Consider the following 72,089-nt stretch of genomic DNA (forward strand, 5'->3'; position numbering starts at 1 on the left):
AATGAAACAATTTCATTTACATACAATTTAGCTAACTGTTCCATACTGAAAGTTTCCTTCATTGGTAAGAAATGAGCTGACTTGGTTAGCCTATCTACAATCACCCAGATTGTATCATTACCTTTTCTTGTTTTGGGTAACTTGGTAACAAAATCCATTGTTATCAATTCCCATTTCCACACTGGCATTTCTAACTGTTGCAACAATCCCGAGGGTTTCTGGTGTTCAGCTTTAACTTGTGAACAAGTTAAACACTTAGAAACATAAGCTGCTATATCCTTTTTCATTCCTATCCACCAGAAATTTTTCCTTAAATCCTGATACATCTTATCATTTCCTGGATGCATCGTATATTTAGACTTATGGGCTTCTTCTAATATACGGAGGCGTAGGTTTCCTAATTTAGGTATCCACATTCTCTTGTTATGGAATCTCCAAATTCCATCTGTTCCTTGTTCTAATTCTTTAATCATTCCTTTTAATTTTTCAGTATCATCCTTGATTACTGATTCTTGTGCTTTTCTTATTTGATCGTTTAAATCTACTTGTAGATTTAATTTAAGAGAACGTACCCTTTTTGGCTTTTCATGATACTTTCGACTTAAAGCATCAGCCACTACATTAGCTTTTCCTGCATGATACTAGATATCACAATCATAATCACTAAGAAATTCCATCCAGCGTCTTTGTCTCATATTCAACTCTTTTTGCCCGAAAACATATCTTAAGCTCTTATGATCTGTGAATATGGTAAATTTACTACCATAAAGGTAATGTCTCCAAATCTTAAGAGCAAAAATTATGGCTCCTAGTTCTAGATCATTGGTTGAATAATTTTCTTCATGATTCTTAAGTTGTCTAGATGCGTAAGCTATAACCTTTTGACGTTGCATCAGCACACATCCATAACCTAACTTAGAAGCATCACAATAGACTACAAAGTCTTCCGTTCCCTCTGGTAATACTAATATGGGTGTGTGGGTTAGTCTTTGCTTAAGGATTCTAAATGCTTCTTCTTGTTTTGGTCCCCATTCAAACTTAATGGATTTACAGGTTAACTTGGTTAAGGGAATGGTTATTCTAGAAAAATCTCGAATAAATATTCTATAATAACCGGCCAATCCTAAGAAACTTCTAACCTCAGTTGGCGACTCAGGGGTTTTCCATTTGGTAATCGCCTCGATCTTTGTTGGATCCACATGGATTCCTTCATGGTTACCTAAATGTCCAAGAAATTGTACCTGTTTTAACCAAAACTCGCAGTTGGAAAACTTAGCGTACAACTTTTCCTTTCTTAACAGACTTAAAAGTAAGTGCAAATGCTTTGCATGCTCTTCTTTACTCTTAGAGTAAATTAGAATATCATCTATGAAGACAATTATGAATTATCCAAATATGGCTTACATATTCGGTTCATCATGTCCATAAATGCGGCTGGGGCATTGGTTAAACCAAATGGCATGACAGTAAATTCATAATGACCATACCTTGTTCTAAATGCGGTTTTAGGAATATCCTCTTCCTGTACCTTTAATTGATGATATCATGATCTTAAATCGATTTTAGAGAAAAATCGAGCTCCTTGAAGTTGATCGAACATATCATCGATCCTTGGTAATGGATACCGATTCCTAATCGTGACTTTGTTCAATTCACGGTAGTCAACGCACATACGCATTGATCCGTCCTTCTTTTTGACAAACAAAATCGGGGCTCCCCATGGCGATGAGCTTGGCTGTATAAATCCTTTCTCCAACAATTCGTCTAATTGTTTCTTCAGTTCCTGCATTTCAGCAGGTGCCAAACGGTAAGGTGCTTTGGCAATCGGTGCTGTCCCTGGTAGCAGATTGATTCTGAATTCAACTTCCCTGTCTGGCGGCAGTCCTGGCAATTCCTCTGGAAAGACATCTGAAAACTGGGACACTACTGGAATGTCTTTTAGTTCTTTTCCTTTAGTGTTAGTGATTATAGAAATCAAATACATTATAGATCCTTTTCTTATATAACTTGCAGTTTTCATCACAGAGATGAATTTAGTGGATCTAGATGGTTTATCTCCTTTAATTGTGATCTTTTCACCCCTTGGTGATTTTACTTGAATTGACTTTTTATCACATAAAATACTGGCTTTATTAGCTATTAACCAATCAATCCCTAAGACGACATCAAATCCTGCCAGATTCATTGGATAAAGGTTTGCAATAAACTTCTGATTAAAATTTTCTATTCTTGCTCCCTGCAAGATTTCAGAAATCCTAACGGTTTCTCCATTTGCTGTCTCTACTAGACATTCTTGTGGTAGTTTAGTTAATGATTGATTTAGAAGTTTGCAAAACGAAGTATTAATAAAACTTTGGTTTGCACCAGAGTCAAATAATACTTTAACAAAAATATCATTAACTAAAAACGTACCAGCTATAACGTCCGGGGTCATCTTGGCTTCATCTGCAGTTAGAACAAATGCTCTAGCATTTTTAGGATTCTTGTTGTTTGCAGATGGAGCCAATTTCGGACAATTTGTCCTGATGTGACCTTTTTCTCCACAATTGAAACACATTCCATTACTGGATTTCTTCTTGCAATCTTCTTCCTTGTGTCCTGGGGCCTTGCAAAAATTGCAGTGAATGGAACATCTTCCTGAATGCTTCTTTCTGCAGGTTTTGTAGTACGGTGCAGAGGTAGAACCTACATTCCTACGGTTGGAATTCCTAGAACGGAATTCTTGAGTAAGCCTTTGGGTTAGGTTTCTCCTCTGGTCTTCTTCTCTAGTACGGATTAACTCATCTGTCAAGGTATTTGCTAGTTCTACAGCTTCTTCTATGGTTTGAGGTCTAGCTGCCTTGATTACATGTCTAATCTCTCCGATTAATCCCCAGATGTAACGGGAGATTAATACCGGTTCAGGTGATGCAAGGGTTGGTACTATTCTAGCATATTCAAAGAATGTAGTGGTGTACCCCTTACTATCTACTCCGGTCATTCTAAGGTTCAAAAACTTGTTTGCTATCTGTTCCTCCCATTCCATGTTATATATCCTATCACTTCCTCTTGACTGGAGGATAGTGTTCCACCATTCTAGGGCTGAATTCTTAAATAAATTAGAAGCAAACATTATCTTATCTTCTTCAGCACACTTGCTTATTTTCAGAACAGCTTCAGTTTTCTCTATCCAGCGTAGAGCTGCAATGGGTCCTTCATTGCCCGAGAATTCTATTGGTTTACAGGACCAGAATTCTTTGTAAGAACAACCATATGGCATGCTTCTTCTTTTGGGAATGGGCACCTGAAGTACGAGTCCATTGTTCACACTGTGTTCCGGTTCAGTTGGTCGCTTACTGCTATGCTTACTTTTATTATTCGCTTCTTGAACCGTTTGAATAATAAATGGCATTGCATCTATAATTCCTTGTGCCACTATATGCTGAAAGGCACTATTATCCATTTGGTTTCGATTGTTATTGTTGTTTGGATTCTCATTATTCAGATTATCGTTATTCGAGTGGTTGTCGTTCTGGATATTATCATTCTGGTTTTCTTGATTCGCTTCGTTGTCCATCTGAATTTTAAACATTTACCACATATTAATATCACCAATAATATTTGAATATAGCCAATAACATGACACGCACTTTTGAACTTCTCAAAAATATTAGAATTCGAGGATTGACCGCGGTCACACAAAAATATTTTTCTTCGTTTCTGTAAATTTGTTTCTTAAATATTTTAAGCAAAAAATTAGGGGGATGTAGTCTCTCAGAAAAATACAAAAACATTAAAAATCAGAAAAATACAAAAACATTAAAAAATTAGAAAATACAAAAATAGTTTTCTGCTTTTGCCATGCCTTGGCTACAACCCGGGAAATGAAATAATTTCACTATGTGGATTAAGGCTGGCTCATGGAAGACCAACATTGAAATGGTCTGACTCTAGAGTGATGTGCTGGTAGGCTTTATCCTGATGGCTGGACTCTTTGACTGGTACTGTTTAGAACACTAATATCTATTCTATGACCTTAGGAAAGAACGTTCACTTGGAATTAGAGCATAGCTATTTGAATGCGTGCGTGATGTCCCGATACACACAATTTCGTTCTAGTTCTGAAATCTTTTCTAAACAACTCGTCTATCTCCTCTGTTTTGCGTGAGCAAAGACCTGGAGGTGCTAGGCGACGTCGGCTTCTGTTTTGCGTGAGCAAAGACCTAGCTATACGTTGTCGCTCTGTGGATCAAATACACCCGAAAGAGGCCCTCTAGTGCCCAAAAGAAACCCCAAAATAAAAACCTATATCAAACTGAGAGAATCTCATTTGATTTGTATATTATATCCATCTCTGCTGATCCATTCTGTTCTTTTCTCAATCCAGTTCAGTCAAGGTTTCAGAACTCTAGAATGGGCTTGTGAAATATGCGGTAGGGAAACTACTCGTATGATAGCCTGTTCAAATCTAATATTCCGGGACTTGATCGTGATTGATTTGAGTGTTCGTATAATTTAAAATGAAAACATGATAAATAAGTTGCAGTCTGTTATTTGATGAACGCCTAGGGAGATAATTTTAAGAGGAAAAACATACTGACAATCGCTCGGATCTACCAGAGTAAATTAGTGTTGATAAATGCAGTCTAGCCCGAAACTCTGTGATTTGATCCCATAAGAAAAGTGCATGCAAAATTGGTGTGTAAGATGTTTGTTGCTTGTAAATATTGTATATTATTCCTCTGGTGTAAATATTTTTTATGTAAATATTTAGTCTGTTTTTATTAATATAAAACCATGTGGCCGTGCGTTTATGAATCGAAAAAGGACCAAATTTTCATAAAAAGTCTTTTGCACAAAGTTTTAAAGGTGTTTTATCCTCGAGACTTGAGCCGGGCCCACCGTAAACTTGGTGGGCCCCGTGGGCCCCACAAAATCCAAAACACTTTTCATAATACTCAATCGGTAAACAAAAGGAAGTATGGAATGACGGTTGGGCCCACCACACACTTGGTGGGCCCCCTTGGTTGAAAATCCATTCGGTTTAGGGTATTTAGGGATTTGTGCAGTGAGGATGAAAAGCTTTTCAAATCATTGTTTTAAAATTGATTTCTCTCAAAAACCTCACAAGCTCCAATCGCACAAGTCCTCCATCTTCTTCATCATTGTTTGCAGCTATGTCTAGTGAAAAAGGGAAATCAAAAGGTAGGTATTTCTCATTATTCTCTTGAATCGAATCTCTGTCTAGTGCCTTAAGGTAAATCATTAGGTTTATTTGAGTTGTTGCTTGACTGAACATTGGGTTTTTAGAAATGATTTATACTGAAATCGAAGTATTTAGGGTTTTAAGTCTTGTCATGTTAAGTTTTGACTGAAAAAAATGGTTTAGAACCCTAAGATTTGACCGGAAAAGCTTGTTTTGAAACCCTAGAAAGTCGCCGGAATTTGCAGGTTTCACCGGAGAAGACAACCGGGGATGGCGAGTGAACCACACGCGCCGTCTGAGTGAATCGCACAAGTCTGGATGGACTGTTTTGCCCTTAAATCATTTAAGTGAAAAGTCCGTTTTGCCCTTTGTGTTTTAAAATCTTGTGCAATTGAATAATGTTTGACTTTTGTTGACTTTATCTTGTGCGATTGACTTATGACTAGGTCTTGTGCGTTTGACTGGGTTTGACCAAGTCTTGTGTGATTGACTTGGTTTGACATCTGTTCACCGGTCTTGTGCGACAGACTTGTGCGATCAAGTTTTAAATTAATTACTAAAAAGCCATCGTACAAGAGATGCCTGATCGCACAAGGCATTCTCAATCGCACAAGGTCTTGTCATTTGGGCCTGATCCAGTTCTTTTGGGCCGATATTCACATAATGGGTATGTGTAACTGTTATGTTCTAATTTGTGAATTCTTTTAAACATAACACAATTATATGCTTTATTTTTAAGGATTCTAAAATTAAAATGTATCAGTTGACTAAGTTTGACCAAGTTTACGGTCAAACTTAGAAATCTTTGATGTTAACGTATATGTGTCCGCATTTATTCGTCTCTTTTATGCAGATACAGGAAAGAAAGCCAAAGGTCCGCATGTTCCAGCATGGGAGAAGACTATGAACATTGCTTGCTATTTATCAGATCCTCCAAAGGGTTTCGAGACGTACAAGTCATTGATCGTGGGTCTAAACACCTGCAGATTGGCTCATTCTTCAGGAGAATCCAGTTATTCGTGAAGACTGGATCAAAGATTTCTGGGATAACTCAACGGCGAAGAAAGGTGACACGATAATCAAGTCAAAGGTTCAGGGTATAGAAGTTTCAGTCAGTGAACAAGATATACGTGAGGTGTTGCTATTCGGAGATGCAGCTGACGATCCAACAGAGTATTCAAAAGAAAAGGTCATGGAGATTTTGGTCAAAATGAGCTATGAGGGAGCGGTTCCTCCTCCCACAAGCAAGAAGTTGTTGCATCCATACTGGAGACTTTTGGCACATATTTATCTGGTATGCATCAGTGGGAACAAGAGTGGTCTTGACAAACTGACATTGAAGCAAACTTCTGCAGTGGTTTCGGTGGTTGAAGGATGGAAGTATAACTACTCAAAGAGTGTCTTTGATGATATGTTTGTGCATGTAAAGACATTGAATGAGAAGTACTGGTACAAGTTCCTAAGATTTATACAGATGATCTTAGAAAAGAAGTATCCTAAGTTGCCAGTTACTGTGAAAACCTATGATGCCAAGATGATGAATCACTTGGTATTTACATGGATAAACCAAAGGTCAAGAGATAATGTTGGGATCAAGTATGAAAACAAGCACGCATTAGAAAATTTTGGAATTTTTGCTGAGATTCAAGAAGAAGCACCGGCTCAGATAAATGCTATTGTGGCTAAAGAGCATGATGTAGAGATAATTGAAGCTCCTGTTGGTGTTTAAGAGCCGATTGAGAACGTAGACTTGACTGGTATTGAAAGTGAGGAAGATGTTGCAGATGACAGGATGGTTGATGATGAAGAAGAAGATGAAAATGTTGATGAGAGTGAAACAGAAACAAAGATCATGGCTGAAAGCCTTACATCAGAAACTGAAGAGATTGGTGAACCAGTTCACGTGAGCCCTCCTCATGTTGAACCTGTGTCTACAACGCAAGCTGCTGCTGATGATCATTCTTTAGAAGAACCTACCGCTGATCTTCCTCCTAGGAAAAGAAGCAGAATGGATCCTAGGCTCAGTGGTGAAGTAAATGTTCACACAACCCTAGAGACATCAAACCCCACTAGCACTTCACAACCAAAGATCAGTTATACACCATCAGAACTCAATCCCAAGATAGTTGATTTTATTTTGAATGAAAGGTCAGCAATGTATATGCCTGCTCCTAAACCAGGTGAAGGTTCAAGCAGTGGCCCATCTGAGCTGATGTTCTTAGAGCTGCTGAATTGCTACAAGCTGTTGTTGTTCAAGTTGAAGCAGCAGCTACGATGAAACAAGTTGAAACCCCTGAACCTGCTGCAACTGCTGATAGTTCCGACAGTGAAGATCTGTTTGAAGAAAATGAGACAACAATCCTGATGCGAAGAATCTCTACTCTTGAAGAAGACAAGATATTCAAGGATGCACATATTGCTAGTCTAATGGAAGAATTAGTGGTGAAATATCAGAAGATCAATGAGTTGGAAACTAACATGGGAGCTCTTAGTGCTATAGTGATGGATATGAAGCAGAAACTGGAAGGAAAATTTCCTAAGGAGTTTGCTGATCCACCTAAGGAATCTACTGCTGAAGAGAGAGAGAGAGAGAGCAGCAGAGAAAAGAACACGAAGATGCGATGAACATGTATTATGAAAGCACTCCTCATACAGTGAATCAGAAACCAAGAAAGAAAATGGTTGTTATGAGGAATGTAGAAGCTGAACGGAACTTGCAGTGTGGTTACAAACCTGATAGATATGTGATCACCACTGAAAAGAGCAAGAAGGGCAATAGATCAGGTATTAGAAGTTGGGCGTACAACGATGAGAAGGAAATGTTTATCGTACTGAGAAAGAATGGTGAGGTGGAATATTATGCTAATTCTGAAGCATTCAACTCCTGGACTCCAGTTGATTTGAGGGAGCTGAGCAACGCTGGATTTCATGATCAAGTCAAGAATCCAAATTGCAAGATTGGAGTTAACTTCTTCAACAAGCTGCAGCAACAAGCTAGAGTCAATTTTCGAGATATGAAGTTGGCTGAGTCTACCATTGAAGAAGATGAAGAGGTATTGGATCCTGCCACAGGAAAGCCATATAAGATTGTGAAGTGGCCTGCAACTAAACAGACAAATACAGTGCCATTGTTGAAGGAGCTTCCTGATAACTCTCTGAAGAACTTCCAGTTTTGGATGTACGATCCTATTTCTGTTCAAGTTGTGATCGTGTGTGACGATGCTGAATACAGGTTCATTGACACTCGAGATTTCATGTGCTTTGGTGAAAAAGACATCAATCTCTTAGCTAAGTCACAAATTCAGAGTGATCCTCAGTATGAGGTGTGTGCCAAAAGCTGGACGGGAGCTGTGGCCCAGATTATGAACTTCAAGCTATGGTTAGGGAAACGTACGAGAGTTGAAACACAGCTGTTTGGTCCATATGTGGGAAGAAATATACCGATCTTACCTGAGCTACAAAGGAAAAAGAAATAACAAGCTAAGAAGCAGAAGAGGAAGCAGCAGTGAAGCTGAAGACGCCAAGCCAACACAAACCTAGGGGGATATTGTAAGGGCATAAACTAGTGTAGGTTTGCGTCTGTCTTGGGTTATTATGTTCGGTTTAGGTTCGAAATGTATAGTGGGCTCGACTGGTTGTTTTGATGTCTATGGGGTATGGGCTTGGCCCAATGTAAAAGGATCTCCTATGCAAGTATAAATAGGGGAGTCCTTAGTCTTGTTAGGTTGTTGATTCTATTCTAAACTTGTGTGCTTTGTGCGACTAGGATACCAGACGAATCATTGCATTCGTGTGTTCTAGTTTGCTTTGAATCAATATATTACTTTCAATCTTCGACATCTTGCTTGTAATTCCGCTACTTGTTTGGTGTTTGATATCCGATTGTAGTGATTCTGGACTAACAAATACCACGGTTAGTAACTCTTTTTCTGTTGTTGTATAATTTTCTTGTGCATCATTAAGGGTTTTACTAGCGTAATAAATTGGGTGAAAATGCTTATCTTTTCTTTGTCCCAAGATGGCTCCAACTGCAAAGTCACTTGCATCGCACATGATTTCGAAAGGTAATTTCCAATCAGGCGCTATCATGATAGATGTATTGACTAGCATTTCTTTTAGTGTTAGAAATGCTTGATTGCAATCCTTGTCAAAGATGAAAGGGGCATCTTTTTCAAGTAATTTTGTTAGAGGCCTTGAGATTTTAGAAAAGTCCTTGATAAATTGTCTATAAAATCCGGCATGCCCTAGGAAACTTCTGATAGCTCTAACGGAGGATGGGGGTGGTAATCGAGAAATAGTATCTATTTTTGCTCGATCAACCTCCATTCCTTCGCTTGAGATTTTGTGACCGAGTACTATTCCCTCCGTTACCATGAAATGACATTTTTCCCAATTAAGGGCGAGGTTAGTTTCCTCACATCAGGATAGCATTCGTTCAAGGTTATCGAGGCATTGGCCGTATGAATTTCCAAATATAGAAAAGTCATCCATGAAGACTTCCATTGTCTTTTCTATCATATCATGGAAGATGGCCACCATGCAACGTTGGAAGGTTGCGGGGGCATTACATAAACCAAATGGCATGCGTCGATAAGCAAAAGTTCCATAGGGGCATGTGAATGTTGTTTTTTTCTTGGTCTTCGGGTGCTATCGGGATTTGAAAGTAACCTGAGAAACCATCCAAGAAACAATAAAATTTATGACCGGATAATCTTTCTAACATTTGATCAATGAAGGATAAAGGAAAGTGATCTTTCCTTGTTGCTTCATTTAATCGACGATAATCTATACAAACCCTCCATCCTGTGACGGTTCTCGTTGGTATTAATTCATTTTTCTGGTTAGTTATTACCGTCATACCTCCTTTCTTTGGAACTACTTAGGCGGGACTTACCCAAGGACTATCGGAGATTGGGTAAATAAGTCTGGTGTCAAGTAATTTGATGACTTCGTTTTTAACCACTTCTTGGACATTTGGATTTAACCTACGTTATGGTTGTATTACCGATCTATAGTCATCATTCATCAAAATTTTGTGCGTGCACATGGAATGTTTCCTTTAATATCTGCAAGCTTCCAAGCGATCGCATTTTTGTGTTTTTTCAAAAGCGTAATTAATTTTTCTTTTTCTAAACTAGTTAAATTTGATGAAATAATTACAGGTGATTTACCATCTTTGTCTAGAAAAACATATTCCAAACCTTTTGGGAGTTCTTTGAGCTCAAGAGGTGGGTATTTTAGAGATTCCTTATTAGGTTGCTCATTTTATCAAGAACCATAAAGGTTTGTTCTATGGCGACCTCTTCTTCAACAAAGTGGTCAATTTCTTCTCTTGTATCGGGTGGTTCATCTTCATCTTCAATTAGGGGGTCATTATTGCCGAATGGATATTTCATTGAACGCTCAAGATCGACACTCTTTTTAAATGCCACTAATTGAATAGATAGATTATTGTGTTTCCGATTTTTCAAAGCTTCGTGGGTCTTTACAAAAGGTCGTCCCAACACTAGAGGAGCGTCATCAAGGATGACAAAGTCGGTTGGGATTACCATTTGATTTGTTTGGACCAAGACATCCTCAACTACCCCTATTGATTTTATTACCTTCCGATTAGATAGAAAAATGGGTATTTGAAGTGGAGAAAAATCACTAATACTTAATTTTTCGAAAATGTAGTTTGGCATTATATTAACACAAAGATCTTTATCAATTGTGACACTACTAATAAAGGAGTTTTGAAAAAAAAACATGGAACCGGTGTAATGTTAATTTCAAATGGGTCTTCTTTTATTAGCGAAGTTTGATCATTTGTTAACTTAATGCTTACCGTTTCGTCAATTTTTGCGTTAGTGTTTAACTCTTTTAAAAACTTAGCATGAGTGGGTACTAAACAATGATTTTTGAAAGAAGGTGACAAGAGATTATTTTTTTTCAAAATTTGACTCTTCTTGAATTTTAACGTTATCGGACTCACCTTTTTCGTTGTTTAACTCATGTGTCAGCTTTTCACTTAATTGTTCTTCCATTTTCACACTTTCAACTATCTCTTCTTTATTACAAGTTAATTCTTCTCTTGCGTGGGACTCCTCTTCCCTTGCGCGAGATTCTTTTATGCAACGTTCGATAGTTTTAATGTGTTCTATTATCTTATCGGCTATATGGGTAATAGAGTAAGGATCAAGATCCTCAAAGGTTGAATCCGGATGTTCGATCCTTTGTTCCTCATAATACTCATAGGAAGTAGATGGTTCACACCATTGTTCTTCATTGTAAGTATATGATGGAAAAAGGTCGTAATTTTGTTCTTCATAATACTCATATGAGGTGGGTTGTTCATGCCATGGTTCCTCATAATAAACATATGAAGGTGGAGGCTCATATCTTGGTTCCTCAAAGTATGAGTATGAAGGCTCATACCTTGGTTCATTAAAATATGAGTATGAGGGAGAAGGTTCATACGTTGGGTCCTCATAGGATGTGTATGAAGTTGTTGGATCGTACCTGGGCTCCTCATAGTAGGTGTATGAAGTGGATGGTTGAAATAAGTCACAATATTGTACCAAGTGAGGGTTACCACAAATGATGCAATAGTCTTCCCTATAATCCTCCTCCTCATAGGTGTAGTTGTAATCTCCTGGGTATTGATCCATAAGAATCACTCAGCAGACTCCAGCAGAGTCTCGAGACAAGAAAACAAAAAATAAAAACGGAAACAGAGGTTGGACACGGCCCCGTGTTCAGTGAGCACGGCCCGTGTTCAGATTATGTATCTGGGCGTTTTAATAAAAGTCACTGGTTTTGTGTAGCACGGGGGCGTGTTCAGTGAGCATGACCCGTGTTCAGACTCTGTATCTGGGTATTTTACAAAAAAAAACATGTAGCACGGCCCCGTGTTCAGGATACTGTAAATGCAAAAACTAACTAAAATGCAGAAAATGTGTGCGCGTTTTAAAAAAGGTTTTGAAAAACTGATTAAGCCTTCGATTTTAAGCTTTCTTAAAATCCTTGTGTCCCCGGCAACGGCGCCAAAAAAAACTTGATGTATGCGGTGTGTTATAGGTTTTTATGTATATTTTTAGCCCTTTTTACACTTTGGTCAAGTTTTAAATTTATAAAACACGATATTTTACTAACACTAAACACACATATGGGCAGGTGCACCCATCGTGAACGTAGTATAGCGTTGGTAAGATACCGAGGTCATCCAAGGACACAAGAGCTTTTAATACCGGTTTATCCTCAATGTCTAATCAAATCAAAATTTTAGAAAAAGGTTTAAACATGAAAATAAAAACTAAAAATGCTGAAAATAAAAATAAAAATAAAACAGATAGACAAGATGAATCACTTGGATCCGACTTGCTTTTAGTGTAACCTTTTATTATTTCCGCACATTTGCACTTTTTAAGAGATTATCTTAGTTATAGTAGTAGGCCCCTCTTTTGAAGGTGACGTTACCCTCAACCTAGTAGTTTGAGTCAGCAAGGATACAATCCTAAAGGGTTGGATTATTGAAAGATAACTAATTTAGTTATTAATGCGTAATGTGGTAGGCCCCTCTTATGAAGGTGACGTTACCCTCGGCTAAGTAGTTTGACTCAGCAGGGATACAATCCTAAGTAGCCGGATTAATGTTTTAATAGTAGTTTACATATGAGGGGATCAAGTAATTCGAACCCCCGCCATCCAATACCAGTGGGTATTGAAGGAGGTCCTACTAAGCTTGACCCAGGTCCTTGCAGGATCTATACATTGAAAAAGGCAAGACGCTTACCAAACCATTCCCTTAACCCCCGACCAGGTAGCCAACATATCTCCATATAGACCGTGGAGATATGAATGGTGTAAATATTTTATTTTATATAGACAGTAAAATAACGCCAAGACACCACGGACAAATGATAAGGAAGTTTCACCTTCAACATAAGAAACTAGTTATTAAAGTCATTAATACAAAACCAAATAAAAAGTGCGAAAAAATTAAAAATAAAAAGTATTACACTAAATGCTTGTCTTCACTAAGTGATGTAAGAGACTTAGGCAAACATGGCCTTTGATTGTTAAGAACTCTTACTATCAATCTTGGATCCCGAGACTACTACACACACTCTATGATGGATGATGGATGATGGATGATGGTGGTGGATGTGGGTTGTGATGGTGGTGGTGGGTTGATGAAGTGTGAGAGAGGTGGTTTGCCAAGGGATGTCTTTGAAGTGAACCAAGCACCTCTATTTATAGCCTGCACAGAATCCCGGACACGGCCCCGTGTCCATTGGGCACGGCCCCGTGTCCATCCATCTTCTCTTTCTTCATTAAATGCAGTTTGTCTGCATTAGTTGACCACGCCCCCGTGTCTTATGGGCACGGCCCCGTGTGCAGAATAGTATCTGTACTATCAAGATTTGCTTGGATTCTGCGAATCTTAGCGTTGACCACGTCCCTGTGTCCGGTGGGCACGCCCCCGTGTTGGGAAATAGAAGCTTCTACAACTGTCTTTTCTGCAGACACTTGGACACGCCCCCGTGTTCATTGAGCACGGGGCGTGTTCAGCCTTCTGATCTCTTGTTTTTGCTTGGGAAGATGTTGTCGAGGGGTTGGGCATGCCACGTTTATTCCTTTTCTTGTATTATTGTTAGATTTGGCTGCATTTTTGCTTCTTTTGTTCATTTAAGCTCTTTTATCCCTGAAAATACAAAAGGAAGAGAAAAGCACTCTTTTTCCAACATTAGTACTAAAAAAGGGTTAGTTTTATGTCTCATTTGATGTAATTTATATGTTGCATTTTACACACATCAAAATGCTTAGCTAATAAATCACTGGTAGAACCTCTTAAGGATATAGAGGTAAATGAACAACTTAAATTTGTAGAAAAGCCTCTACAGATTGAAGACAGAAAAGTCAAGAACCTCAAGCATAAGAGATTAGTTCTTGTCAAAGTGAAATGAGACTCCAAAAGAGGACCAGAGTACACATGGGAGCTTGAATCAGAAATGCAAAGGAAATATCCATACTTATTCCAGTAGATCTCGAGAGCAAGCTCTAAAACAAAGTGGGGAGGATATAACAACCCTTAAAATATTTCGACACCTAATATATTTAAAATGCCTCAATATGTCTTAAAATACATTCCGTATGTGAAAACCGAGCCCAAAATACCCTACATAATTAAAAATTAAATAAAAACCAGATTTTTATCTCGCTCGCGGGCCGCGAACGAGTTGGCTAGGACCTACGTGGTCGCGACCTAGTGCCACCAGGCGAAACCCTAGCCCGCCACGTGGCAGGCCACCCGGAGAAGCTAGGTTGTTGAATAGACGAACCTAGGCCCTACATACCTAAGTCGCGGGCCGCGAAGGACCCCTGTGTAGTCTACGCGGGGCGCGACGAAGCCCAGATCAAGCCCTATAAATAGCAGGCATCGGCTGAACATTCGAACTTGCTCACTTCTTTCTTTCTCTCTCGAATTTCTATATAGATAAAGCTATTCTCGGGCATAATACCCCCCTAAATAACGAAGTTCTGCCTCGTTGTAAGTATCATAACCCCGGTTATGTATTAGATACGCTGCCCGATTGATCCAGGGTTCCGTAACGACTGTCTAGGCTCTGCCTGACGTAGTCGTTGGAATGCCGTCTCGGGGAGAGTATTACTACTATAAATATTGGGTTATTATACCAACACGTGTGCATTTGTGTATTTAATAGATAATCACCAGGAAACCCTAAAGGAAAAACCTAAGACAGCAATGTGAGTAATCTCCTTTTTGCAAATTGTTTTTACAAAACCACACACAATTAATATTATATTAAACAGTTATTGAGTATTTGTATTCTACAATTATCGTCGGTATGTTGGGGTTTTGTATACAAAATTTGTTACTACCTTGCGAGGAGTAACATGACCACAAGTCGGGTCGACAGTACCGTGGGTGGTAATTAAAGTAGATGTAAACAAATGTAATTGCGCGACCGCCCTCAATACTGTACAATGGTTTTACTTAACTTAATTAAACTGAGATTCACTCACCAGTATTTCCCACTGACAAAATGTTTTTAAACGCGTTTCAGGTAACAAAATGCGAAAGCCAAATAGAAGCCAGCTGGACAGCACTGAAGGCTTGGAAAAGTGGCTATTAAGTTACCTAAAATAAAGAGATGTTTCATTAAATAAAATAGGATTAATTCCTATGAAAATGTGTGTACTTAAAACTTGCACGTGTTTAATATTATGAAAATGTGGTATTTTACTTTGATAAAATATTTTCTAACTACGGTCCTGATGTAATTTCCGCTGCCAAAATGATAACCACGGATACCACAGAAACTGGTCGCGGCCGCCCGTTCCCGGGTTGTTAGGGGACGGGGGTTGTGACAGATGTCAACGATCAGAGCTATGATCTGCAAAACAAAACATCGTTATGACTCGTTACAATAATGAGGTTATTCCTGTAACCACCTTCCAATGTGAGAAAAGTCTCAGTTTGTAGGAGTAAAGTAAGAGAGAAAGAGTTGAGAGTGAATGAATGTACCTTTAGTTCATGTTCTTTATTTAACTGTTTGGTGCTCTTGGAGTTTTCTTTTTTTAGGAATCTTAGTTTTATTAGGATCTGTTGCGTATATAAAAGATCATGCAAATCCTCCTAACTTTGTGGAAATTGTATAGATTTTGTGTTATCTACAATTTGGAATATTCTAGACTAATAACATATAATATTATCATAAAGTAGGTTTGACCGGTCCAAATTGGCCGAACCGGGTCATACCTCGTCACTTAGCAATAAGGAAGAAGTGAGGAGCCAAAAGGGTGCGAGCCACCTTTTCAATTTTTTTTATGGTTTCTTTTTGAAAAAGCGAGAACTTGCTTTGGTGAGTTCCCGTTAATGGCTTTGTTAAGGTATGTTGTTGATGATGGTTACTACCAACATCTCAGCTCACTACGGTGCTGAATGCTAATGATGTGCAACAATTTTGGAAGAACTTAAAGGTTTTTAGAGTCCATAAGGTCAAACTATTTTCAATCATGTTAACTTGTATTAGATGTTTTTAATACAATTTAATTCTTATGTTTAAACGGTTAAATAATTTGTGGGTATTCCTTTATATTGGACAATAAAAGTAGGGTAGAAAGACCTAGTTCGATTTTAGTGAAAAGCATGTGAAAGAATGACCAAGAATACCCACGAGAAACCTCATATCGAGGAAAACACATCATGAATTTCCAACAATTTATATATACTCCTTTCAAGTAGAATTTCAAGCTTGTTAGGCATTTTTGACGGTATATTAATGAACTGCTCATGTTGTACCCATAGAAACAGTTTCGTGAGCGGGCAAAAACTTTAGCATTACAATCATGCTAATGATTTCTTAGGAAACAACGTTGTAACGTAAAGTAATAATAAGATTATTGTCCAATCTTAAATCCTAATACTGCGTTACAAATATTTTTTCATGATTAAACCATTCAGTTTAATAAGTTTTGTATGAATGCTTCATTTTTCTAACAAGGTTGTTAGGTATAATTTGATTTCTAAACACGTTTTGGGATTATTAGTTGGATCTAATCAAAAACTAGAAATAATTTCAAAGCTGCCTTATAATACAATATTTTGTTGTGAATATCCTGCAAAACAAGTGGTTTGCCTTCGTGCAATCGGCGAGTAAAACCTTACCGTATACCAAAAAAACACCTCTAAAACTTATTAATGTACAAGAAGAAGAAATTGTACTTTCTATTCAAATTATGAATTTCACAGGTCATACCAAGTTATATGCTGTTTTCTTCTTCTTTCTCTTTTTAAAATGCAAGTTATTTGTTGGTTTTATCTTCAAGTATCAAGTTTGGAAATCAAATTGGACCAAAATTAGTCCAAACTTCCAACTCATGTTGCTTCAATGCTAGGATACGGGCAACATATAAGGCCAGGCCAAGGTGACATTCTCTCCTTTAGTTTATTGATAATATTAAATTAAATATTGTATTACTTATATATGCTATCAAATATAATAATAGGTAGAGGATCCTGTAAAAAGTGCTCAAAGTGTGAGAAGTGTATTATAACACTATATATAATACTATATAACACCATATAAACACCGTATAACAATATATAACACCATATAATACCATCTAACACTATGTAACACTATATATCATTATATAACAAATATAACACTATAGTTTGTCTGATAGCATGTCTATGATAGATGTATAGTGTTATATTTGTTATATAATGTTATATAGTGTTACATAGTGCTATATGGTATTATATGGTGTTGCATATTGTTATACGGTGTTTATATGGTGTTATATAGTAATATATATAGTGTTATAATACACTTCTCACACTTTAGGCCCTTTTTACACTATCCTTACCCATAATAATATACAAATATAAATTATTCCTAAATTTAAAATTAGATATTATTATAATATTTAATAATGCTATTTATAAATTAAAGGATAGAGATTAATAATATATATTACACGTTATTAATTACTTTATTATATACCGAAAATTAACCTTTGATACATGTATAAAACCACTAAGTTAGAGTAAACAACTGTAAATACGGGCTAATATATACATTTTTACAATAATTTTAAAGAGTAATATATTTTTAATAATTTTAAAGGTTTTACAGTGTTTATAAATTCGAAACTTATACTTAATCAGGTCAAATGTAAACATAGTATATAAAATGTAACATGTAAAAACTCTGGCTTCCTGGTACGCCGAACAAACAGCCTCTCTGAACCTTGTTTACGCGCAACTCAGCGCACAGCAAGCTTTGCTCCAAGCACAAGCTAATCAATCCGCTTTTGTTAACCCACCGCAAAGGCCTCCGAGCACCCACGTGCCTCAGCAGACCAATGCGTGGAACTTAAATCCTGAGAAAGCACCCAACGTCAGAAGGCAAAGTGCGCATGATACGCGCGACACTTATGGTGAAACGGAAAGCAACTATGTGCACTACTCCCATCAACAGAGAAAGCCAGTACACAGTCGTTTAGGCCCGCGCAACATAAATGACGAATGGGATAGCTATAATGAAGAAGATGACCCGACATACAAGAAAGAAATCACGGTATTCAGCAGATTACCACCAGAACACGAGGCGTACAAACCCCACAAGCGCGCGGGGTACAAATCAAAGGCAGAACATGATTACTCGTTGAGCTATCGCCCAGATGGCATAGCTGAAAACTCCATGTTCATCAGAGAGATTGCAACAGCCGACATCGATAATACAAAACTGACACACAATGTAGGCAAATACAATGGCTTAACAGATCCTGACGACCACCTCCAAGTCTTCAACGGCGCAGGGTTAACAGGTGGTTGAAACTTACCAACTTGGTGTTATCTTTTCGCACAAACCTTTGTCGGCGCGGCGCGCGTCTGGTTTGACAGCCTGCCAGCAGGAAGAATTAAATCATGGATCGATTTTCGAGACAAGTTCCTTGCGCACTTCTCCAAACAGCGCAGGCATACTAGAGATCCAGCTGATTGCTTGAATATATGGAGGAAAGATAACGAGAGCGTAGAAGATTTCATCACCAGATACAACAAGGAATGTATGGAAATCGGAGATGTGGGCGAGAAGATGATGCACGCACACTTCATGAGGGCAGTAAAATGTGATGACCTAATCAAACGATTGAAAGGAAGAGATGGAGGCCCCAAAGATTGGGACACCTTCATCGAAGCAGCAAAGATGATTGCGTGCACCGATAAACAATTGACCAGCGATGACAGACGTCAATACAATTACAGCCAGAATGATCGGAACAACAAGAAAGGCAAAGGCCATGGAGAACATCTGGTTACAAAGAAAGAAGTCCGATAAGAGAAGACGCGCGCAATACAATTGACTAGATTAGTCATCGCAAAGAGGTTAAGAGAGAAAACAGGGAAAAGCAGTGGACACCCCTGACAAAGACCCCTTCCGAGGTCTTGTCAACCGAGAACCACCAGTTCAAACCTCCGTTGCAAATGCGAAACAAAAGGGGTCAAGACCCAAATCTTTTCTGTGAATTCCACAAAGATACAGGTCACCTGACCGACGACTGCTTTAGCGTAAAGCAAGAGATAGAAAGAGCTCTGAGAGATGGAAGGCTCACCCATCTAGTAAAAGGGGGAAAGCGCGATAATCGCCAAATTCAAAGAAGGGAAGAAGGCCCATACAACAAAAAGCTCCGAAAATTAGAAACTCACATGGTCCAATGTAATACCCCGTGTTTCGAAAGTCAGAGTCAAAGTCAAGATTGAAGTCAAAGGGAAACAAGATTGCTAATTGCGATCTGTCACTCCTTGCTCAGTTTCTGTTTTGACTTCTTCGACCCGTAGATAGTCTAATTTATGCTTAACGTTAGTTGTATTATGTGGAGTACTTATTAATAATCGAGGTTTATTCGACATTTATCGCATATTTAATCGATGTTTATCGCTATCTATCGCATGCTTATCCCGCTCGCAACTCGGACTACGCATTTTGGTTATTATTATACGTGTGTGTGCCTTTTATGTGTTACCTGTGCATATTTATTTATGCTATGTTGTGACGATCAATCGAAACGCAATCGAAACTCAATCGCAATCGAATCGCAAACGCTAAACGCAAGTGAAATAGGATGATTTTATGATAGATATAATAGTTGGGATTAAAAGTAATTTGAATAGGAAACCTTATCGCATCGCAACGCTCACAATCGCAATCGAAACGACCAAACTCGTCGCACCAAACACTCAAACCAAGTGACTGATCGACCAGGTGACCAGCCGACCGACCAGCCAACAATATTAGTAATATTATCGGTGAATGTATTGAGCAATATAATAGAGAAGTAGAGTTTGTAAATATCAGTATCGCACTTAAAATAGGTCTACCTAGATCCCTGAGTAGGGCTGTAAACGAACCGAACGTTCAACGAACAGTTCGGAACCGTTCGGCGGGAAGTTCGTTTATGTTCGTTTGTTTAATAAACGAACGAACATGAACAAGAAATTCTGTTCGATTAGTTAAATGAACGAACATGAACAAAGGTCTCGTTCGTTTAATTGTGTTCGTGAACGTTCGGTAAGGTGTTCGTGAACATTCGTTCATTTGCGTTCGTTTAAGTTCGTATGTTCGTGTTTTAATTAAATATTTTTATACTTTCTTATATTTTATCTATACTTTTTATACTATTAAACTTTTATTTATATCATTACCCTGACAATTAAACTAGGAAACCCACTTTCACCTTGTTTATGCACAATTTCCCCTTCTTTTCTCATTATTTACATCGACGGATATGATCTACCTCTGTTCCATAATATCTAGTGCTACTCTTTGGGCCATCCACCTTTATCCTTCATCGCGTTCGCCAAATTTATTTGTGTTCGCTTATGTTCGTGAACCGTTTGTGAGCACGCTCATTTTCTTAATTAACGAACACGAACATAAAATCTCGTTCGGTAAGTGTTCATGAACCGTTCGTGAACACATTTATTTCCTTAACGAACGAACACGAACAAGGTCTCGTTCGTGTTCGTTTACAGCCCTATCCCTGAGTTTACATTTGGCCGGTTGTTTTAGTTTACCATTAAAAAAGTTATTTATTTAAGTTGTGTAATCCATAGGTATATATCGTAGACTCGTAGTGTATATATAGTTTTTACGCAAATACTAAAAACCCCCTTCTCCAAAAAACCGGCGTCGCTCCCCTGCCACCACCCCACAACCGTTGCTCCGCCCCTGAAACCTACTAACAGCCTTTAACTCTTAATTTTTTTTAAAAGTCTAACTAATCAAGGTTTGCCACCACGTTCTTTAAGTTCTTGTCAATAGTTGTTATATACTTAATTTTGATTGATTAATTATTTATACTTGAACTTGTTAAATATTTCGTTGAATTTGTACTTGATTATTAATGTTAGATAGTACATGAACTTGTTTACTAGAACCTTTTTAATGTTCTGTTGAATTTTAACTTGATTATTTGAAAGTTCTTTGCCATTCCTATGCTAATTTTTTGTGTAGAATTTGTTTAAACATCAGCTTATTTCTTTTCTGTAAATGGGTTTGCAACATTTAGATTCAAATGGTAAGCAATTGTTTTTGCTTATTTTTCGATCACCAAATGCTCCATAAAAATTCCCAATGAAAGCATTAGTAGTATGAACTAGTAAGGAAGTTGCTACTTCAATTGTTTTTGTTTAATTTTGAAAGACTGTTTTGACCCGAACCAAAGTAACCCTTTTTTTTAATTTGGCGTGTCCTGACCTGGCATGCCAGTATGCCACCCGACCCGTCTGTTTTGCCCGGTCTACTTTTCGTTAATTGTCCAGTCATGTTTAACTTTAGCATATAAAAGTCTGATTATCAAGCAATACTGTAATGTGTTTTTTAAACTTTAAACTGTTCTTTTAAATTAGAGAATCTTGCATGTTTATATGGAAAGCAGCTATTGTCTGCGCTTCCTGTAAGACAACGATCCGTATATAGCCATATAGGTGTAATGAAATTTGATAAACCATAAAATCAAACTTTGCCTAGATGAAATGATTGATCTATTTCTCCAACTATAACCACATTGTTTGAAATACAAGTTTGATATTTGATGTGAATTGAAGCGTTAACGAGGATTCTTACCCAAGGTTAGTAATATATTATTCTGTCAAATTACAGATATTCTTTTACTAACTCGAACTCAGCATGGATATTGATTTCGATGGTCTGATTTCAAGTGATGCTGCAAATACTGGTATACAAATGCGTTATATCTCTCTTCTTTCCCACTCTTATCTATGTTTCGATACACCTTCTTGACGCTTTAATGGTAGTTATTACTTCTTATCGACTTTCTGTTGCAGCAAAAGGCGGTATAAAGTTTCAACCCAAAGGCAAACCCAAGCCCAAGTCCAAACCTAATGCCCAACCAGAACCAAAGCCCACACCAACCCCTTCAACACAGTCTGTTGAGGTTGCTGCTTCTACGGCGGAACAGACTCGAAATGATTTTACTCAAATTATTGGAAATATCGGTGATAGTTTGCAGTCGTCCTTTGAAAAGTCACCGGAAGAGGTGGGTAAATCTTAAAATATCTAATGTTAGCTGTATGCTTCGTATTACCACATTTGGCTAATATTCTCTAGGGTTGAACACAGAACACTGAACCAGTTGTTACACTGGGTTCATCTAATGACTTTCTTCCCAAATCTACAATAAAAACAACAGGTCAGTTAAGGGCGTCGTGAGTAACACTCATTCTGTTAAATATAGCGAAACAAACGCACATATATATATATATAGAAAAAGTATATCGTACATTACGGCTTAACGTACTTCACGTACACCAACGTGCATGATTTGTTCTATAACATGCGTGATTAATGTTTTCAATATGCGTGATTATTGTGTTTCAACGTGCATGATTTTGGATTTTTGAGTTATAACGTGCGTGATTTTAAAATGAACGTGCGTAATTACCTGTCGTACGTGATGTACGTTAACCCGTAATGTACGTTAACCTTCCTCTCTCTCTCTATATATATATGATTTATTTTTCTCGTCATTATATATATATATATATAATTATATAGACCTGGCAAACGGGTCGGGTCATGGGTCAAAACGGGTTCGGGTCAAAACGAGTTCGGGTCAAAACGGGTCAATTATAAAAAAGGGTTGATTTGGTTCGGGTCGAAACGGGTTCGGGTCGAAACGGGTCCGGGTCAGAACGGGTTTCGGGTCGGGTCGGGTCCGGGTCAGAACGGGTTTCGGGTCGGGTCGGGTCCGGGTCAGAACGGGTTTCGGGTCGGATCGGGTCAGTTTTTTTTTTTTTTTCCTCTTCCTGAAGCTTACTGTTGCATCACAACTAGACGTTTTCATCAGATGAGTCTTAAATTAGTGCTTTAAATCTGTTTGATTATTTCTAGACTATAGTTACATTACATATCTTGACAAAAAATTGAAGCTGGAATAAATAAGAAAAAAGTAGGTAGCAAAACTGAGTAGATCTTTGACTTACAGGTTGCATCAGCAGAGGAGAATGATGTTTATGATGGATTAGGCTAATATTAGGGGGGGCAATTCTGACCCAAATACATAAACATGGGTCATTTTGGACCCTAAATTAATTATTATGGGTTAAATTGGGCCTCCTTGCAATAATTCGCGGGTTCAATTGGGTCATTCTAAACTTGGGGAAATAAGTTAAAGGGTCAATTTGGGTTTAGAAGGAAAAGGGGACGGGTTGAACGGGTTGTGAGTAGAAAAAAGGAACGGGTTAGGGTTACTTTCTTCTCAGACTCTCAGTTCTACACTTCTACTCAGGCGACGACTTCCTCCATCTCCTCCGCCACAGACCCACATCGTCCTCCGCCACAGACCTCCGCCGTCTCCTCCGCCACAAACCCACAACGTCTCCGACGTCTCCTCCGGCACAAACCCCCACCGTCTCCGCCATCTCCTCCGGCACAAGGTTTGAAATTTTTATTTTTATTCTGAAAAAGGCTTTAATTTTGTGAAGAGAGTTTATAAAAACTTCTGAAATTTATTAGGAATGTCTTTGAAAAATGCATAAATTCTGTGTTGAATGATAATTTATTAGGTTGTATCTTTTGTATTCCTTTGTGTTGTCTTTTGGGTCAAAATCACGTGATTGAACATTTGATGATAGCAATGAACTTCATTAATTTAAAGTTTGTTTTCCCTTTTCATATGATGCTTATTTTGTTGAATATAAATATGTGTTGAAGTGTTCTGTAAATCACTACTAGCTTGCTTATGCCATAATCTGTTTTTGTCTTCTTTTTTTTTTTGTCAATTTCAGTAATACAGCGTGCTTTGATATGTTTACGGCTGTTGCTTATATATAAAGTTGTATTACGGTTCATTTACAATTATGGGAAAAGGCTTGTTATATACTGTAAGATTTGTTTGATTTTGAATAGAGTTGTTGATTAGAATAGTGGATTATGATTTGTTTGTTTTGATTTTTGGATGATACTGAGTTGTTGATTGGAATAGTGGATGTTGAATATGCTTTTTTCTTTTACAAAATATAGCCTGAAATTACTAAATTTGAGTATTATTTTGAAAGGTATGTCAAACAACTCGGAATTTGGACAACATAGTGTAGAAGGGGAACATGAGGATGAAGGCAATTCATATAGTTCGGGTAAACATCGTTCTTATGTTTGGGACTATTTTGACCCATTACCGGTTGCACCCAATGGGGACAAAAAAGCAAAATGCAGTGCTTGCGGACAGGTGTATGTTACGAATGCAAGCTCGGGAACATCTAACTTAAGACGACATATCCCTAAGTGTTTTGATATTGATGGGCTTGGTCCGGCGAAAAAACAAAGACGCGCCCCTTTAGATCAAGCGATGTACAGGGAGATGTTGGCGATTTCAATTATCAAACATAACTACCCTTTCAGCTATGTTGAACATGAGGAAACAAGAAAGTTGCACAAATTTCTACACGGTGATGTGAAATTCATAACAAGAAATACCGCAAAGGCGGATGTCTTAAAAATATACGAGCGAGAGAAGATGATTATTAAAGACAAGTTAGAAAAGGTAACCGGTAGGATATGCTTGACTTCTGATTTATGGAGTTCGATCACGACAGATGGATTTATGGCATTAACAGCTCATTATGTTGATGAGAACTGGAATCTAAGGAAAAAAGTGCTAAACTTTAGAGTTATACCCCCTCCACACAGTGGTTCCATTTTAGCAGAGCACTTGATCAATTTTTTAGCAGATTGGGGCATCGAGAAAAAAGTTTTTACCATCACACTAGACAATGCAAAATACAATGACATATTAGTAGATCGTTTGAAAGGTCATTTGCGTTTGAATAACGCATTAGTGTGTGATGGAGATTTTACTCATGTGCGTTGTTCAGCGCACGTGCTAAATCTTATCGTTCAAGCCGGATTGAAAGCAATTGAAGGGGCCATTGAAAAGGTTCGAGAGTCGGTGAAATATGTGAGAGCAAGTGCTGCTAGGAAGTATAAGTTTGCGGAATGCATACAAATACTTTCACTACAATGTGGGAAGCATGTTCGTCAAGATATTGTAACGAGATGGAACTCTACATATCTTATGCTTGATTGTGCATTAGCTTATCAACGGGCTTATACTCGGTTAGCCTTAGTTGATTCAGTTTTTAAAACTTCTCCGTCAGAAGAGGAATGGGCAAGGGTGGAAATAATCACACGACTTTTGAAACCTTTTTATGAAATCACTACTTTGTTTTCTGGAAGCTCCTATCCTACCTCGAACTTATATTTTCATCACGTGTGGAGAATTCAGTTGTATATTGAAGAGGAGATGTGCAATGCGGATCAAGTTATTAGTGACATGGCGAAAGACATGAAAGAAAAGTTTGATAAATATTGGAAAAATTATTCCATGATTTTGTCTTTTGCGGTTATTCTAGATCCTCGGTACAAGGTTAAGCTTGTTGAATATTGTTTTTCAAAGCTTAACATGACATTTGAAGAGCGTGAAATGAAATTGAAGTGTATTGTGGATGGTATGCATAAGCTATATGATACAGAGTATAATATTCAATCGAAGACAATGCATGATTCTTTAATACCCGAGAGTTCAAATGTTGGTGGCAATACGCTCGATGAAATGGATGGGTTCGATACATTTCAAAGCCAATTCAAAGTTGCTGATAATGAAAAGTCACAGTTGACATTGTATTTGGAGGAACAAAACGTTGATACAAAAGTAGAACTTGATGTTTTACAATATTGGAAGGAAAATCAAGTAAGGTATCCAAAACTGGCTATAATGGCTCGCGATATATTGAGCATCCCGATTACTACTGTTGCTTCCGAATCATCTTTCGGTATTGGAGGTCGGGTGTTAAGTAAGTATCGAACTTCATTGCTATCATCAAATGTTGAAGCATTGCTATGCACACGTGATTGGTTATTTGATTTAAAAGGTATTAAAGTTCATTCTCTTTTCAACAAGCTTAACCTTGTACCGAGGATCTAGAATAACCGCAAAAGACAAAATCATGGAATAATTTTTCCAATATTTATCAAACTTTTCTTTCATGTCTTTCGCCATGTCACTAATAACTTGATCCGCATTGCACATCTCCTCTTCAATATACAACTGAATTCTCCACACGTGATGAAAATATAAGTTCGAGGTAGGATAGGAGCTTCCAGAAAACAAAGTAGTGATTTCATAAAAAAGTTTCAAAAGTCGTGTGATTATTTCCACCCTTGCCCATTCCTCTTCTGACGGAGAAGTTTTAAAAACTGAATCAACTAAGGCTAACCGAGTATAAGCCCGTTGATAAGCTAATGCACAATCAAGCATAAGATATGTAGAGTTCCATCTCGTTACAATATCTTGACGAACATGCTTCCCACATTGTAGTGAAAGTATTTGTATGCATTCCGCAAACTTATACTTCCTAGCAGCACTTGCTCTCACATATTTCACCGACTCTCGAACCTTTTCAATGGCCCCTTCAATTGCTTTCAATCCGGCTTGAACGATAAGATTTAGCACGTGCGCTGAACAACGCACATGAGTAAAATCTCCATCACACACTAATGCGTTATTCAAACGCAAATGACCTTTCAAACGATCTACTAATATGTCATTGTATTTTGCATTGTCTAGTGTGATGGTAAAAACTTTTTTCTCGATGCCCCAATCTGCTAAAAAATTGATCAAGTGCTCTGCTAAAATGGAACCACTGTGTGGAGGGGGTATAACTCTAAAGTTTAGCACTTTTTTCCTTAGATTCCAGTTCTCATCAACATAATGAGCTGTTAATGCCATAAATCCATCTGTCGTGATCGAACTCCATAAATCAGAAGTCAAGCATATCCTACCGGTTACCTTTTCTAACTTGTCTTTAATAATCATCTTCTCTCGCTCGTATATTTTTAAGACATCCGCCTTTGCGGTATTTCTTGTTATGAATTTCACATCACCGTGTAGAAATTTGTGCAACTTTCTTGTTTCCTCATGTTCAACATAGCTGAAAGGGTAGTTATGTTTGATAATTGAAATCGCCAACATCTCCCTGTACATCGCTTGATCTAAAGGGGCGCGTCTTTGTTTTTTCGCCGGACCAGGCCCATCAATATCAAAACACTTAGGGATATGTCGTCTTAAGTTAGATGTTCCCGAGCTTGCATTCGTAACATACACCTGTCCGCAAGCACTGCATTTTGCTTTTTTGTCCCCATTGGGTGCAACCGGTAATGGGTCAAAATAGTCCCAAACATAAGAACGATGTTTACCCGAACTATATGAATTGCCTTCATCCTCATGTTCCCCTTCTACACTATGTTGTCCAAATTCCGAGTTGTTTGACATACCTTTCAAAATAATACTCAAATTTAGTAATTTCAGGCTATATTTTGTAAAAGAAAAAAGCATATTCAACATCCACTATTCCAATCAACAACTCAGTATCATCCAAAAATCAAAACAAACAAATCATAATCCACTATTCTAATCAACAACTCTATTCAAAATCAAACAAATCTTACAGTATATAACAAGCCTTTTCCCATAATTGTAAATGAACCGTAATACAACTTTATATATAAGCAACAGCCGTAAACATATCAAAGCACGCTGTATTACTGAAATTGACAAAAAAAAAGAAGACAAAAACAGATTATGGCATAAGCAAGCTAGTAGTGATTTACAGAACACTTCAACACATATTTATATTCAACAAAATAAGCATCATATGAAAAGGGAAAACAAACTTTAAATTAATGAAGTTCATTGCTATCATCAAATGTTCAATCACGTGATTTTGACCCAAAAGACAACACAAAGGAATACAAAAGATACAACCTAATAAATTATCATTCAACACAGAATTTATGCATTTTTCAAAGACATTCCTAATAAATTTCAGAAGTTTTTATAAACTCTCTTCACAAAATTAAAGCCTTTTTCAGAATAAAAATAAAAATTTCAAACCTTGTGCCGGAGGAGATGGCGGAGACGGTGGGGGTTTGTGCCGGAGGAGACGTCGGAGACGTTGTGGGTTTGTGGCGGAGGAGACGGCGGAGGTCTGTGGCGGAGGACGATGTGGGTCTGTGGCGGAGGAGATGGAGGAAGTCGTCGCCTGAGTAGAAGTGTAGAACTGAGAGTCTGAGAAGAAAGTAACCCTAACCCGTTCCTTTTTTCTACTCACAACCCGTTCAACCCGTCCCCTTTTCCTTCTAAACCCAAATTGACCCTTTAACTTATTTCCCCAAGTTTAGAATGACCCAATTGAACCCGCGAATTATTGCAAGGAGGCCCAATTTAACCCATAATAATTAATTTAGGGTCCAAAATGACCCATGTTTATGTATTTGGGTCAGAATTGCCCCCCCTAGTTAACATACAAAAAGCCTTATCATAGATCACGTAGGAGACAATGGTAACCGTTGGATCAGGGGTATAATCACGCATGGGACCACATAATCACGCATGGGACTATAATCACACATGTTCTATGATAATAACGCACGTTATATTTTTTGTCATGTATGTTAATGTAGGTTAAGCCTTGAAGTACATTATACTTTCTCTCTCTCTCTCTCTATATATATATATATATATATATATATATATATATATTTAATTTATCTTACTAATATAAGCTCTCACCATGCTCAGAGACACCAGCTATTATTAGGCCTGTAAACGAACCATACGTTCATGAACTTGGTCGGCGGGAAGTCCGTTCATGAACACAGTTTTTTGTTCGTTTAACTAAAGGAACGGACATGAACACAGGTTTTGTTCGTTCATTGATGTTTGTGAACGTCCGTTTATGTTTGTTCGTTTATTTATATTTGTTTATGTTCGTTTGTTTCAGTTTGAATACATAAGTAGTTATATTTATATAAAATATTAAACATAAAAGGAACTTTCTAACTACTTATATAAGTATAACTAATTGGTAATTGGGCTTTTTAGTAATAAAAATGGGTTTTCCAATGGAATTTATGGTAATTAATCACTAATAATTTATATAAAAAAATTGCTTTATGTTCGTTTATGTTTAGTTAATTATGTTCATTTATGTTTTTTCAATTATGTTCATTTGTGATGTTTATTGTTTGTTAAATTATGTTCATTTAAGTTTTGCTCGTTTATGTTCGTTTACGTTCATTTTAGTTTGTTTAGGTTTTAAACGAACGGACATAAACAAACACGAACATGCCCCTTTTCTTAATAAACGAACATGAACAAAAATATGTGTTTGGTTAAAGTTAAATGAACGAACACAAACATGCCTCTGTTCGTGTTCGTTCGGTTCATTTACAGGCCTACTGTTGATATTTCCATGGATGGGAAACTAGCGGGGGGACCCACTGAACCTGAATCGATCAGTAATATCAATGCTTCCACAAACTTAGAAAGTATTGAAGCGCTCGATCCTTTAAACCCACCTGAGTGCTTTCTAATATTAGTTATATTATTATGATAATTTTGAATATAGGACCAAGGGTTAGCAAATTCAAGCCCAAGCCCAAGGCACAAAACCGTAAACTGCAACAGATTTCTAACAACTCTGATCCGGACGTAGGGCCTGTTCAACATGGGGAAAATATTCATTCAGTTCCTTCTCAAACCGACTTCATTGAAAACGAGCCTGCTCTTTCATTTCAAACAGAGACAATCTCTGATTACCATGTGAATGAAGATTCCATTAGTTTGAGTGAACTTTCTCAAATGGATTCAGTGAACGAAACTGGTAGATCTTTAAAAAGATCAAGACGGCTAGCAAGTAAAGCACTTCAAACTATAGACGAAGCCGAGAATGAGGGTATTGATGACTTTGTACCGGAAAATGAATCTTTAGTTGATAGAATTGAAAGTAAGTCGAAGTCAAAGTCAAAGGCTAAGAAACCTCTTGATGAGAGCAAAAAACCCGTTAGAAAGCGTAAAAAGGACAAAGAGGTATCAGGTGAGTTAACTGAAGTGCCCAAGAAGAAATTCTCACACAGCACAAAACGAAATAAACGACCAGGTAAGTATAGTTCATCATCATCTTCATACTTAGTAAACCCCACCAATAGCAAAGCTAAGGTAGGGTCTGCGGAGGGTAAGATGTAGACTACCTTACCTCTACCCCGTAGGAATAGAGAGGCTGCTTCCAGTGAGACCCCTAGCTCGATGATTTACAATTAATTATGCTTTGTATTTAATTATATCGCGCTATTATAGTAAATCCGGAATTGCTTAGTATCCCCGAGGAGGAGTTTGAGTTGCATATGCATAATTTCCCCTTGAGAGATTTAATCAGGCTAAGAGAGCATAAGGAACGGATCGAGGTACACCGTACATAATTATATTTTATTTTTTTATAATGCAAGTTCATAGTGAAGGGGATAAATGTCACATCTTTGAAAATGGATGTATCTGATATTATGATTTTTTTTTGTATGAAATTATCCTTTATTGCAGAAAAAGGAAGCATCTTTATTGGGAGCCAATGCAACAGATGAAAGGTACCGAAGTTTAGCATGAAATCATTTTGAGATATCTGTCGGGTTCTCAAATAATAATCTTACGGTTCTGCAGTGAATCTGCACAAAACACTACCTACTACAATTACCGAACTCACATGAAAATAACCCCGAGAATGAAATGGACAAAACAGGATACAGAACTATTCTACGAGGTAACGATAACACTATCAATAAACGTATAATTCATTGCTATAGTTGTCAAGTTGTCGAGCATTTGTTAGTTTCTTTTTATAAAATGCAGGCTATTCAGCAATTTGGGTTGGATTTCTCAATAATAACAGAATGTTTTCCGGGGCGGACTCACAAGCAGATAATATCAAAGTTTAAAAAAGAAGATAAACAACATCGATTAAGGATTGAAAGCGCTCCAAACACTCGTGCGAAGGGTAACATCTACATATCACACAATGCTAATTTCAAAAATTTGAACTGGAAAAAGGAAATGAAGAACATCATTTTTTTCTACTTTATAAAATCCAATTTGCCTAAACATATTATTTTGCTATTATTCAGGTCTTTCTCGTTTCGAATATGTACTTGAGCGGCTCAAACAAACCCAGGCAGATGATTCTGAGAACGATAACAATGACCCAACAGGTGAAGAAGATGAGATGCAGGAGGCTGCTGACAACAATGTATGACTCATTAATATATGTATTATATTTTTTAAAATTATGTGTGTGGAATTTGATAATAATAATTCTTGTTATTGCAGGAGGAAGGTGGGTTACAAAAAGACGTTAAAGAAGATATGGAAGCTGATGATATTGAAGATGAGGATACTTGGAATCAATATACAGGTGAAATATAAAATATATATTATTTAACAAAATCCCATTGAAAACTCTTCCTACTTTTAGTTTGACCTTTGAGTTGAAGTTGCTCCATTTTTATTCATAATTCATTAGAAATAGAATCCAAACGCTATAGGTGTATTCGCGGGTTTACTTAAACACGGCCTGTTCCATTTATCTAGTTTTTGCTTTATGTCCAAAACTAGAATCCTCATTTCTCTTTTAAGTTATATTTTTTTGTCATAAAAGACCCAAGTCGTTTCATAAACGCCTTTTGATCAAGTTATAAAATTAACATGTTATACATGTCAACCTATGAACCCGACTTGCTTTGCTAATAGCATTGGCAAGTTCAACCTAATATCGACTTGGATATGTTTTGGCCAACCAAACGTTTGAATTTCTTGTTAGGATTGTGTGAAAACAATAATATGCACTCTTGTATTAAAATTCATTTTAAAGGTTGCATGTGACTTTTAGACAATAAATCAAACAATGTTGCTATTTTGAACACTCATCTTCTGATGTGTAAGTAATTTCTCTAGGGTCATCCGAGAGACTAAGTCGATGCACAACTACCCCACAGTGCTACCAACTTCATTTAACTAGATTGTTGTCATAGGTTGCGCGTTGCGGCGGCGACGCCTTAGTTGTTTATAGCTAGCGGTGCTTTATGTGATGCGTTAACCATATGAAAACGCGTGTTTCGACGTATCCGGTCTAACTTAGTGTAACCTGTATAAGCATTGAGGTTACGGTGTACAATGATGACATTAACATGTGGTGCCCGAACACAACATTATGTGTTTTTTACTTTGTTACACACGTTACGTTCGTAAAAGTAACTTAGGCATTAACTTGGTTAGGCATAGAGAAAAAATTATAATAATGTATCGCACGTTGCGGTGTAAAGTCGTAAAAATAATTTAAACAAAGAAGTGTCAAAGTTATTAAGTAGAAAATTGGAGGGTCAAAGCTTTTGATTACTAAAAGTTAGAAATGAATATGTAACTTATTTAAAGAAGAGGGGATGTAGCCGTGAAAGTTTAGGGGTGTTTTGGTTTTATTGTGAAAGTTTGTGGGTGTTTTGGTCCTATGTTGAAAGCTTGAGGGTGTATTTGGTTTTACGTTGAAAGTTTAGAAAAATGTGTAAGGTTTTCTAAAGATTAAAAATCATACACTCATCTGCAAGTGAGATTGAGTATACCTTGTAATCAACTTGCTAGGAATATGCAAAACATCTTACAACACTAGGCTACTTCAGTTAGACAACTACTAACTCTGTGGTTTGAATAATGAATGTTGGTTCAGTTCTGTTTACACATGAAGGAAAACAGTAAACATACCTGTTATGGCCGATAGTGCAGTGGAGAATCCAGTGAGAGAAGACGACATGGAGTTCGACATCTTTGTCAAGGTGATCTGGTTCCTCCTTAGGGTGCTAACTGATGATGGGGACTTAGAAACCGAAAAGGGATATCGGTTAGGAGAGGAGGTCAACGTGATGATGTTATGGCTAATGGGGTGTGTGAATTGTGTAACTGAGTAAACCCTAAACCTCCACATAATTCTCTTTATATAAGCACCCAGGAGGAAACCTAATTAGTTACTAAGGGTAATATGGTCCATCAACAATTACCAACTAATTATTTAATAGGTTATTATATATTTTGATCTCTATAATGTAAATGATTATGATGGCTATAGATTAAATATTAATACGTAATATATTTAATCTTACATTCTCCCACTTAGCCGAGTAATCATTTACTATGAGTATTAGATAAGCCTGATCAGGAGTTAACACTCATTTTAGCCTTAAACAAGTACTATAGCAGAAAAATACAGCCGTTGAATCATTATGCGACTCAGGACCCCTATTAATCATACTATAGCCTTAATTTAAAACCTAATCATCATGATCAAAATACGCGTAAGCCCTTTGTTTGATTTGTAACTTTTATTTGTCTATATGCCATTATACCGGTTGAACATATTCTAACAGACATACAAAATCAAACTTGAGGAAATTTCATTAATCATAAAACATAAGCTAGTACAATATGCTCAAATAAGGTCTTTACTAAATCCCATATTCCGAACATGTTCTTCGTAAACCTTAGGAGGGAGACCTTTAGTCATCGGATCCGCAAGCATATCCTTAGTACTAATATACTCGATACAAAGATTATTTTCCTCAACTCGTTCACGTACAAATAGATATTTCGTATCGAGATATAAACCAGCTCCAGTCGAACTGTTACTGTTCGAGAAACTAACGACAGCTGAATTATCACAGTAAAGCTTCAATGGTCTAGAAATGGAATTGACGATTTTGAGTCCAGTGACCAGGTTTCTAAGCAACATTCCATGACAGGTTGCGTTATAAACAGCAATGTACTCTGCCATCATTGTGGAAGTTGTGGTCAACTGTTGTTTATGACTCTTCCAAGAGATAGGGCCGCCTGCTAACATAAAGATATAGCCCGAAGTGGATTTCTTGTCATCTTTGCATTTGGCAAAGTCAGAATCAGAATAGCCCACCACTTCTAAATGATCACTTCTTCTATAAGTCAGTTTATAGTCTTTCGTCCCTTGCAGATATCGAAGTACCTTCTTAGCTGCTTTCCAGTGATCTAAGCCAGGATTAGTCTGATAACGGCCTAGCATTCCAGCAATATAAGCGATATCTGGACGAGTACAGACTTGAGCATACATCAAGCTCCCGACTACTGACGCGTAAGGTATCTGGCTCATTTGCTCCTTCTCAACCTCTGTTGTCGGACACTGAAACGAAACGAAAACATCTCCCTTAACTACTGGAGCGACGGAGGGTTTGCACTGTTGCATGTTGTAACGTGTAAGGACACGATCTATGTAAGCATTTTGGGACAATCCTAAGATCCCCTTGTGTTTGTCTCGGTGAATTTCGATGCCAATGACGTAAGAAGCATCTCCGAGATCCTTCATGTCGAAGTTATGCGAGAGTAACCGCTTCGACTCATGCAACATGTCTAAACTATTACTTGCCAATAGAATATCATCTACGTAAAGGACAAGTATAGTAAAATTACTCCCACTCATCTTGAGGTAGGTGCATTGATCCACTTGATTCTTCATAAAACCTTGCTTCTTCATGACTTCATCAAACTTGAGGTACCACTGACGTGATGCTTGTTTCAACCCGTAAATGGATTTCTTCAACTTACAGACTAGATGCTCCTGACCTTCAGGTTTAAAGCCTTCAGGTTGTTTCATGTAAACATCTTCGTCCAAATCTCCGTTAAGGAAAGCGGTTTTAACGTCCATCTGATGCAGCTCTAAATCGAAATGAGCTACTAGGGCCATGACGATCCTTAATGAATCTTTACGAGAGACAGGTGAAAACGTCTCTTGATAATCAATTCCCTCTTTCTTAGTATAGCCCTTTGCAACCAATCTCGCTTTGTAGCGTTCAACGTTCCCATTCGGATCCAGTTTTGTTTTGAACACCCATTTGCATCCTACGGGTTTGACTCCGTTGGGTAATTCTACCAAATCCCAAACGTCATTTTTCTTCATGGATTCAAGCTCATCAATCATTGCTTTATTCCATTCAGAAGACTGATCACTGCTAATGGCTTCATTGTAAGAGATAGGATCATTGAGCTTTCCAGGATCCATTTCAGTCAGGTAGGTAACATAATCATCCCAATTAGTAGGCCTTCTTTGCCTAGATGACCTCCTGAGTGGATTATCGGGTACAGCGTTGTCTTGGTTTTGAGCGTTTGATGTGCCTTCGTCATGAGGTATAATGGGTTCTGATTGTGGAGGTGAATTTGGAGTTGGTGCAGTAGCTTCAGGTGCAGTAGTTGCATTGGGTACAAAAGGAGTAATCGGAGTAATGGTAAGCGACGAGTCTCTCCCCCCCGCGTTTTGTACTTCTTGCAATTCTTCGTAAGGGTTGGTACTGCTCCCACTGACCTTGAAATCCTTCAGGAACGCGGCACGCTTGGTTTCAACAATACGGGTGACATGGGAAGGACAATAGAAACGATAACCCTTAGAGTTCTCAGGATACCCGATAAAGAAACAGGTAACTGTTTTAGGGTCAAGTTTCCTTAGGAAAGGATTGTAAAGTTTTGCTTCAGCAATACAGCCCCATACTTTCATATATTTAAGACTCGGTTTCCTTCCTGTCCAAAGTTCATAAGGAGTTTTAGGGACAGACTTAGAAGGAACTCTATTGAGTATATGAACAGCTGCTTTTAACGCTTCAGTCCAGAGGAATAATGGTAAATTAGTGTTAGCTAACATACTGCGCACCATGTTCATAAGGGTACGGTTTCTTCTTTCAGCGACTCCGTTCTGCTGAGGTGTACCAGGCATGGTGTATTGGTTCACAATCCCCTGGCCCTTACAAAACTCATAAAATGGACCAGGAGCTTGACCCACATCAGTATGTGTTCCATAATATTCACCGCCTCTATCTGATCTCACAACTTTAATCTGACGATCTAATTGCGTTTCAACTTCAGCCTTATAATCTTTAAAAGTTGTTAGAGATTCAGATTTCTCCTTAATAAGATACAAGTACATGTAACGAGAATAATCATCAATAAAAGTGATAAATGAAGTATGTCCTGTTATGCCAGCGATTTGGTAGGGACCACTAATGTCAGTGTGAATGAGTTCTAATAAATTAGAACTCCTAGTGGCACCTTTCTTATTCGCTAATGTCATTTTACCTTTAAGACATTTGACACATGTTCCAAAATCAGAGAAATCGAGAGGAGGTAAGACTTCATCCTTTACGAGGCGATTTAATCGTTCTTTTGAAATGTGGCCTAAACGCTAATGCCACAACATGGATGAAGTCTCTAAGTCTCGTTTCTCTTCCATCTTTGTGAGTGATTCATTAATGTTATATGACAACAAAGATTTGGAAAAGTTATCTTCTAGTTCTAATCTATAGAGACCACCATCCAGAACACCAGTACCATAAAGAACAGAATCATAGAGGATAGAGAGTTTGCGATGACCATGGGAAACAATAAAACCGTCCATGTCTAACTTTGGTCCTGATACAAGGTTCCGAGTTACCTCAGGAACATATAAGGTATCATAAAGTTTAATACATAAACCAGTTTTCATAACTAATTGTAATGTTCCAATGGCCTTCACTTCTAATTCTCGATCATCCCCAACCTTAAGCGTTCTTTGGTTTCTTTCCAGCTTCCGGATTGAAAGGAATCCCTGAGTAGAATTGGTAACATGAACCATAGAACCAGAATCAAACCACCAAGAATTAGCAGGAACACTTAAATTATAGGACTCAAGTATCATAAAATAATCGTTACCTTTCTTAGCCAGCTACTCCTTAAAGTCAGGGCATTCCTTCTGCATATGTCCTGTCTTTTTACAGAACTTGCAGCGGATACTGCCTAAGGAGTTCTTAGAGCTGGAAGGTGCACTTGTATTATGATTTGGATTAGGCCTTTGGACTTTTGAAGCATCCTTCCTCTGATAATTGTTCTTCCTTTTCTTAGAATTGGAGGTAGTGAAGTTGGCAACATCAGTAGTGCGATCCATCCTCATACGCTCTTCCTCCTGTACGCACATGGCGACCAGCTCACTCATCGTCCATTTTTCCTTCTGAGTGTTGTAGTTGATCTTAAATGCTTCAAAAGACGAAGGAAGCGAAGTGATGATAAAATGAACAAGGAAACCACCACTGATTTCCATTTCCAGCCCCTTCAGCTTATTGGCCATTTCATTCATCATCATGATGTGTTCGCGAATGCCGCTCCTCCCATCATACTTAGTTGTCACCAGCTTGAGAATAAGGGTACTAGCGTGTGCTTTAGACGTCCCCTTGAACTGCGCCTCCACAGAAGCCAAGTAGGTTTTAGCATCTTCAGAATCAGGAATAGCTCCCCTGATAGCATTGCTTATGGACTGCTTCATAAACATGAGACATATGCGGTTACACCTAGTCCACTTTTCATGAAGTATCTGCTCAGCAGCAGTACTCTGAGTGGTAAGGTCCGCTGGCTTATTCTCCCTTAGAGCATAATCGAAATCCAGCAGCCCAAGCGTAAGCATGAGAGCATCCTTCCATGCAGCAAAGTTATCACCAGTCAAAGATGGAATTCCCTGATTGGGCGCTGATAGTGGAAATAAGATGAGCAAGTTATGATACTAAGGAAGAAGTCCTAATGTGATCTATGGGCACGTTAAACTAAGGCAGGCAAAATAATGACCATTTTACATAATGAAGCTGTGATAATGTCTATTACTAACATCAAAATAATAGACTTAGTTAAAAATTCTACTTAAATGAAGACAAAACAGCTTTGGCCAGAAGTGTAATCATTTAAGCATATGTGCAAAGTGGTTGTAACAAATCAGCTTTGGCCAGAAATTGAAACAATCACTTTAGTTATGCACTTGTTAAGTATGCCATCCATGAAAGAATTAAATCAGCTTTGGCCAGATATTAAAACATTCATGCTTATGATGCACACTTAACATAGCTTTCGTAATATTTGGATGATAAGTAGATGTATCAAGTCAGCTTTGGCCAGAAATGATACATTAAAACTCATTCAAGTTAAGCTATTTTTGGTTTTGTAAAACATTACATTATCTGATTCTGATTATTTAACTAAATATTTACAAAACCAATTATTTAATAGCAAACTACCCGTTAGCGCGGATCGAGTCGCAACCACGGTCTCGAGTTATGACGTTATGGTCTCGAGTCGCAACCACGGTCTCGAGTTATGACGTTATGGTCTCGAGTCGCAACCACGATCTCGAGTTATGACGTTATGGTCTCGAGTCGAGACCTTTGTCTCGAGTCATCACGTTACGGTCTCGAGTCGAGACCTTTGTCTCGAGTCATCACGTTATGGTCTCGAGTTGTAGACCTTTTGCTCCCTTATGGTCTCGAGTCGAGACTGATGGTCTCTAGTCGCAATCTGATGATCTCGAAACTTCCTGTTACAGTTGTTTATTGTGATAACATAACTGAAAATTCGAAATCTAAGGGATTATGAGATATTATTTCCTGTTTTAAAATGATCTAATTTTATCAACATGTTTCGAAAAATATGGTAACTGTTTATCTAATAACAGTTTCGTATAAAATTAAAAGATAAATTTAGATCAAACATGGAAAAAACACCCATTAATCCTAAATCATTCCAAAACATAATAGAATTTTCGAATTTTCTCATGAACATGATGAACCCTAATCATAAAAAAATAAAATTCTGGAACCCGAAACCTGAAACTTTTAAGACTTCTAAACAGATTTCGGCTAAAAATTATAATCCAGTTAATTTCGAATGAACATATGATTGATCTTTTCCGAAAACAAGGATCTCGAGTCGATATTCATGACTCGAAAACGGCTGTTACAGTTTTAAAGTTACAAAAATCCGTTTTCCAAGTTTCAATCCCAGAATTATGGATACGAAAACAGAACCGACTAATCAACATATGCTCTGATACCACATGTTGGTTCAGTTCTATTTACACATGAAGGAAAACAGTAAACATACCTGTTATGGCCGATAGTGCAGTGGAGAATCCAGTGAGAGAAGACGACATGGAGTTCGACATCTTTGTCAAGGTGATCTGGTTCCTCCTTAGGGTGCTAACTGATGATGGGGACTTAGAAACCGAAAAGGGATATCGGTTAGGAGAGGAGGTCAACGTGATGATGTTATGGCTAATGGGGTTGTGTGAATTGTGTAACTGAGTAAACCCTAAACCTCCACATAATTCTCCTTATATAAGCACCCAGGAGGAAACCTAATTAGTTACTAAGGGTAATATGGTCCATCAACAATTACCAACTAATTATTTAATAGGTTATTATATATTTTGATCTCTATAATGTCAATGATTATGATGGCTATATATTAAATATTAATACGTAATATACTTAATCTTACAATGAATACCATATATTGATGTCTAATGGCGGTTAGTGATCGTCTCGCTTCCTCCAATAGTGTGGTTTTAATTTTTAACTGAATTGTTCTCATGACATCCTTCTCATGAAAAGCTCCTAGGTTCTATCTCAATGGAGCTCCATGCAGTCACAAATCATGTTCGCGTATGATTTTAAACTCCAGCGGGCCGTGGCCCCGCCCTTGTGTTAAACCCATATCATCCCGAACTTTATATTAAAAAGTCTAAATTGAGGTGAACTTAAATTTTTATCGACTACTGATGTGTGTAAAATGCAACATGTAAATCACATCAATTAAGGCATAAAACTAACCCTTTTTTAGTACTAATGTTGGAAAAAGAGTGTTTTTGTCTTCCTTTTGTATTTTCAGGATGAAATGAGCTCAAAATCACAAAAGAAGCAAAAAGGCAACTAATTCTAGCATAAATACAAGAAAAGGAACAAAAGTAGACTGCCCGGACCCTCAACGGCACCTCCCAAGGCAAAGAAGAGAAAACAAAGACTGAACACGCCCCGTGTCCAGCGAACACGGGGGCGTGCCCAGGAAGCAGCAGAAAAGACAAACCAGTAGAAGCTTCCATTGCCCACCACGGGGCCGTGTCCAGCGGGCACGGGGACGTGGTGAAAGTACAGCAGGCGCATTAATTGTAATTGCGAATTACAATTAATGAAGAGAGAGAATTTCAGACGGGCACGGGGGCGTGTCCAGCGGACACGGGGCCGTGCCCAGCCTTCTGTTCAGCCTATAAATAGAGGAGCTTGGTTTCATTCTCTTTCATCCCTTGGCACACCACCTCTCTCACACTTCATCCACCACCCACCACCACCATAACACCATCATCCACCACCATCATCCATTGTCCATCGTAGAGTGTGTGAGTCGTCTCGGGATCCAAGATTGATCGTAAGAGTTCTTGACAATCAAGGCCATGTTTGCCTAAGTCTCTTACATCACTTGGTGAAGACAAGTGTTTAGTATAATACTTTTTATTTTTAATCTTTTGCACTTTTTATTTGGTTTTGTATTAATGACTTTAATAACTAGTTACTTATGTTGAAGGTGATCTTTCCTTATCGTTTGTCCGTGGTGTCTTGGCGTTATTTTACTGTCTATATAAAATAAAAGATTTTCACCATTCATATCTCCACGGTCTATATGGAGGTATGTTGGCTACCTGGTCGGGGGTTAAGGGAACGGTTTGGTAAGGGTCTTGCCCTTGTTCAGCGTTTAGAGGTCCTGCTTGGGACCTGGGTCAAATTTAGTAGGATCTCCTTCAATGCCCATAGGTATTGGATGGTGGGGATCCAAACTCTTTGACCCCCTCATAAGTTAACTACTATTAATACTATAACCCGGTTATTTAGGACTATATCCCTGCTGACTCAGACTACTTAGCCGAGGGTAACGTCACCGCCGAAAGCGGGGCCTACCACAATTTGCATTAATAACTTAATTCATTATCTTTCAATAATCCGACCCTTTAGGATTGTATCCTTGCTGACTCAAACTACTGGGTTGAGGGTAACGTCGCCTTCAAAAGAGGGGCCTACTACAATAACTAAGATAATCTCTTAAACAAGTGCAAAAGTGCAAAAATAATCAAAGGTTATACTAATACACGTGTCGGATCCAAGTGATTCATCTTGTCTATCTGTTTTTATTTTATTTTATTTTTCAGCATTTAGTTAGTTTTTATTTTTCTTAGTTTAAAACATTTTTCTCACTTTTTGATTTGATTAGACGTTGAGGATAAACCGGTATTAAAAGCTCTTGTGTCCTTGGACGACCTCGGTATCTTACCAACACTATACTACGTCCACGATGGGTGCACTTGCCCATATGTGTGTTTAGTGTTAGTGAATATCGTGTTTTATAAATTTAAAACTTGGCTAAAAGTGTAAAAAGGGGCTTAAATATATATCTAAAAACATATACACACCGACACGCATCAAGTTTTTGGCGCCGTTGCCGGGGACACAAGGATTTTAAGAAAGCTTAAAATCGACGACCTAATCAGTTTTTCAAAACCTTTTTAAAACGCGCGCACATTTTTCTGCATTTTAGTTTAGTTTTGCATTTACAGTGGCCTGAACACGGGGCCGTGCTCGCTGAACACGCCCCCGTGCTGCATATTTTTAGAGTAGATACCCAGATACAGAGTCTGAACACGGGGCCGTGCTCACTGAACACGCCCCCGTGCTCAACGTGACCAGTAACTTTAATTAAAACGCCCAGATACAGACCCTGAACAAGGGGCCGTGTTCACCCAACACGGGGCCGTGTCCAGCTTCTGTTTCCGTCTTATTTTTGTTTTCTGGTCCCGAGACTCAGTTGTGGTCTGTTGAGTGATTCTTATGGATCAATACTCAAGAGGTTACAACTACACCTATGATGAGGATGATTATAGGGGTAATTATTGCACTAATTGTCGTAACGCACGCTCGGTTCAACATAATACTTCATATCAACCATCCAATTCATACAACTACTATGAGGAGCCCAGGTACGAGCCATCAACTTCATACACATCTTATGAAGACCAAAGGTATGAACCTCCTCCCTCATACTCATATTTTGATGAACCAAGGTATGAGCCTTCATACTCATACTTTGAAGACTCAAGATATGAGCCACCACCTTCATATACTTATTATGAGGAACCATGGCATGAACAACCCACCTTATATGAGTATTATGAAGAACAAAGTTTCGACCCTTATCCATCATATACTTATAATGAAGAACAATGGTGTAAACCATCTACTTCATATGAGAATTATGAGGAGCCAAGGATCGAACAACCGGATTCAAGCTTTGAGGATCCAAATTCTTTTTCTCTAACCGAAGTGACCAATAGGATATTAGAACACATTAAAACTATCGAACGTTATATGAAAGAATCTCGCGCAAGGGAAGAGGAATCCCGCGCAAGGGAAGAGGAATCCCGCGCAAGAGAAGAACTAAAAAGTGATAATAACGTAGAGATAGTTGGAAATGTAAAAATGGAAGAACAAGAAAGTGAAAAACCGACACATGAGTTAAACAACGAAGGAGGTGAGGTCGATAACGCTAAAATTCAAGAAGAGTCTAATTTTGAGGAAATTATTCTCTTGTCACCTACTTTCGAAAATCATTGTTTAGTAACCCCTCATGCTAAGTTTTTAAAAGAGTTAAACACTAGTGCTAAAATCAAAGAAATAGTGAGTGTTAAGTTAACTAATGATCAAACCTCGCTAATAAAAGAAGATCCTTTTGAAATTAACATTACACCGGTTCCATGTTTCTTTCAAAATTCATTTATTAGTAATATCACCATTGATAAAGATCTTTGTGTTAACATAATGCCTAACTACATTTTTGAAAAATTAAGTGTTAGTGATTTTACTCCACTTCAAATTCCCATTTTTTTAATCCGATCGAAAAGTAATGAAATCAATCGGTGTAGTTGAAGATGTTTTGGTTCAAACAAGTCAAATGGTAATCCCAACCGACTTCGTCATCCTTGATGACGCTCCACTAGTCTTAGGAAAACCTTTTGTACAAACTCATAAAGCTTTGAAAAACCGGAAATTCAACAATCTACCTCTTCAGTTAGGGGCATTCAAAAGGAGCATAGATCTTGAGCGTTCAATGAAATATCCTTTTGGCAATAATGACCCCCTAATTGAAGATGAAGCTGAACCACCCGATACGACTAACGAAGAAGACCACTTTGTCGAAGAAGAGATAGCCATAGAACAAACCTTTAAGATTCTTAATCTAGATGAGCCACAAAATAAGGTGTCTTCTAAAGACCCACCCATTGAGCTCAAAGAACTTCCTAAAGATTTGGAATATGCTTTTCTAGGCAAAGATGGTAGTTTACCCGTAATTATTTCATCGAAATTAAGTAACGTAGAAAAAGAAAAATTAATTAGCCTGCTTAAAAAACACAAAAACGCGATCGCTTGGAAGCTTGTAGATATTAAAGGAATAAGCCCTTCCATGTGCACGCACAAAATTTTAATGAATGATGACTACAAAACGGTAATTCAACCACAACGAAGAGTGAACCCCAATGTTCAAGAAGTGGTTAAGAATGAAGTCATCAAACTACTTGACGCCGGACTAATCTACCCTATCTCCGATAGTCCGTGGGTAAGTCCCGTTCAAGTAGTCCCAAAGAAAGGAGGTATGACGGTAATAACTAACGAGAAAAATGAATTAATACCAACAAGAACCGTCACAGGATGGAGAGTTTGTATAGATTATAGGCGATTAAATGAAGCAACAAGGAAAGACCACTTTCCTTTACCCTTCATTGATCAAATGTTAGAAAGACTATCCGGTCATAAATTTTATTGTTTCTTAGATGGTTTTTCAGGTTACTTTCAAATACCGATAGCACCGGAAGACCAAGAGAAAACAACTTTCACATGTCCCTACGGAACTTTCGCATATCGACGCATGCCATTCGGTCTATGTAATGCGCCTGCAACATTCCAACGTTGTATGGTCGCCATTTTCCATGATATGATCGAAAAGACAATGGAGGTCTTCATGGATGACTTTTCCATCTTTGGAGACTCATATGACCAATGCCTCGATAATCTTGAACGAATGCTATCCCGATGTGAGGAAACTAACCTCGCCCTTAACTGGGAAAAATGCCATTTCATGGTAACAGAGGGAATAGTACTCGGTCACAAAATCTCAAGCGAAGGAATGGAAGTTGATCGAGCAAAAATAGAGACTATTTCTCGATTATTTCCTCCATCCTCCGTACGAGCAATCAGAAGTTTCCTAGGACATGCCGGATTTTATAGAAGGTTTATCAAAGACTTTTCAAAAATCTCAAGGCCTCTAACAAATTTACTTGAAAAAGATGCACCCTTCATCTTTGACAAGGAATGCAATCAAGCATTTCTAACCCTCAAGGAAATGCTAGTCAATGCACCTATCATGATAGCGCCAGATTGGAAACTTCCTTTCGAAATCATGTGCGATGCAAGTGACTTTGCTGTTGGAGCAGTCTTGGGACAAAGGAAAGAAAAGCATTTCCACCCAATTTATTATGCTAGTAAAACTCTTAATGATGCACAAGAAAATTATACAACTACAGAAAAAGAATTACTAGCAGTGGTATTTGCTTTTGATAAATTTCGTTCTTATCTTGTTCTTTCTAAAACAATAGTCTATACAGACCATGCAGCCATCAGGTACCTCTTCAAGAAGCAAGACGCAAAACCCCGTTTGATCAGATGGATTCTACTCCTCCAAGAGTTCGACATCGAAATTAAGGATAAAAGAAGAGCAGAAAACACTGCTGCAGATCATCTCTCACGCTTAGAAGACCCAGCTTTGGAGACAACCAGAGACGAGCAAATCAACGAGAAATTTCCCACGGAATCCTTGGAAATGATGGAGAGTAGACAAGAGCCATGGTATGCCGACTACGCTAATTTCCTAGCTAGCGGTATAGTCACCAAAGGATGGCCACATCATCAAAGAAAGAAATTCTTTGCTGATGTAAAGCATTACTTTTGGGAAGACCCCTATCTTTTCAAAATGTGTGCCGACCAGCTCATACGAAGGTGTGTCCATGGTAATGAAGCACGAAGAATTCTCCGTCATTGTCATGAAGGTCCATACGGAGGACATCATGGTGCCGCAAGTACCGCACGAAAGGTATTTGATTCTGGATTTTACTGGCCAACCATTTACAAGGATGCACAAAACCTTGTAAAGACATGTGATGCCTGCCAGAGATCAGGTAATATTTCTTCCAAAAACGAAAATGCCTCAAAATGGCATTCTCGTCTGTGAAATCTTTGATGTGTGGGGACTCGATTGTGACAACTCGAACTTTAGACTTACCTTGATGTAACGTTACGTGCTTACGAGAACTGAATTATATGATTTAATGAATGTTTTGTTTTATGTGTATTATGTGTGCATGTATGTATTGAACCGCACAACACTAGACAACCCGAATCGCACAACACCTTTCGGACCGCACAAGCCTTTTGGGCTCTACACTTTGCATTCGGATTAGTAAGCACCGAGTTGGGCTCGGCCCACTCCCCTTTCACGTGAACAAACAAACCGTAAGGGGTTTTGTTTCTCATTTGTTACCAAAACACACAATACACACAAGAACCCTAGGCTCTCTCTCTCTCTCTTTCGGCTTGCTTAGAACCCGACGGCACACACACCTTTCAAACCGAAGATTCATACTACTCGGATCCCTTTTGTTACCTCCTAATCGGTTAGTGTTTGTATTGTTTTGTTTATTGAATGATTACATGATTTCATTGTTTAAACTAGAATGATCTTGTATTGTATGATGAACATGATATTTAAGCACAAGAGATGTTAATCGGCCACCATGTTATATACTCGGATTATTGTATGATAATGTTAGATTGGATGTTGCCAATTGATGATGTATAAGTGTTCATGTAATCGGTTGATGTTGAACTCGAATGATATACTTAGATGATATGATGGATCCGTATGAATGTCATGATTGTTGTTCATGAAGATTTAGATTAGGGTTCATACGATTTCATGATTGTTATTGCCCTGTTTGATCTATAGTTGGTTAACCGAATTGTAGGAATTGTGTTAATTGATAGAATGTTGATTTTGGAAACTGTTTAAGATTGTAACTGATAAGCATGATTATGGGAATGATTTCCGGAATTTAAAACCAATCGCACAACTAGGCTGAATCACACAAGCCCACTCGCACAAACTGGTCCGATCACACAAGCTGATCCAGTCGCACAAGGCATTACCCAGTCGCACAAGGGGAATGTCGTTTAACGGTTGGGCCTTAGAAGCCCAGGACCCAAACGCACAAGCCCAAACCGCCTGATCGCACAAGATATATGTTTTATTTAAACTGTTGGGCTTAGATTGATCGCACATGTGTCATTTATATGTTATCTTTGGGCCGCATGTTGTTTGTTAGGTATTTGGGCCAAGTATGTTAGTGTGCAAGTTATTAAACTGTTGGGCCGAAGACATGGGCTGGGTAATAGAGCCGATCGCACAAGTCATATGTTTGTTTGATTGTTGGGCCGGATGATATGTTGGGCTGGGCTACCTTAGATCGCACAACCCGGCCGGATCGCACAACCCAATCCGGACCGTACAAGTCGCATATGTGTTTTATTTGGACCGGTACATGTTGGAATGCACAACACATTGGGCCGTTTACATTTGGGCTAATAGTTTAGACGCACATGTACGATTGCATTGTTATACTTTGACTGTTTACGTGCTATACGTGTTTGCCATGACTTATACGTGCATAACTTGAAGTCAAAACCTGACTTGTGTGGTAACCCTGTTAGGACGTGGTTGACCACCCTTAGTTCAAGAAACCCTCTTTGTGTATCTGCCGAGCAACCCAAGGTGAGTTCACACTCTTACCAAGGCATGGAATTCCCGGGGTGTTGGGAATGGGATTGATAAGGATAAGGTTGAATAGACTCATACGGACACTGTTACTAGACTACCACACCATCGTCCTCGGTTGTGCAGGACACATACGTAAAACCTACGTATAACTATGTTACTCGCTATCCTCGGTTGTGAAGGATACTCACGTAAAGCCTGCATGAATGGATACTCACTACTGCCTCGGTTGTGTAAGGCACTTACGTAAAACCTACGTAAACCCCCACGTACCCTATCCTCGGTTGTGAAGGATACTTACGTAAATCCTGCGTAAACTTGTACGTATTACTGTTCTCGGTTGTGAAGAACACTTATGGTCACGCATAGTCTAGTGGATTAATATTTGGGAAGCCCCCACCAATAGAAACCTATATTGGCCCAGTAGAGCCACTTGATACTCATGAACTTACTGTTACGCATTTACTTTCTGTGAACTCGCTCAACTAGTTGTTGACACTCTGCTGCATGCCTTGCAGGACCTTAGGTACTTTATGGAGCTTGCACAGGGAGGAGCAGGTCGTTGTTGGATACGGAACGTGAACGATATTTGAACTTATAACTTATTTTGGGTTTTCATTATTATGCTTCCGCTACTTAAACAAAGTTTGGTTTTGAACATCAATCATGTCGTGATGATTTATTTTATCTACTTTTATTATTAAATGCTATGTTTGATATGATTGATGGCTTGATCCTGGTCATGTCACGCCTCCAAGCGGTGGTACTCCGCGAGTGGATTTTGGGGGGTGTGACATCGATTTCATGGGACCTTTCCCACCTTCAAAGGGAAACAAATATATACTTGTGGCAGTCGATTACTTGTCTAAATGGGCGGAGGCCGAGGCTCTTCCAACAAATGATGGAAGAGTAGTGGTAAAATTTTTGAAAAAACTGTTTTCTCGCTTCGGGACACCAAAGGCTTTAATAAGTGATAGAGGTACTCATTTTTGCAATCATCAACTCGAAAAAATATTAACAAGGTATGGGGTCTATCACCGAGTCTCAACAGCATATCACCCTCAAACAAATGGGCAAGCCGAAGTGACTAATCGAGGTTTAAAAAGAATACTTGAAAAAACCGTAGGAATAAATAAAAAAGAATGGGCCGACAAGTTAGACGACGCTTTATGGGCTTTTCGAACTGCTTATAAAACCACTATAGGCACAACCCCATATAAACTCGTCTATGGAAAAAGTTGTCACTTGCCAGTAGAAATAGCTCACAAAGCCTACTGGGCAATAAAAAACGTGAACTTAGATTTAGAAAATGCCGGTAAAAATCGATTTTGTCAAATAAATGAATTAGACGAGCTAAGGAATTATGCATATTCTAACTCCGAAATTTATAAGGAAAGAATGAAAAATTTACACGATAAATATATTAAATCTAATGAATTTCGGGTTGGAGATCAAGTTCTATTGTTTAATTCACGACTTCGATTATTTCCTGGTAAGCTAAAATCTAGGTGGTCGGGACCTTTTTCCGTCACCCATGTTTTTCCACACGGTGCAGTAGAAATTAAAACTCGAAATGGGATACCATTTAAAGTCAATCGCCAACGGCTAAAACTCTACCGAGGATCCATTGAGGATGAGGAAGAGGAGATCTCACTTCAAACGGTTAACGAATAAACTCATACCCGACATGTTACAGGTAAGTGTACGTTTAAAAACCGATAAGTCTTCTAGCCATCTTTCAGAAATAAGGGGCATGCACACGAGCACTAAAAACAATATATATTTTTCAAAAACTTTGCTCGGCACGGGGCCGTGTCGTAGCAACTTTCGGGATAAAACCCTCTTTTCCTATCAGTTACACCATTCCACACGCCCCGTATAGCCGAAAACGCTCTGGTTTGAGGCGATTTTCTGCAGTTTTTCAACGTCACCACCAAATCTAACAACGTCAAGGTATGATTCTATCCTCTCTAGTAGTTAGATTAGTTACTTGCATGTAGTTAAAACATCAAAAATTAGGGAAAAATCTAGGGTTCTTCATGTTCATCCGGATCGAACTCAAAATTTTTGATGAAATCTGTTAGTAGTAGTTTAGATTAGAGTAGTAGAAAGTAAATAAGCATGTATTGTTGATAGATTTGTTCGATTTCCAACTAAAACCCCAAACCCTTGTTCTTGAACCGAAAAATACGAAATTGAAAGGGTAAACGGTTTGTTTTGGGAAAAACGACACTTAGGGTTTCATTTTCGGGGGAAACCGCTACTATTGGGCTAAAAATTTTCAGGTTTTCGAAACCGGGACGAAAAATGGAATTTTTGGGTTACAGACGCCTAGACACGGGGCCGTGTCCGCTGAACACGGGGCCGTGTCCAGCCCACTGTTTGCAGTTTCACTCCGATTCTCCTTGTTTCGTACTAACTTTTGGTGTATTCTTTCAGATGTCGAAATTTACAAGGTTTAACGCAAGTGAATTGGACGCTAGGGCACGATACGAGGTTCTACAAACAAGACCAGAAGAGTACCCGAGGCGGGCTTGTACCGACTTGCTAACTATGGTGAATCAACTTGACCGCTTCAATAACATTGTGAGGGGTCCACTGGCTGTCGCATTGACCACCCGGCTTCGGTCGGTGCATCAATGCACGATGGAGTTCTACAGCACCTTCATTTTCAACTCGAGATGTGACCCGTTTGACCATGAGGCGGTCACATTCCGATGTGGAGGGACCACGTTCACAACCTCCATGGCACAGTTTGGATCTATCATAGGGCTATACAGTGAAGAGGAAGCGGGGAATGAAGAGAATACTGGGGGATTACGAGACTTGGATGCAACTGAACGCCAAGCCGCATGGGCTCAAATAGGTGAAGGAATCTACAACCCAAGCAGCACCAAAAGCACCAAACTGAGGGACCCGCTATACCGCTACATCCACAGGCTCCTCACATACTCGCTGAATCAACGCCACGACAGTAGTGGCGTTGTTGGGTTAAAAGATTTGGTTGTCCTTCACTGCATCCACAACCAGAAGCCTCTCGATGTTCCATACCTCCTACTGCGAAACATGCACCTAAACCGCCTTGCTCATGCTCCTACACCGATCTTCTTCGGGGGATGGGTGTACCGTCTTTTCAAGCATTTCACGAATATCCCAAGGTCCTTTGAAAGGAGTCCATGGTCGGGACGGGTCGATTACCACATTTGCCGAGCCATGAACTTGCTTTATGAAGCAGAGGACGGGACGGTGAGCTTTCAAAGGACGCAAGGCTATGCATGGAACCCGCAGGAGGCTCTAGTTCTTCATGCACCACCTCCCCATTTCCAGTACCCACCCCAAGGCGATCCGGGTCAATCCTCCTCTCAAGGAGGCGGTTTTCCTAACTTTCAAAGTTTACATGATCTTTTGCAGGAAAACCTTATGTGCACCAGGAACACCTACAATCTCGCCAACAATACATACCACCGGGTTGGAGCTATCGAGCGCAACGTTAACGATATACAAGATGATATCGGTAGCATCCGGGAGTACATGGCGAGGCATGGGGGTGGAGGTGATGGTAGTGATGAAGACATGGAGTAGGAGGCTTGAAGGAACAAGGGGCTGGTTGGTGATAAGCCCACAGGTTTAAGTGCCCTTCCCTCTATCAAACAATTCATAGCATGCGTGCCATTTGTCGAACAATTTACTTTCTCTAACTACTTTTTATCTTTGTTTTATTTTTACTTTATGCTTGGATGATACTTGACGATGGTAATTTAGGATGGTTTATGCTTGTTTGGTTTGGTATTGAGTGATTAAACAGGTGCAATGCAAGGGTTAGAGTGCTAAACATTAGCACTTGCAGCCCCGAAATGGAGAAACCGGGAGACAAAACCTGTTTTTCAGGCTCACAGACTGTCCACACGGGGACGTGTCCAGCCGACACGCCCCCGTGTTCATCTCCCAGACCTGCTGTTTGGTTACTGACCTGCAAATTTTTGCCAGACACGAGGCCGTGTCCAGCCGACACGCCCCCGTGTTCATCTTCTGTAAGTTTTCTTTACTGGCAGTTCACCACGGGGCCGTGTCCAATGGACACGGGGCCGTGTTCAGACTACCAGTAACAAAAATCTTTGCTTTTTAAACCACTTTTACACATTCTAATCAACCAAAAACTTTATTTTTGGACACATTGAGAACAATGTGTAATTTAAGTGTGGGGGGGATGCTAAAACCTTGAATTTTGCAAATCATAAACACAAGCCTTACACAAAACTCTATTGGAACCGCTAAACACCCCAAATTTTTTCAAAAACTTTTTCATTTTTTTATTTATTTACTTGTCTTAGTTTAAGTTGGGAATAACAAGTTCTAAAAAGGTTATATTTTTACAAGTTTACAACCGATAGCGTCGTGATAACAAAGAACCAACATAAGAAAATTATGAAACGGCATAACAAGTCTAGTTAAAAATTCGATTATATATACTTGATCACATAAAAACACATTCCCACAAAAGTGAGTTTTGAGCCTTTATTGAGCATAAAAATATACATATTTAGATTAAATGCTCATTTTTCGTTTCTTGTGTGAATAGCCGCTTGGTTCTTACAAATCTAGAACTTGCCACGACGATACATTCCCGGTCCTTACCAACTTAAACCCAAGTAAGTAAATGATGGAGGCATTAGGACTAACCATTTTTTCTTTCAAAACCATTATTTTTCAATTTTTTTTATCACCTACCCAAAATCCCCCTAGATAGCCCCTTTGAGCCTAAACCTTTCATTTCATTACCCCAAAAACCCTTTTTACCCACCAAAAACCTTTTTATTTTTCACCCTTTATTTTAGTAACAAGCTCGGTTTTTCGTAAACTCGCCTTTTTATGTGATGAAAAAAAAAAAAAACAATGATGAAGTCAAAAACAAACAAAAGCTATATAAAAGCTTGTTTGGAGAAATACTTCAAAATAAAAAAGTCGCTAAAGACAAGGTACTTTACGAAAACCGACGCTTTTTACGATTTTCGCCCTTTTACTAACCACTAACCCAACCACCCACCTTTAACCCAAGCCTAACCCTTCACCCCAAAAGTCCTCTTGATATTTACAAAGGTCAAAAGTTAAAAAGGAGAAGGATTGATTGCTTGGCAAGCCTATGGAAGGCGTAAGTTCCATGCCGCTCTCGAGTGATTCACTAAAATATACACCTTCGGCCGAGTGTTGAGTGATCCTCCGTGAGGTATGTGAACTTGTATATAAATGGAACTTTAATAAGGCATGCTATGCCCAAATAAGTAATTTATCTTATGAAACGTTCAAAATAAATCATAACGAATAGGATTGTAAATAAATAAAAATAAAACTTACAAAGACCTTGGATTCCCGACACTCTAGGACAAGCTAAAAACTTCTCTTCTACCTATTCAATTTGGGAGTGTAAGCCACATTTAAAGAGTTTTGCTTGAGGACAAGCAAAAGTTCAAGTGTGGGGGTATTTGATGTGTGTAAAATGCAACATGTAAATCACATCAATTAAGGCATAAAACTAACCCTTTTTTAGTACTAATGTTGGAAAAAGAGTGTTTTTGTCTTCCTTTTGTATTTTCAGGATGAAATGGGCTCAAAATCACAAAAGAAGCAAAAAGGCAACTAATTCTAGCATAAATACAAGAAAAGGAACAAAAGTAGACTGCCCGGACCCTCAACGGCACCTCCCAAGGCAAAGAAGAGAAAACAGAGACTGAACACGCCTCGTGTCCAGCGAACACGGGGGCGTGCCCAGGAAGCAGCAGAAAAGACAAACCAGTAGAAGCTTCCATTGCCCACCACGGGGCCGTGTCCAGCAGGCACGGGGGCGTGGTGAAAGTACAGCAGGCGCATTAATTGTAATTGCGAATTACAATTAATAAAGAGAGAGAATGTCAGACGGGCACGGGGGCGTGTCCAGCGGACACAGGGCCGTGCCCAGCCTTCTGTTCAGCCTATAAATAGAGGAGCTTGGTTTCATTCTCTTTCATCCCTTGGCACACCACCTCTCTCACACTTCATCCACCACCCACCACCACCATAACACCATCATCCACCACCATCATCCATTGTCCATCGTAGAGTGTGTGAGTCGTCTCGGGATCCAAGATTGATCGTAAGAGTTCTTGACAATCAAGGCCATGTTTGCCTAAGTCTCTTACATCACTTGGTGAAGACAAGTGTTTAGTATAATACTTTTTATTTTTAATCTTTTGCACTTTTTATTTGGTTTTGTATTAATGACTTTAATAACTAGTTACTTATGTTGAAGGTGATCTTTCCTTATCGTTTGTCCGTGGTGTCTTGGCGTTATTTTACTGTCTATATAAAATAAAAGATTTTCACCATTCATATCTCCACGGTCTATATGGAGGTATGTTGGCTACCTGGTCGGGGGTTAAGGGAACGGTTTGGTAAGGGTCTTGCCCTTATTCAGCGTTTAGAGGTCCTGCTTGGGACCTGGGTCAAATTTAGTAGGATCTCCTTCAATGCCCATAGGTATTGGATGGCGGGGATCCAAACTTTTTGACCCCCTCATAAGTTAACTACTATTAATACTATAACCCGGTTATTTAGGACTGTATCCCTGCTGACTCAGACTACTTAGCCGAGGGTAACGTCACCGCCGAAAGCGGGGCCTACCACAATTTGCATTAATAACTTAATTCATTATCTTTCAATAATCCGACTCTTTAGGATTGTATCCTTGCTGACTCAAACTACTGGGTTGAGAGTAACGTCGCCTTCAAAAGAGGGGCCTACTACAATAACTAAGATAATCTCTTAAACAAGTGCAAAAGTGCAAAAATAATCAAAGGTAATCTCTTACCAACACTATACTACGTCCACGATGGGTGCACTTGCCCATATGTGTGTTTAGTGTTAGTGAATATCGTGTTTTATAAATTTAAAACTTGGCTAAAAGTGTAAAAAGGGGCTTAAATATATATCTAAAAACATATACACACCGACACGCATCAACTACTAGCACAATGTAACCTTTATATGTACTATTTACCAAAAACTTGCAAAAAACATAAATGTAAATTAAGTAGACACGGTGACCATAACATTAGCCTACAAAATCTTGTTCGCGTGTTTGTCAAACAACTCATACGCACTCCTATCTTGTTCGCACATTTGTCAAACAACTCATACGCACTAATTGACCACGTACAAACAGGTTGTTCATATTATTATTCTACTTTTGTGCTATACAATCAACACTAATCAAGAAGAAATTTACACAGTATAAGCATTATGCAAAATACACATCTAGGGTTTTGCAAATTTATTATTGTAAAAGAGATATAAGAAATTAAGAATGCTTACTTGAATTGCAAAAAAATTTGTTTGGGTCTGGTTGCAAATACTTCTTTTATAGTTTACTGAGTTACAAAACAGTCCCTACCCTTTATCTGATCTGTCCTTTAACGGAAAAAGTAGCAAGTTTCATATTCTTTACAAAAAAAATGCTAAAAAGCAAAATTCAAAGCCTAACCAATTCTCTTATTGTGTTTGGAGTTGAATCAGAAATTGGATTCTTCTTATTTAAGATTGATACTGTTATTAGATGATTGAAGTCATCTATTATTTTGTTTTCTTTATTATATGATGTTTTCATGTAGTTGTGGGCGAAGCTTCAGATTTCCGACCATGGGGGCGGAAGTCAACGGACCTAAAAAGTTCTATATAACCGAGGAGTCTAAAACATATACACCCACGAAAACTACATACTATCCATTACTGAGCGAAAAAGTTCGGGGGGTCGGCCGCTCCCTCCTGCCCCTTAAAAGCTTCGCCCATGGTTGTGCATATGGGTCAGTTCGGTTAGACTATGGGGTGTGGAGGGTAGCCCTCAAAGAATGATCCGCCACATAGGCGTCCACGTAAGCGAGTGCGGGGATGAGCCTAAAAGGATGGACCTAGGGTGTGATGATGGGCCTCAATATATGTGTGTGTGTGTAAGAAGAAAGAGGAGGCCCAGCTTTGGCGTCAAAAGGGAGACGGAGAGGACGGGGACGCCCCTAGGAGGCGGTGTGCTGGCACGGCGCTGCAGCCTGACGGCCCACAGACGTCCCCCGTATGTATTTTAAGGTTAAACCCATGAGGAGTAAGCAGAGTTGCCCATTATCTCTATATATACACATGGTTGCTTAAGATACACAAAAGTATACAAACCTAAAAATAAGAGATGAAGTATACGGGTCTTCAAGATGATCGCCAAAATAATAAAATAAACACAATCTACATAAACAACATTGCCATGAAGGTGAAAATAGATTTTCTGGATTCGGTTTGGATGATTAATCAGAACTAGTTTTCTGCTGAATGAAAAATCAACCAGTTTACATATAGTTTAACAAAAGGGTGACCATTGATCAATGACCTAACCCCCCCCCCCCCCCCAAACTTACAACTGTTATGGGTGCTAAACAGTTGTGGTTAGTTAAAGAAATTTCCAAACACTCAATAAGATGAACATGCTTATAATAACAATACAGGTTGACTGAATTAAGCCTCCTCGCTATCTTCAGCTTGATTCACTCTTATAATGTAAACCTAAATCAAAATGCAGAATGTTTCATTAAATTTCAAGAATGAAGTTGAACAAAAAAGAGGGCAATCATCAAAATGATCAAGATTATAACCTTAAAAACCGTTGGTTTGATAAGTTGGAAAACGAGTGCATCACCGTCAGCTAGTTTATGATCTTCCGCAAACCCTTTCCATCCGCCACTAAGTCCGGTTTTCCTAGGAAGGTACTTTGCTTTCCATTCCGCCTCATCTTTGTCAACCAACGTCATTATTTCATCGCGTTTAGGAAGGTAGCTCTTGGAGAACCGGTGAGGAAGACCCTGAAGATTTAGCATGTTCAGGATTCCTTATTAGTTATTAGCATAGTATCTTATGATCACCATAAGATGGTTATCATGACCCATCCAATATAAATGGGTTCATCAGAGTCAACTCAAATTATATAACGGGTCAATCTGGGTTAATTTAAATTATAGCAGCCTGCAAAAGAACCAAAAGTTTGTGAAGCGTGAAGCGTTCGGTGGGAAGTTCGTTTGTGTTCGTTCGTTTATTAAACAAACGAACACGAAGAAGAAATTTCGTTCGTTTAGTTACATGAACGAACATGAACATTGGCCGCGTTCTTTCATTTATGTTCGATAGTTCATTAGTGTTTTTAGTTTTTATATTTTATTTAAATACTTTAAAATACCAACAAATAAACATATTTATCAAGTGTCAGTGTATTATATCTTCTGTTTATGAACGTTTGTTTGTTTCCATCTGTGTTCATGAACATTAGTTTGTGTTCATCAACGTTCGTTTTCGCCCGTTGCCTATAATTAACAAACGAACACGAACATAAAATCTCAATCGGTAAGTGTTCATGAACACATATATTTCTTGTTTGTGTTCGTTTGGTTCGTTTGCAGCCCTAAATTAGTAGGTGAACCCATTGTGATATTTTTTTCACAAACGACTCATTTAAACCCGAGCCCAGTTTGATCAAAACCCTTTTAGTGTTATACTTTTATGAAACAGCGCATTTTGACCCGAACCCATTTGGTCAGAACCCAGTTTGGCCAAACCCGTTTTGACCCGGCTTAGAACATAATATCATATGAATATTGGTATAATCCCTATTGATCTCACCAGCCAAAATCCACCCGAAACATGGGATTGAAGCATCGGCTTTACAAAGCTTGGGAAATCAGATTGCAAAGTGGAGTGTAGTTCATCAGCTCTCCCTGTAGCATACTCTCGGTCTTCATCAGAGGCGTATACTCGATTTGATAAATCCCGTACCTTTGGGCCATAACTGATGAATATCATCATGAACAAACATCATAATTACAAGTTATTTAGTTATTATTATTATTATTAAAATAATAACAGGTCAGGAAAGTTTTACCTCCTACGGATTCCCAATGTTTCAATAGGAACCTGTCATAGCATTTCAAGAAATATCATTCAAGGATTGAGGTTTATGAATGGAGGAAACTATAAAGGGCAAAGGTATGATATTATGATTCAAGATTAATCCAACATGTAAATTTATTATTGCTGCAACTAGGGGTGTTCATAAACCATTGAAACCAATCAAACCATCTAACATGAAGCAAGTCAGCTGGCTTGAGAATTATATGGTTCAATTTTGGCGGATTACGTTTAAACCTTGGTTTAAAAAAGCGGGAAGCCCACAAAAGTGACGAGGTCTAAAACCAAGGCGCAAAACGCAAAAGCGGTGAGCTTTTCGTACGCAAGGCGCAAAGTGATTATATAAATTATTTTATATATCCCATAAGGCCATAAGTTTTTAGCATCCCCTACCTATGATTTAGCTATAATTAAGCTTTATATATGTTTTAAAATGAAAAAAAAAAACATAAACGTAGAGCATAAAAAGCCTGTTGTACAACACTCAGCTGCACAGAAACAACCTATGTACAAAAGGCGCGCGCCGCACCTGCGCCCAGGTCAAATTTTAGCCTAAAAAGCGCGCCTCACCTGCGCCTTTTGTACACTGTGCGCCTTATGTCACACAAGGCGTTTTGGTTTGCGCCTTAGGTCGCCTCGAGGCTAGGCGCGCTTTTTTAAACCAAGGTATAAACAGGTCGACCGACAGATTGGAACTTGTACCAACCGTATAGACCAAACATGCCGTTTTAACCGTTTTTGTTTATAAGTTTTTCATTTTTAGAACATGCCCTTATGTATATCAGTATATGTATCATATCATAAACCACCTTTATTATATTAGATTTTGAATACAAACCAACAATTTTGAAAAGAAAAAAAAAGTATGTATTTGACTATTTGTGTTATATCATAAATCATCTTAATTATTTTTAAAATTTTGAATAAAAACTAACAATTTTGCAAAAAGATTTATAGTAAAGGTTCAAACTTCAAACAACCAAACTGCTAAAATCAGCCGGTCTGACTAGCCCCGAAACTATAGTTAGCCGTTCGCTCCAGAATTTTTGTCAAAACGAGCAGAACCGGACCATGAACACCCCTAACTAAAACATATACAATATAAATAATAAACCTTAAATCAAAGAAAATAACCCAACTAGATTTAAACAGAGAGTTAATGAGAAATTGGTACTTCTTTGTAATTTGCAGGTGGCTTATCCGCTACCCGATTCGACCGCCTCACCGCAGACAGGTCCACCGGCTTCCGAGGCGTCCGGTTCACCTTCTTCATCTGCAAATACCAACCACACAACAAATACCCTAATAATTAATCTTCATAATACTATATCTTAAAAGATACTCAATCGGCCATATATTGGACCAGAAACTTGTTCTTGATACGTACAGGAGAGGGTTTAGGGGTTGAAATGGTTCGAAGAGATTGAGCCAAAACAGTAAGCTTGAGTTCTTCCATTCGTTTCTTGTTTTCTTCCAATCTTTTCTGTCGAGAATCTTCATAGTTTAGGTTCTTCCGGGCCACCATTTTTTGTGAAGTTGAAGGTCTGGTGGATGAACAAGGAGGGAGAGAATGCAGAGTGTAAAGTGTTGGGGTTGGGCGCCGGAGTGAAGATTTGAATTTTCAAAATGGTATCTTGATATTCGAGCAAATGCCCATCAAGAAAAACCTAAAAATTTTGGTAATTATTAATTGCCTCATTCTTATCTAAATTTTTTTTTTTATATTAAAGTGTTTTATATAAATTTGAATATACACTTTAAAAATAATGGGTATTAATCCATGTTTTAGGTTTTAGTATAACACTAAGGGGTGTGGTTTCACTTTCTATCTATGAAAACTGTCACATAGACGCTACATCATTTTCACACAGTTTTTACGTGCATAGACATGGTTCCACTTTTCACATTCAAGCTCCGTGACAATTAAAAACACCTAGTTTTCAAACACATCAACATGGTTCCACTTTTCACATCCAAGCTTCATGACAATTAAAAAGATTGTCTCCGAGCTCAACTAACAATTCAAAAAAATTGCCTTACCCAATTGTTAGCTTCCGCGTCCAAAGTTAAAGATGTGTTTCTTTGGCTTGTTGGCATGGTTCCACCGCATCAAAATTTGCCAAATCAAAGAATGGTGTGGCTTACACTCAGTGGACATCCTAAATTTTATCATATAGTGAGGCGTAATTTTATCTATATTGTTGAAAATAGATCTTTTATATTTAATTTTTCTTATAATGTGATGACTTTATAACTTTCGAAACAAACAATCATTCAGATTTCTCTCTAATAATTAGTAACCGGTTGAGTCATGTGTCACAATTTTACGAGTCAAAAATTCTTTTTTCCGTTACTCTTCTTTAACCATTCATGTAATATTCCTTGAGACCTTGACTCAAAATTTTTACAAGGTTAATTAAAAATAATAATTGTAGTAGAACATAATATATTAAATGATTAGTTAGTTAATTAAACTATTTATGGGATGATTATATGCAATTATATCTTATCTCAAAATATTATTTTATCATTCCTAAATCTTAATATCTTAATTACTAAATATTTAATATTTTTTTAATTCAGTCAATATAATATACATTGTTGCGATAACAATAACTTAGTACTTGTGAAACATAATAATCTCTTGATTTGATAATAATTAAAATTAATAACTTGTCATTAAATTGTTAATTGAGAATGATAGTATATCACATACAAATCTATGTTCACTAAGTGAATCATCAAGAAACATCAGCACACTGCCCCTATGAGGCTTGAGTGGGGCTTGGAGTTGGAGGGATCAAACACAAGTGTGGCGACTAGCATGGAAGCCCATAACACATGGTCTTACAAACTTTCTTACATTTTCAACATTTTTTACATGTATTTTTTATTACCGGATTATATATTATTTAATATTATAAAATACAAATCAATAGCACACAGGGAGTAAGCAGTTAGCATATCGGGTAACTTTAACCCGTGTTTTAATGCAAAACGATACTAAAATAGTACTATCACGATGCACTAAGGTTGTGTGTTATACCTAATCCTTATCCATGATATTTGAATGTCATCTCAAAGCATTCAACCTATGTTATACTCATCCTTCACCCTTTTAACTTAAAAAATCAATAATGCGGGGAGAAAGAGAGAGATTGAGGGGAGCCGGGGAGGGATGGAGACCACACTCACTCCGGAAACTAATGAATCAGGGAGGCGGCGAGGTGTTTCTTCTCACACCCCCCCCCCCCCCAAAAAAAAAAAAAAAAAAAAAAAAACTAAAAAAATAGCAGGAACATAATAAAAAAAAAAAAAAAAAAAAACAGTCAAGAGATTCATGAGATGAAATAGATATAAAAGGGAAAGATCATGCTAATATGTAATTGATCTAGTTCCTAACAACCCAAATGTATCTAACCCTATTCACCATATCATAATACAAGGCCAAAATTGAGTCAGTTCCTACAGATATATGCCTGTAAAAGCTACCATACTTTCATATCCATGCTTTAGTTTTACTTTTTTTTTTTCAAAAAACAAAAGAATTCCTATTCCAACCCCCAAAATTTCTAACTGAATGTAGCTTTGTGTTTAGTTTGCAACAGTAGGACAATATATCCTTTGGGCCGCTGACCCACAGTTGATTCCGTTTTCATAGCACAAATTTGGTGCACCGCAGCCACGCTGGTCATGTTGCGAATCATTGCTGCTAGACCCTGCAAGCAGATGACATTAGTAGGCATGCTGCATAAAAGATTAAAATGAGATGTACACTAAACCCACCTATTCCATATTGTGGGTCCCACCTTCAATTTAGGAGGTATGTTTACATTTTCTTCGATCATACAACCAAGACCCACAAAATTAGAATGTTACAGGCACCGTATGGGGGTATTAATCACTGATAGTTGCAACGGGTCAGGTCAACGTAACCTTTTTTCCATTGTTTAATAAATTAAAGTTTATAATTAAATTAAGAGTTAAATGCCATTTTAGTCCATGTGGTTTGGGCCATTTTGTCCGTTTAGTCCAAAGGTCTTATTTTTCGCCTGTGAGTCCAAAAAGGTTTCATTGTTGCTATTTTAGTCCACTCTATTAACTTCATCCATTATTTCTGTTAACGAGAAGGGCAATTCGGTCAATTTATATGTAATTTTGTTAACTAGATGGGCAATTCAGCCATATAAAATGACCGAATTGCCCTTCTTGTTAACATAAATAATGGATGAAGTTAACCCAGTGGACTAAAATGGCAACGGTGAAACCTTTTTGGACCCACAGGTAAAAAATGAAACCTTTGGACTAAACTGGCAAAATGGCCCAAACCACAGGGACTAAAATGGCATTTAACTCTTAAATTAATGAACTATGAATGATCATGAAAGCTACCACGTTTTCTAGTAAGATAGATTTATGAAGTTGAATATATAATGCACTTTTCCCTTTCTACCAGAATTTTTATTTAGCCCATTTGATAAGAAACATAACCCAAATCAATCAGTAAACGGATAGTTGAACATCAAAATGTATTAATTACCTTCAACAACATTAGAACTGAACGCGTTGCTAGTATCATCACATCGGTCACCATCTTCATTGGTATCCATTTGGGCGAAACGCCATACTGGTGGTCCCATTACACGCTTCTTTGGGTATCTCTTCGCCCTCTTACCTTTTACCTTTACTTTTTCATGCTTCAGTTTTTCTAAAATAAGATTATCATCAGAAGTTAGTTGCAAAATCAAGAAGGGAATACAACTGTTGATATAGTTAGTTACCAGAGGTTAAAGCCCGCTTTCTTTTAACCCGAGGATGCATTTCCATTAGACAAACAGCGGCTTCTACAGCTTCTATTCCATATCTTCTTACTATATGCACCTACAAAACACCGATTGTGATTATTTAATATCACATAATCACAATCAAATCACACATATATCCAAACAACCCCCCCCCCCTAATTACCTGTAGCTTGCAGGTTCCAACTAGATGGAAAAAAAGAATATCGCCCGGTAGTAACTTTTGAGCAAAAGAAAATCCCTTCCAACCGCCACTTAAGCCATGCCTCGCCTTCAAATACTTTGTTTTGAACTCTGTTCCAGACTCATCCACCAGAGTAACCGTTGTATCATGTTCTGGCAAGTGCATAATACAAAATTTGCTTGGAAGAAACTGTGTCCATAAAAACTCAATAAGTCGAATAAAACATACGCGATTGGGATAACATTAACGGGTAGAATAAAAAATAGCTAAAAAGGAAACGACGTTCAATTAAGTCGAACGAATGGAAAGTGTTGATACGTCATCATCATCATACTCAGCAAATCCCACCAATAGCAAAGCTAAGGTAGGGTCTGAGGAGGGTAAGATGTAGACAGCCTTACCTCTACCCCGTAGGAATAGAGAGGCTGCTTCTAGTGAGACCCCCGGCTCGATAGTACTTTTGCATCAAGCCTTACATAAGGCACATAACACTCAACAATTGAGGCAACTGCGGATTAGTGCATGTACCCCCTTGTCTTTCGGCTATCAACGCCACCACATGATGCATGATTAACCATCCCCCTCTTTTAACGTTATTTTCACGAAATTAGTAAAATAACGTTAAAATTAGTGCACTTACACTTTTGCCCCCCCCCCCCCCCACAAGTGCCCACACATATATACATTATATGCGCAAAAGTGTTGATACATACAACCTCCTTAATAAAAAAATTGCAAGAAATTTGTTAATCATACATTTTTTTTCTTCACAAAAACGTGTTTAGAGTCAACACGACCCGTTTCAACCCGTACAAGGCAACCCATTTTGACCAGTTACCCAACTTGCCCATTTTACCACATCTAGTGTCTTTCGTGGTAGCAACTTTTGACCTCTCATTTATACAATAGGCTATTTGGGTCATATTATATCTTCACAAGGTCAAACAAGTAAAATAAAAAAATAAAATAAAAAGTAGCTTAAAAGGAAATGGGTCAAAGTGGATCAAATGGGTGGAAAGTGTCAATGCATACAACCTCTTTAATCAATTTTTGTCAAAAAATTCGAGAATTATAATTAACCTTTTTTTCACAAAAACATGTTTAGGGTCAATCCAACATGTTTTCAATCCGTACAGGATAACCAATTTTCACTAGTTACCCAACCGGCCCGTTTTACCACCTCTAGTATCTATAGATGTAGCAATTGTTGACCCATTCACCTATGCAATACGCTATTTGGGTAATCTTATATCTTTAACAGGTCAAACGGGTATAATAAAAATTAGCTAAAATTGAAACGGGTCAAAATGGATTGAACCTCTTTAATCGTCTTTTTTTCCAATGAATTCGTTAACCATACTAAAAAATTTCTTGACAAAAACATGATTAGGGCCAACCCGTAAAAGATAACCCATTTTGACCCGTTACCCAAGTGGCTCGTTTATTATCTATGGTGTAAGTAAGTAGTGAGTCCATGCTTACCAGCCAAAAACTATAGGCAACGTTAGACGGTAGCATACACTTGGCAAAGGTAGGTAACGCGGTACCTAAACGTTCCAATAACATTCCTGCTCTCTCCAAACACATATATTGATCTTCGGCATTATTGTAAATATCACACACACGTGTTCTTTTCCCTCTCCTATATTAACTTACTCAAGTCATTAAGAATTCTAGAGAAAGTAAGTAAGTAGTCTTATAAGACCATCCGTAGTGGTATAATTTTGGGCGTTTTTTCCCCCAACCATGCCCCACCCCCACCCCCACGGGCGTTTTCTAGCGTTTTTTTTTTTTCAAAAAAAGCCCCCCGGCGTTTTTAAACCACACCAATCACATGCATTCTTTCCTATGCTTGCCCAATACCATTTTTTGGATTTTTTTTATTTAATTGTTTAACACCCCTTTTTAATATAACGCCCACATCCCCACTACACCCATTTTAGAAAAACGCCCAATAATGCCCCTTGCTGTACCGCCACATGGCGGAAAACGCCCAAGGTAGGGGCTTTATTCACCCAAACCACTACACATGGTCTAAATATGATGTCGTCACTAACCCTGAAGACTTGTGTGGCTGCTTATCTGACATAATAATAATCTGTTCAAAACAATCAAATTAGGGTTTCGGTTAAACCCACTGTTGCAAACATAGTTAACATACAAACAAACAGTAGTTATAAAAGTAAAACACACATTAAAATTTTATACAGAAAAAAGAGAAGAGAGGTAATTGGTCACCTGTTTATGCTGGGGTTTAGATTCCCACGGATGTTTATGAGTGTTTTTCCTCGTTTTGTCTAAAGAAATGGTTTGGTTCATGTGTAAGTCGAAAAAGAAACCTTAAAGAAGCAGAAGAAGAATTGAAGGTTAACGCAGCAGAGTGATTGTTGGTTTGGTGTGGGATATTTGTTTTTAAGTAGAAAGACAAAAGCCAGGTAAGATTGAGCAGGATCCAGGAGACAAGCCACCAAGTGCCCAAGTGGGGTTATCCATTAATGCATCAATCCAGGAGATTTAGGATTCTTTCGACTAGGGTTAAGTTATGAAAACTCAAGCTTCAGTTTCGATTCAACTTTTGTTTTCATACCTAGAGTAAGTTTGGTTCGGTTTCGACTCGTTTATTATTTGTTAATTAAACTAGAGTAAATTACAAGTTTTGTCCTTTATGTTTGTTCCAAATTTCAGGCGCTGTCATTTACCTTTAAAATTGACGAGTTTTGTCCTTAACGTTTAAAAATCCTGCACGTTATGTCATTTAGGCCAAAACCAGTTAGATTTTTTGGTTAAGTATGATCATGTGCCTTGCACATGAGGGTAGTCTTGTCATTTCATTATCCAGGGGCTATTGTGCAAATAACATATGTCTAAGGATTGATGTGTACAAAAATTAAAAACATTAAAATAAAACAATTTGTCAACCCTGTTACCCTTCTCTCTGCAACATCATCATCTTCCCCAATTCTCAGTCAAACCAACCTAAACCCTAATTTCAGAGACTTTTTTTCTCAATTGAGTATCCCCTTAAATTCCCCACGATCTTCCAATGATTTCTCCCTAAAACCCTCTTCAATTTAAACCCAAATCACTCACGGAAACTCAGTGGACTTCGTGGTTGAGTTCGATGTTTGTGGTGGTTAATATCGAAAATACCCTATACTAGCGGCATTCAGCAGCAACATATGGACCCGGTCGGTGGTGTAGCTGGTTACAGTTGCAACGGTTTCCCGGTCAAGATGTTGACCACTTTTTAGCACTTCAGTTGCAACATCAACAACAGCAACAACGATTGGATGTTGGCGAAAACAGAGGGTGAACCAACACCATCTAGATTAAACTCCACCACCACATTGGTTTCATTGGTAACCCTCTTCACCGACCCAATCCGATCTCTAATTGAAAATTCACAGAATCAATCAAGTCAAACGACAGAAAACACAAATTAGGGGGTTCATACCAGTGTCCATGGTAGTAGAATCAAGGGCCTTCATGGTAGAAGAGGCGCTGCTGCAGATTGTTGATTTCTGCATGTTTTGATGACTGATTGAAACCAGTGGGTGGTGCGTGTTGGAAGAAGAACCTAGGGCTAGGGTTTAGTAGGTGTGAAGACGATGATATTTGCACAATAGCCTTTGAATATTGTTGATTTCTACATGTTTTTAATTTTTGTACACATCAATCCTTAGACATATGTTATTTGCACAATAGCCCCTAGATAATGAAATGACAAGACTACCCTCATGTGCATGGCACATGACCATACTTAACCAAAAAATCTAACTGGGTTTGGTCTAAAGGACATAACATGCAAGATTTTGAAATGTTAAGGACAAAACTCGTCAATTTTAAAGGTAAATGACAACGCCTGAAATTTAGGACAAACATAAAGGACAAAACTTGTAATTTACTCATTAAATTATATTGATTGTAAATAAGTTATATATATAATATATAATTTAGTTATTTTTTATAATTTTGTAAATAGTAATTATTATATTATCTAAATATATATTTAGTAGATTAATTAAAAGGTATATATATAGTTGGTTCGTTTAAGCTCGTGAGCCGGCTCGAGCTTGATAAGCGAAGCTTGGGCTCGGGCTCGTTTACCAAACGAGCTTGTTTTTAAGCTTGGGCTCGAGCTTAAGCTCGGCTCGTTTTGAGTTTTTCTCAAGTCGAGCTTGAATAGCTCGAGAATAGCTCAGCTCATTTGCACCCTAAGTTTCGAGTTCGACACACCATTTCAGAACCAATACTACAATGTCTTGAAAACTAACACGGGTCACCTTATGTTTGAATATTACATAATATACTTAAATTCTTGGACATGTTTGAAAAAATTTTAACAACTCCAAGGATTTAAGTAGGGCTGTAATCGAGGGTCAGCTCGACTTGATTATTTTTTCAAGCCGGAAAAATTGAGCTCGAGCTTGACTCGTAAAAACTTCGAGTCAACTCAAGCCCAATTGAGCCGGCTCGTTAACTTTTATTTTTTTAACTTTTTACAAATATTGATAAACCGAAAAAATTAACACACATTACTCAAAAAATAGATGTACATACAAGCTAATGAGTCGAGCCACAGCCGAGCACCCGTGGCTCAGCTCAATTACAAAATGAGCTGGCTCGAAAATAAAATAAGGTTTTTTTTTCGAACAAGTTTCAAGCCGGGAGCTTTTTGAACACCCCTATTGAAAACATACCTGAATTAATATTAAATCTTTTGATATGGGCATGTTTTTTTAATCGTATAACATAATACACATTTTTCTTTTAAGCTTTGTGTTTTAAGTTATGAAAAAATTACATTACATTCACTTCAATGAAAAGGTTTGTAGATAGCTCCATCAAGAGCATCTGTTGTGGATTAGAACACTCGAACCCAGGGATGATCACGGTATCTGTTCGGTATTGAACCGGTACCGGTACTGAAAAATGGGAAAAGTGGGTACCGGTACAGTACAGGTATTTACCGATGTTTTACCAGTAAATACCGATACCGGTACTGGAAAACGAGGAAAGTGGGTACCGGTTCGATACCGGTACCCGGTACCAAATGCTCATCCCTACTCGAACCTCCACATAGGAGGCGAAGCCAAAAACCTCCATGGTTCTCTGCCGATTTCTCTCTCCTCACCTCATATAAAAGGTTTTCTTCTACCACAAACAATCTATGGCGAGGGAGTATTGCCTTCTTATGGATTTCTCTTTTACATGTCCGCAGTTCCTCCGTACATGGATATACATACCACCCGTTGTGGGTGCTCTAATAGTTGTGCTATTAAATTGTGTTTGAAAAAAAAATCATAAGTTCGTTTTAAATAAGTTTAGGGATACATGCTAAAACTCTGAGTTGGAAGTTTTGGTAAAAAAACATGCTGTATTAACTAGTCTTAAGGCCCCTTCGTAGCGCGGAAGGGGAGGGGGGGGGGGGTAAAACCGCTTAAAACAAAAACAATAATCTTTAACACCAAGTAATTCACGTGATGTAAAAAGTGGACGAAGACGAATTTATGCCGACACGTATTAGAAAGTTGAGGAGGTAAAAAAAAACTTGAGGGACCAAATGTGACTAGCAAACACCACTTTAAGTGGCAACCAAATGAAAAAAAAAAACACGAGGGACAAAATTGACCACCAAACATCGTGCTAAGTAGCAATCGAAGGAAGTCCAAATCCAACAAAGTTATAAAAAATGCAAATTGGATTTAAATAATCCTAGCTTTCTCAATTTTGCCGATAATAATCCCAACTCAGTTACTGGCTGATAATAATCTGAACAGGTCCACTTTTGCCCGATAATAGTCTGCGTTATATATAGCTTAACGAAGTTAAGTTTTTTTTTTCAGAATTACAAACTGATGTTTTAGGGCTTTTGATTAGAACGGTGATACGAGTTGATTGATGCAAAATTTACCTCGAAATACTGCCCCAAACGACGAAAACGGTGCTTCAATTCGGGTGTTTAAACTTCCAATTAACAAAAATCAAGTCGTTTGAAGCATCGTTTCGAGGTAAGTTTTACATAAATCGACTCATATCCTTGTTCTGATCAAAATCCATAAAACATCAGTTTGTAATTCAGCAAAAAGCTTAATAGCTATTTTTAACGACGGACTATTATCGGCCAAAAGTGAACCAGTTCGGATTATTATCGGTCAATAACTGAGTTGGGATTACTATCGGTCAAATTGAGAAAACTAGGATTATTTAAATCCAATTTGCCTAAAAAAACCCTAAAGTTTACTATGAAAAAAAAAACCACAAAAGACAAAACAATGTTCAACGAAGACGAAATTATGCCGGCATGTATTAGAAAGTTGAGGAGGTAAAAAAAACTCGTGGGACCAAATGTGACTACCAAACACCATGCAAAGTGGCAACCAAATGGATAAAAAACACGAGGGACAAAATGTGACCACCAAACACCGTGCTAAGTAGCAATCGATGAAAGTCCAAATCCAATAAAGTTATAAAAAAAACAAAGTTTTGTTACAAAAATGAAAAAAAAACCTAAAGTTTACTATGCAAAAAAAAAAAAAAAACCGCAAAAGACAAAACACTGTTACTATTCCTCACCATGTTTGAATTTGAATATAATATAATATAATATAATATAATATAATATAATATAATATAATATAATATAATATAATATAATATAATATAATATAATATAATATAATATAATATAATATAATATAATATAATATATATATAATATAATATATAATATATAATATAATATAATATAATATAATATAATATAATATAATATAATATAATATAATATAATATAATATAATATAATATAATATAATATAATATAATATAATATAATATAATATAATATAATATAATATAATATATAATATATAATATATAATATATAATATATAATATATAATATATAAAATATATAACTAGTAAAAGTACACAAGCCACGTTGCAGGGTTATGATTGATTGCTATTTTGGTTTAGAGGGTGTTTGGGGTTGAGTTTTGAAGAAGATTTTTAGATTATTGAGTTTTGAAATCGTAAATAATCAGTTTTGAGTGTTTGGGTAAAAAAATTAAAAAATTGATTATTTGCGTTTAGAAAGTTACAAAACACAGTTTTCCAAAAGCAGCTTCCCCCTACTGCAATAAAGCGCAGTTTTCCAAAAATTGATTATTTGCGTTTAGAAAAGGATTTTCACTTGTTTATTTTTTTAAATATATTTTTGCCAAACACTCAAATAGTTGATTATCTGATTATTGTGATATCAAGCAACATAATCAAATCCAAACACTATCTTTCAACATCACATTTTGTTACAGTTAATTATCTGATTCTGATTATTCAAAACACATAATCTATTTTCAAAACTCAACCCCAAACACCCTCTTAGCATAGCAGCCGAAAGAAATATGCTCAAAAGAATATCTACACATGTTTTACATTCGTTGAAAACGGAAACGTAGACGTCGTCTTTAATATAACTTTAATAAAAATTTACGTCCAAACGTAAACCAACTTGAATTCATATCAACACGTGTATAAAAAAGCACGTAACAAAATATTGTTTTTTATGTTAAAGAATGGTATGTCACGTTACGGCACTGTTGAAACATAAAGTGACTTGATTTTATACCGTCTGATGAAAATGTATTATATTTGACTCGAGTCGTTTCCAAACAAAATTTATGTTAAAACGTAGACCAATTGAAAACGTACATAAAAATAAACACAAAAATGTATTATATTTGACCCGACTCATTTATGAAAAAAATATAAAATTTACGTCAAAACGTAGAATAACTAACAACGTACACAATAATAAGTATAAGAATATATTTATTTGATCCAACTTATTTTCGGGGAAAAATTACGTCGAAACGTAAATTAACTTGAATTTATACCGACACGCACATAAATATAAACACGTAAAAATCAATTACAAAGTCTTTAGAAAGTTAAGTGTTATAAATGTTAATGCTAAAAATTGACGGTAAAAATATAAAAAAACACAAAAAAGACAAATAAAGAAAAAGACCAAAAAGGTGAAAAACACTATTCACAAAAGTACCTAATTGTATTATAGTTAATTAATTAATTAATATTGTTGAGGGGGTAAAAAAAAACTTTAGGGGACAAATGTGACTATCAAATACCGTGCTAAGTGACAACTAAATGAAAAAAAAATACACGAGTAACATTATGTGAGCACCAAACACCATGCTAAGTAGCAATCGAAGGAAATCCAAATCCAACAAAGTTTTGTTACAAAAATTAAAAAAAACCCTAAAGTTTACTATGTAAAAAATTATAAAAAATAAAACCACAAAAGACAAAACAAATGTTACTATTCCTCACCATGTATAAAATTAATATATATATATATATATATATAACATATATTGAGAATATTATTATATTTGTTTAAAATTGAGTATCACGTGTGTGTTTTTTATATATTTATAGATTATAGATGTGCATTTACACCGCTATATATTTTTCTTAGATAATTGTATTATTGTTTTTTACAATAATAAATTTAATTGTTGTAAAGAAAAGAATAAACACCGTGATTTTGGATTGCATTCATATTTAGTGGTCCTACTCCTAGTAAAATGCTTTTTGCTCTTTCACTTTGTTTTTCACACGTCTTTTGTAAAAATTACTCGATTTATTATTTATTTATTCTTGCTTAAGTTATATAAGTTTGTGATATATACCGTTTCAAGAATTCAAGAAGTGAAAAAGAAACGAAATCAAATAATGAGAATACATGGTAACTTGTGTTATTAATTATGTCATGAGAAAATGAGTAAAACATAAATCCTAATTATGTAGATTATTCAATCATAAACAATAAATCAGAGATCAGAATAATAATGAAACTTACTTGTATCCGAGACTTTAGAAAGAAAATGATAATGCCATTGATTGCTTCTGCTTCGGTTGTCGTTAGGATTTCACAGATTGATGGCGATCTTTGAATGAAAATTTATAGTGTTCTTTCTCTGTAAGTGCGGCGTGTATCTGTAAGTACAACGTGTATTTATAGCGACATCAAGGGGAAACCCTAAATACTATGTATGGGTATAACCATCAGATAGCCCATATATCTTATGGGCCCACTTAAGTCATTTGACTATTAAATATATGGTTTGAGTCCACATTTAAATGGGCTTTGTCTATTATTTTCCCACTTAACCAAATAACCATTTATGATGAGTAATTCATTAAGTTTGGCCAAATTAAACACTCATCAACTTTCGCATAAAAACTATAGTAGATAATTACAATCATTCGAGTTGTTGGCAACTCGAGACCTACAATAGCCATATAAAACTCTCAACATAAACACTTAAAACTTAGAGCCAAAATACATAGCATATTAATTTGGGTGCGTATCTAGTTCACCCTAATAAATTTCTTCAAATCATCAAGGCTACTTTCCTGCAACATGTATTAAAATAATTTGTCAACACATAATGTTCGGTGAGCATACAAGTTTGGTTTACATAACATATCATAAAAGGCTCAAATCCAACATGGCAAAATGTATTCTAAGTTGAAGCTAGCATCATAACTATAGGTCAAACCCCTGTGTTCACTGAATATTGTGCGTACCCTCGTCAACGATATGAACGAGACCGTAAAAATTGATTGAATACTTAACAAATACCCAATAAACGGATGGTGTGCTACTCCTATAACGCTATAATTGTTAAGGTGGGCTAGCTAAGTAAATGACAAATAAAGTGCATAAATGTTTTCTAGCATGAACAACCTAAGCATAACAAATAGCATGTTTGGTGGATTGGGTAATTGAATATGATTGGTTATGTGCATTGTGAATTTTGATAGATTATACATGTTACTCCCAAAAGTGCGTTAAAGCGTAAAAAGGGTCAAGTATACTCACGATTTGCTAAAGCTTCCAAACGTGAGTTGATATGAATGAGAGGGTTGGAATACCAAAGTTACTCTACAATGAGAAACGAAGGTGTGTGAGTCAATGGAGTTAATTATGAGTTAGATTCGGAATTTAAGAATTATAACAAGAAAAGTATAATATTGTATAAAATACATCTTATCTAGACACTCATTCGGACACTAGGTTTTTGTGTGTTCTTATGGGTACCAAATCACCCATTAGAATCCGAAGCGAGGAATCAAGAACTAGGATGGTGAATACCATAACTCATAACCTTCAACCATGAATTGAATGAAGTTAGGGCTCGGTTTTATAAGTATATTACATATATAT

The 72,089-nt window shown here is 37.6% G+C and overlaps 3 protein-coding genes across 3 annotated transcripts; 1 reads left to right on the forward strand and 2 right to left on the reverse strand.

Annotated features, from left to right (window-relative positions):
- The first annotated feature begins 20,883 nt into the window (after window positions 1–20,883).
- Window positions 20,884–31,669, forward strand: LOC110884610 (transcription factor TFIIIB component B''-like). Its single transcript, XM_022132331.2, has 11 exons — window positions 20,884–20,986; window positions 21,862–21,937; window positions 22,047–22,258; window positions 22,342–22,411; window positions 29,688–30,218; window positions 30,416–30,522; window positions 30,656–30,699; window positions 30,773–30,872; window positions 30,962–31,106; window positions 31,234–31,355; window positions 31,436–31,669. Exons 2-11 carry the CDS (start codon window positions 21,889–21,891, stop codon window positions 31,529–31,531), a joined length of 1,476 nt encoding a protein of 491 aa, XP_021988023.2. The 5' UTR covers window positions 20,884–20,986; window positions 21,862–21,888; the 3' UTR covers window positions 31,532–31,669.
- Window positions 31,670–55,177: 23,508 nt separating this feature from the next.
- LOC110884611 (B3 domain-containing protein At3g19184) lies at window positions 55,178–58,501 on the reverse strand. Its single transcript, XM_022132332.2, has 6 exons — window positions 58,236–58,501; window positions 58,023–58,121; window positions 56,823–56,854; window positions 56,564–56,729; window positions 55,546–55,752; window positions 55,178–55,456 (listed from the first exon to the last, which is right to left on the reverse strand). Exons 1-6 carry the CDS (start codon window positions 58,371–58,373, stop codon window positions 55,409–55,411), a joined length of 690 nt encoding a protein of 229 aa, XP_021988024.1. The 5' UTR covers window positions 58,374–58,501; the 3' UTR covers window positions 55,178–55,408.
- A 1,688-nt stretch (window positions 58,502–60,189) lies between these two features.
- Window positions 60,190–65,427, reverse strand: LOC110884612. The gene is made up of 8 exons (XM_022132333.2): window positions 65,289–65,427; window positions 64,073–64,173; window positions 63,892–63,932; window positions 63,317–63,476; window positions 61,817–62,023; window positions 61,630–61,729; window positions 61,389–61,556; window positions 60,190–60,567 (listed from the first exon to the last, which is right to left on the reverse strand). Exons 1-8 carry the CDS (start codon window positions 65,359–65,361, stop codon window positions 60,443–60,445), a joined length of 975 nt encoding a protein of 324 aa, XP_021988025.1. The 5' UTR covers window positions 65,362–65,427; the 3' UTR covers window positions 60,190–60,442.
- Between the last annotated feature and the right edge of the window lie 6,662 nt (window positions 65,428–72,089).

This window comes from Helianthus annuus, chromosome 10 (genome assembly GCF_002127325.2).
Source record: "Helianthus annuus cultivar XRQ/B chromosome 10, HanXRQr2.0-SUNRISE, whole genome shotgun sequence".
Taxonomy (NCBI): Eukaryota; Viridiplantae; Streptophyta; class Magnoliopsida; order Asterales; family Asteraceae; genus Helianthus; species Helianthus annuus.

Excerpts from the sequence above, each read along its gene's own strand:
- LOC110884611 (XM_022132332.2), bottom strand. The coding sequence starts at position 58,373 with ATGGTGGCCCGGAAGAACCTAAACTATGAAGATTCTCGACAGAAAAGA. Across the intron at positions 55,753-56,563 it reads TTTCGGGTGGATTTTGGCTG|GGTCTTCCTCACCGGTTCTC; the intron begins GTGAGATCAATA and ends CTAAATCTTCAG. Across the intron at positions 55,457-55,545 it reads TCAAACCAACGGTTTTTAAG|GTTTACATTATAAGAGTGAA; the intron begins GTTATAATCTTG and ends ATTTTGATTTAG.
- LOC110884612 (XM_022132333.2), bottom strand. The coding sequence starts at position 65,361 with ATGCAGAAATCAACAATCTGCAGCAGCGCCTCTTCTACCATGAAGGCC. Across the intron at positions 64,174-65,288 it reads TTCTACTACCATGGACACTG|GTTTCTTTTTCGACTTACAC; the intron begins GTATGAACCCCC and ends TGCTTCTTTAAG. Across the intron at positions 60,568-61,388 it reads CAGTTCTAATGTTGTTGAAG|GGTCTAGCAGCAATGATTCG; the intron begins GTAATTAATACA and ends ATCTGCTTGCAG.
- LOC110884610 (XM_022132331.2), top strand. The coding sequence starts at position 21,889 with ATGGATATTGATTTCGATGGTCTGATTTCAAGTGATGCTGCAAATACT. Across the intron at positions 22,259-22,341 it reads TTGAAAAGTCACCGGAAGAG|AACACTGAACCAGTTGTTAC; the intron begins GTGGGTAAATCT and ends GGTTGAACACAG. Across the intron at positions 30,523-30,655 it reads AGCATAAGGAACGGATCGAG|AAAAAGGAAGCATCTTTATT; the intron begins GTACACCGTACA and ends CCTTTATTGCAG.